At 43.0% G+C, this 57,846-nt stretch overlaps 2 protein-coding genes across 2 annotated transcripts; one reads left to right on the top strand and one right to left on the bottom strand.

Moving 5' to 3' along the window:
• The first annotated feature begins 1,119 nt into the window (after positions 1-1,119).
• On the top strand, positions 1,120-1,883 carry FAM237A (family with sequence similarity 237 member A). The gene is given in 1 exon segment (XM_072986555.2): positions 1,120-1,883. A coding segment is annotated over 1 exon segment (492 nt). The 5' UTR covers positions 1,120-1,201; the 3' UTR covers positions 1,694-1,883.
• A 299-nt stretch (positions 1,884-2,182) lies between these two features.
• DYTN (dystrotelin) lies at positions 2,183-56,754 on the bottom strand. The gene is made up of 14 exons (XM_072986478.2): positions 56,249-56,754; positions 55,279-55,353; positions 51,387-51,588; positions 49,729-49,814; positions 39,119-39,219; positions 30,453-30,524; positions 27,799-27,962; positions 24,806-24,917; positions 23,848-23,996; positions 23,294-23,465; positions 22,127-22,197; positions 15,810-15,969; positions 11,622-12,087; positions 2,183-2,813 (listed from the first exon to the last, which is right to left on the bottom strand). Exons 1-14 carry the CDS (start codon positions 56,391-56,393, stop codon positions 2,716-2,718), a joined length of 2,073 nt encoding a protein of 690 aa, XP_072842579.2. The 5' UTR covers positions 56,394-56,754; the 3' UTR covers positions 2,183-2,715.
• Positions 56,755-57,846: the final 1,092 nt, after the last annotated feature.

Below are 57,846 nucleotides of genomic sequence, written 5' to 3'. Positions count from 1 at the left end.
TGAGAAGAGAAGAGCATCACAAGAGACATAAAGGTAATGATAATGAAGGAACTACTGTCATAGAAGTGAATGCAAAAGACAAAGGAAATGTGGACTAACCCACTGCATCAACAAATGCAACACAGTGGTTTATGTATATTTGAGACTATGACCCCCATCACCTCAATGATTTTTCATGCAGAGTGGGGTTGATACGGGATGTAGTCCAACATCATGGGGTGGGAGGAACCAAGTTCAGAAAAGTTGTTCTGTTGCTATGACCTTCCCAAATTATCTCTAAACAATTCTCAGCACTTCCCTGTCCCCGCTTTCAGGGAAATATCTTACACGGAGACACATCTCTAGCTTGTTCCACTGTGGGTATAACTCTGTGATGAACAGTGGTCCTAAATTTTAATGTCTATTTACTTCTTTTTTTTAAAACCATTGCTTCTTGCCCTGTTGTTTTGGCATTTCTTTGGCAAAAGAGAGAGCAATGAGGTCTCAATCAGGATTAAAAGGCAGAAAAGGACAACAGCCAAGGTCTTAAGAACTAGTCCATAGCATTTTGGACTGCATGTTCTCTTTCAAGAACAGCGTCCACTGCCAATGGTTTTGCAGTGTTTTCCAAATTCAAAGGTCTTTAGGCCAAAAAACAGGCCCAAGTACTCCATGGCATGTGAAACTAATTAGAACGTTCTGTGGACCCCAGTCAAAAATTATGGTAGCTAATGTACAAATCAATGAATTTCCCTCCTGCCTTTTCAGCCTATAGCATATATGTTATTGGTTCATTTGATTCATTCATTTGTTCATTTATCCTCCACTTTTCTTCCAATAAAAAGACACCAGGTGCTTTACAAAAGGTGGTCCGTGGGATTCAAATGGTGGTAGTAAGATTTCAATCAGATCTGGGGGATTTGTGTAAAATATATGAGTAATACCTTTATTTACTTGACCAAGTAACATAGGAATCTGCCTTATATCAAGTCAGGCCATGGGTCTCTCAGGTTCTGGATTACCTACCTTGACTATCAGGGGACCCTCCAGAGTTTCAGAGTGGAGTCTACTTTCTCCTAGATCTTTTGAAAGATGCCAACGATTGGCATGAGATCTTGGCATAAAAAAAGAATGTGCTTTGTTTGAATTACAGCTCTTACCTTGGAGAGGAAGGGAATTTTATAATATGTTTTGTTCTTGGCAGCTGTGGTGAATCTCCCTCATGACATTAAAGTCCATGGACAAAAAGTCCATGGACTTTAATGTCACGAGGGAGATTCCCCACGATATAGGATTCACCTGCTCTCTTTTCATTGTGGGTTTATATTAAGTGGCACCTGCCTTCTGTTATAACCAGGTGGATCTCCTGGATCTTGGTCAAGCTGATCCCCAGTGCTGGGAGTCCTCATCTGCCATCTTGCTGGAGATGAGGAACCCACATGTTTCTGATTCTGTCAGTGGCTTTTGGGACTTTACAATCTTCCTGAAATCTTCAGAGAACCTGAAGCATGGGGCTTTGTGCTGGGACCTGCCCCAGCTCTTCTGGGATATCTATGCTGACTGTGTATTCTCCACAACCCATGGCTTGGGGAAAAGGCAGCAGCTCTCTGGTGGCCAGCAGCAAAAGGCAGTACTTCCATCTTGGATCAGAAGACGTAAGCAATTCCAAATCTGTCAAGATTGTTTAAAAATGATGATAATTTCACATATCTGATTCAAAAAAAATTCATATAAATATAAAACATACAGTGCTTTGGCATAAAATGCTAGCTTTGGCTACAAGTTGTGACTGAGGCTAACATTTCATGTCAAAAATGTCTCACATTTAATATTAACATATCACTGTGTAGAACAGTGGTTCCCAACATTTTTGACACCAGGGACTAGTTTAGTTGAAGACTATTCTCCCAAGGACCTGGGGTGGGGTGGCAGGCATCCCTGCGTGCATGTGTGTGGGAGGCGTGCATGTGTGCATCTGTGCATGTGGTGTGTGTGTGTGCGTGTGCATGTGGGAGGTGTGTGAGCAGGCAGGCGAGGGGGTGCGTGTGTGCATGTGCGAAACAGGCAGGCTTCCGTGCAGGCATGCAGGGGGCATGTGTGTGTGTGTGCACATATGTGCACATTCCTTCAGCCCTCAAAAATCTGTCTTGGTGCCCCGGTCCACGGCCCAGCGGTTGGGGACCCCTGTTGTAGAACACATGTGTGAATTTATTGCCATCACTTTATTTTTGCTTTTGCTTTGATTCCCATGGATAGGTGCATCACATCATCAGCATGTAGACTTCATTGTTGTTATGCGTTATCAGGTCACACGCAACTTACTGCAAACCTAGTCAAGTTTCAAGGTGCAAGAGACATTTAAAGAGTGGTTTGAGCAGTACCATCCCCACCCCAGTCAGTTTTCATGGCTGAGAAGGGATCTGAAACCTAGTCCATCACTCTGTTCACTGCACTACACTGACTCTCACAGATATACACTTAGATGAACAAACATCTATGCTGACTTAATACTGCCCAACCCAAAATATCAGAATACAAAAACCGGGGAAATTATTGCATGGAAGGATTTACCCCTATCACTGTATGAAAACCCACTCTTGTGGAAAATGAGTGTTTCAGCAGTTTCTCAAGTACTCTGTGAACTCCCCTGGGAGTGGATGTTCTGTGGAGGCCTTCTTTCCCTTAGGTAATCCGCCAGACAGGCAGGCAGGGCCCAGACCCCCTGCCCTCATAGTTTCAAGTGGGCAACGTGACTTGGCCGATGAGATGAGAGAATGCTTTGGAAACATGCTTGGCTTTGGAGAGCAGTTCCTCCTTGAGAACAGACGGGTGATCTGAAATAGGGAGCGGGGAGGGAGACGGAGAAAAAAAAGGAAATGGGAATAAGCTGTGGAATCAGTGTATCTTTGAGCAAACAATACCTCTGCTTGTCTTACGCTGAAAAGCAGAACCTTTAACTTCTGTAAAACAAACAAATAAGAAGCTGCTTGAGACAGCTGCTGCACTCTACCTAATGTTAGGGCTGGGGGCAGTTTTAAAAAAAGGCTTAACAGGGTTGGAGTCTTGGCGTTCTGCAGTTTCTAGGTCGTTTTAGAAAACTAGATCTCTAAAATCACTGCAAACCAATCTGAGAGATATTCATCAGGATCTGCCCCACCGGACCATTGGTAGCTAAAGATCCTGTAGAGCAGTGGTCCCCAACCTTGGGCCTCCAGATGTTCTTGGACTTCAACTCCCAGAAACCCTGGCCAGTAGTGGTGGTGGTTGTCGCGACTGCCACCTCCACCTACGTCACTGTTACATACAGCACTGATGTTACCTGTCTGTCATGGGTTTGGAGGGAAAGTTCCATCCTATGGGGAGTGGAAGGCGGGACATCAGGAGGAGGGGCTGTACTGTATATAAATGGGAAGCGTGTGTGGTGAGACACACACTGTGAGACACTGGGGTGTGACGAAGCAGCAGCTGGGAAGAAGAAGCTGTTGTGGAAGTCTGTGTGCCAGACAGGGTACTTCTGTGTGTCAGAGTACCAACCTGATAGGTTCAGGTGTCTGTTGGTTAGCCAGAACTGATAGGTTCAGGGTCTGTGCTTTAAGTTAAGGGTTCTGGGTGAACCAAACTGTATGCTTGTATGAGTGAGAATAAGCCACGTTACTTTATCTATTCACCTGATTGTTTATTTTTCCCTGTGTGTATTTAAAATAAACCTTATTCTTTTTATTGTTTAAAAATCCATCCCTGGTCTGTGTGACTTCTTAAAGGGAATGGTTGGTGGCAGCTTAGTGTAACTGTGTGACATATCCCAGTAGGTCTGGGTTTGTCACATTGATTGGTGTCCAGCGTGTGGGATACGACTGGTCCAGTTGTCCAGCGGTCCAGCAAAGCCTTGGCAAGTGTGCCCAGAGCAAGGGGGGGTCTAGTCAGGGACAGTCTGAGGCGCGTAGGTAATCTTCTAGGTGTACCTCACGGGGAGGTGCGCTAGTAGAAGAACGTGCCCACTGGGGAGACTTAGATTAAGGTGCTCTGAGGCAGCCTAGTTTTGGCGGGAAAAAGCTGAGGCAAAACTGCGTAGCAACAGCGAGCTAGCTTGCCAGCTGAGAGGCCCAGCAGAGGGGGGTAGGCTCTGACTCGATACTGTTGCAAGTTAGTGCTGAAGAACAGCAGCCTAGAGAAGGCTGGTTCTGAGGCAAGAAGGAAAAAAGTGGTCGTTTTATTTTGAGGCTTGACTTTTTAAAGCAGCCTGTTCTGAGGGGGGGTATGCCCTTGACTCGAAGCCAAGTAGCAGACATGAGTGAAGTGAAAGACCCCCAGATTGACCAAGGTTCTGAGGATGAATTTGGCTCAGTGCAGGGTGACAGCACAGGAGAGCAGGACCCAGAACTCAGAAAAATGCTCCTAGCCCAACAGCATGAACTGAGGGTGAGGGAAATGGAGGAAAGATTAGAGAGAGAAAGAAGGGAGGAAAGGGAAAGGCAATTTGAAATGGAGCAAAGGGAAAGAGAGAAACAGCGGCAATTTGAATTAGAGAGAGAGAGAGAGAGAATGGAGAGGGAAGAAAGAATGGAGAGAGAGAAAATGGCGTTTGAATTAAGAAAACTGGAACTGATGAACCAGAACAATAATAACAATAGGGATTCTGAGGGAGGCCAACTGTCTAAGGCTGACCTGAAGAAATTCCCTGTGTACCACAAGGGAGATTGTCCTGAGGTGTTCTTTTCCTTAGTGGAAAGAGCGTTTGTGGACTTCTCAGTGAGGGAAACTGAGAAGATGACCATCATGCGGTCTTTAATCAGTGGTAGCCTGGCTGAGGTTTATGCCGAGATGCCTGAGGAACTGATGAAAGATTTTGCAGAGTTTAAAAAACTGGTGTTTGCCAGACATGGGATAAATGCGGAGCAGCTGAGACAAAGATTCAGGTCCCTCACCAAGAAGCCAGAACAGACTTTTACCCAAGTGGGGGCCCAATTGGTGAGGCTGCTTGAGAAATGGCTATCGCAGGAAGGGACAGAGACCTATGAGCAGCTTAAAGACTTGATAGCACTGGAACAGTTCTATTCAGTCCTGCATGGGGAATTGAAATTCCAGGTGAGGGAAAGGAAACCGAAATCTGTGGCAGCAGCCGCAGAGATCGCAGATTTTATTTCCCAAATAAGAAAGCCCTTGGGTGAGGGGAAATCTGTAGGTAAACCCAAAGAAACCTACAGCAAGTACTCTCAGGGACCAGGGAAAAGCCAGCAAGGGGGAGGGGCCCATGGTGAAGGGAAGCCCTCAGACATGAAACTAAGACCTCAGATTTTGGAGGGAAAACCAAAACAAGATGAGAGAGAATCAAAATACACCAGAAAATGTTATTTCTGTCAGGGAAAGGGTCATCTAATCTCAGAGTGTGAGAAATTAAAGCAGCTAAAAGGAATGGTGCCTCAGAATTCTAGTGGGACCAAGCCAGAAGCTGTGTCCTGTGTCCAGAAAGAGCAAGGCTCAGTGTCACTGAGGGAGCCTGTTGCCATGACTACTCAGTCTGGAACAGCTACCTCTGCTGATCAGGCTGAGGAAAATGGTCCTCTTGTGGAGGTAAAGCGCTGCTTGCTGGTGAAAACAGATTCTCAGTTGTTTGAGACAGCAGGGGTGGACGTAGGAATACTTGACCGTCAGTATAGGGGGCTGCGGGACACTTGTTCCCAGGTAACCCTGTGCCATCCAGATATTATTCCTAGGGAGTTTATAATCCCAAATGAGAGCATGAAGGTAGCAGGGATTGAGGGGCAGGTAATCTCTCTGCCAGTAGCAGAGGTACCTGTCAACTTTCAAGGCTGGAGGGGAGCTTGGCGGCTAGCGATTTCATCGACTCTGCCAGCAGCCGTGCTCGTGGGAAATGACCTGGCTGAACATGTGAAACGGGTGCTAGTGATTACACGCTCACAAGCCACCACGGGGACAGTTCAGGGGGGTAATGATGAGCCAGAGACGGAAGCAGAGGGGAGTTCAGAAGCTGTGGTGGAAACCTTAACCACAGACAGCAGATTTGGACAGGAGCAAAAGGCAGACGCCACTCTCCAAAAGTGTTTTGAACAGGTGACTGACGCCCAGCTAACACCTGAAACCCCAGTGAGATTTCTGGAGAAAAAGGGGATTTTATATAGAGAAACCCTGAGGAATATCTCAAAAGGGGGAGATGGGATCAGAAGTCAGCTGGTGGTACCTGAAAAGTATCGCCCCATGATCTTACAAAGGGGTCACTCTGACATGTCTGCTGCACACTTAGGGGTGAAAGGGCCCCTTGATTTGATCAAGCAGGATTGGGAGCAGATCACCCAGGATGACCCACAAGACGTTGTGACATACATAGACACCTTGATGAATGACCTAAGGAGAAATCTAGAGCTGGCAGCAGAAAACCTGCAAGCTCAGAAGGTCAGACAGAAAACATGGTATGACCACAAAGCTAGAGAGAGGCACTTTGACCCAGGGGAGGAAGTGCTTTGGCTTAGGCCCTGCAGAGAGAACAAACTGCAGCTCAAATGGGCAGGACCATATAGGGTCATTTCCAAGATGTCAGACCTGAACTACCTAATAGAGCAGGAGGAGAACCAAGCAAGGAGGGTGGTTCATGTGAATGCCCTAAAACCCTACTACAGAGGGGAACAGAGGGTTCTATTTGCTATAAAAGCAGCTGAGAGTGAGGAAGCGGAATTACCCTTCTGGGAGGGTAGAGGGGAAGTAAAATACAACCCAGAGGAGGTAAAGATCAGTCCTGCACTCACCCAAGACCAGCAGCAAGAACTAAAAATGCTGCTTAGTAAATATCAACAGGTGTTTTCCAACAAGCCGGGGATAGTGAAGGGAGGGATGCATCGGATCCACACAGGGGATGCACCCCCGCAGGCAGTATCCCCATACCGAGTAACGGGACCCTATAGGGACAAGGTGCGGAAGGAGCTGGACGAGATGCTGAGGGAGAACATAATCGTCCCCTCTTCTAGTCCTTGGTCCTCTCCGATAGTCCTTGTGGACAAGCCTGATGGGAGCATTAGGTTTTGTGTTGATTACAGGAAATTAAACCGTGTAACCACTCCTGATGCCTACCCAATGCCCAGGCTAGACAACCTGATTGAAACCATAGGGGGTTGTCGGTTCATCTCATCATTGGACCTGGTAAAGGGATATTGGCAATTAAGAATTGATCCCAGGGATCAAGAAAAAACTGCCTTTTGCAGCCCTTTTGGTCTCTATGAGTTTCGAGTCCTGAGCTTTGGTCTCAGAAATGCACCAGCCACATTCCAAAGGCTGATGGACCAGACCTTGGCAGGGCTCAGTGACTTTACAGTGGCCTACATTGACGACATAGGGATCTTCAGTAATACCTGGGAAGATCACCTGATACACCTGGAGTTAGTGCTGCAGAGGTTAAGTGCAGCAGGGCTAACAGTAAAGGCCAGCAAGTGTCAGCTGGGTAGCCCAGAAATAAAATACTTGGGTCACATGGTAGGGGGAGGAATGATAAAACCCCTGGAGGCCAAAATAGAAGCTGTTCGTGATTGGCCTAGACCCAACACCAAGAAAAAAGTCAAATCATTTCTTGGGTTGGTGGGCTACTACAGAAAGTTCATCCCGAGGTTTAGCGAGATTGCGGCTCCGCTGACCGATCTGACGAGGAAGAAGGCTGATGACCGCATCCCGTGGACCAGCGACTGTGAGGCGGCGTTCCAGAGGTTGAAGGAGGCGTTAATCAACTATCCTGTCCTGCGTGCTCCAGACTTCGACCGGGAGTTCATCATCTACACCGATGCGTCTAACAGCGGGGTAGGAGCAGTTCTGTGCCAGGAGGATGAGAATGGTGACCAGCATCCAGTGTCCTACCTGAGTAGGAAACTTCAAAAAGGTGAGAGACATTTGGCAACCGTGGAGAAGGAGTGTTTGGCCATAGTCTACGCGATCCAGAAGGCCAAGCCTTACATCTGGGGAAGACATTTTATTCTGTGTACTGACCATTCACCATTGCAATGATTAAAGACAATGAAAACCCACAATAGCAAACTTATGAGGTGGGCTTTAAACCTACAGGACTATGACTTTGAAGTGAAGGTGGTCAGAGGGTCAGTGAACTGTGTTGCTGACGCCTTATCAAGAAGACCTGAAGAATGAAGACGGCGAAAGAAACATGGACTATGTGTATATAATGATGACAAAAAGTAAAATGTACCTGTTTTTGAATTGGTTTGTATGAATAAAGGTAAATTGATGTAATGTAGATGGTAAATGTTTAAATGCCTAATTGAAATGTTTAACTTAGAATGTAAGTATGAGTAAGTATAATATGGTATGTATAACTGTTGTTGTATGTTTTATTCAGGTTGTTTTTTGGTGAAAAGCACGTTAGCTTTCCCCCTACAAAACAACTTATAAAGAGGGGAGGTGTTACATACAGCACTGATGTTACCTGTCTGTCATGGGTTTGGAGGGAAAGTTCCATCCTATGGGGAGTGGAAGGCGGGACATCAGGAGGAGGGGCTGTACTGTATATAAATGGGAAGCGTGTGTGGTGAGACACACACTGTGAGACACTGGGGTGTGACGAAGCAGCAGCTGGGAAGAAGAAGCTGTTGTGGAAGTCTGTGTGCCAGACAGGGTACTTCTGTGTGTCAGAGTACCAACCTGATAGGTTCAGGTGTCTGTTGGTTAGCCAGAACTGATAGGTTCAGGGTCTGTGCTTTAAGTTAAGGGTTCTGGGTGAACCAAACTGTATGCTTGTATGAGTGAGAATAAGCCACGTTACTTTATCTATTCACCTGATTGTTTATTTTTCCCTGTGTGTATTTAAAATAAACCTTATTCTTTTTATTGTTTAAAAATCCATCCCTGGTCTGTGTGACTTCTTAAAGGGAATGGTTGGTGGCAGCTTAGTGTAACTGTGTGACATATCCCAGTAGGTCTGGGTTTGTCACAGTCACCACAAGAGATGACAGGTCACGATCCTTCACTCACACACACACAGTACCATTAGCTTCTCCCTGCACTGAGGCAACTCTTCCCTCACCATTTGACTCATCCCCAGACCAGTCTGACATTGCTTGGTCTCTTTGTTCACTCACTTCTGCCATTTGACTGCGCGTGAGAGGCATTTTAATCACACAGAAGGCTCTTTTCTATTTTCAAGCCTCTGTTTAAAACGTCACTTTTTCCTTTCCTGTGCTAAGGTCTGACACTCTTTAACAGGGTATACACACAGATATGGCTAGGCTTGTTACTGTAGTCTCTAATGGCTTCTGCCCCTTCACTGGGCCTCTTGCCAGATTTAGAGCTACTTTAATTTTCTGCCCTTGGCTCTACTTCAAAATCCACCACAGCTTCACCCTCTCTCAGGTTCTGCAGTTCACTAGAGAGATCCCAAATCTTCGCTGCCCTTGGTCTGTCTGTCCCTTCCGAGTTCTCCCAACTCTGAACCCTCAGACCAAGTCACAACAGCCTCCTATTTTGGGCCAATCTCCCTCACAAAATGGACCTTCTAGAGCTCATAAGTCAGTTCCCTCACTCTGAAGTTTAGGTGCCTCTCTACTAGATCTGCTCCCCCCTGGAGACAAATCCTAGAGAGTTACCCACACCCCACTTCAGGTGCACCTAACTGAAATCCTTTTGCTCTGGTCACACTAGCCAAGGCTTTTCTGGGCAACTGGGCAACTGGACAACTCGTATCCCACACGCTGGCACCAGTTTTGTCGCGACTGCCACCTCCACCTACGTCACCACAAGAGATGACAGGTCACGATCCTTCACTCACACACACACAGTACTTCTTCGCTGCCACCAACCACACATAAACCTGACACTTCAGACTTATTGTGGATTTAAAATAAAAATAATGTTTTATTGATACAAAAGTAAAATGTAAATCAATGAATAAAAGAATCACTTGTTATACTATATTAATCAGACCTTAACCCTGCACAGTTCTTAGTTACTTAACACTCAGGTACCTAACCTATATCTAACCCTCTCACTCTCTAATTCCCCAACAACAACTCCCTCAACCTACAACAAAAAAACTCTTCTCTCCTGGTACACCCCCCTTATATACACAAGCTCCACCCCTATAAGACCCACCTCCTGCCTTGCCATAGGCCAGGAAACTCCAGCCTTAGCCAAGACAGGCAGGTGACGTCATGGCACACGTCACAGTGGTGAAGGCTTCTGGGAATTGTAATTCAAGAACATCTGGAGGCCCAAGGTTGGGAACCACTGCTATAGAGGAATAGGAGAAGAGAAAAACTAGCTAGTGGAAACTTCAGGTCCGTGGTTCTCAGCCTTAGGTCCCCAGATGTTCTTGGACTAAAACTCCTAGAAATCCTGGCCAGGTGAAGGCTTCTGGGAGTTTTAGTACAAGGACATCAGGGGACCTCATGTTAGGAGCCACTCCTCTAGATGGTCTCAGCCTGCTTTCTTTTCTGTCTTGGGATCTTTCATGTGGAGGAGTTGCTCATAGAATAGGAAACTGGAGACACACCAAAACCTAGGGGCATGTGGACGTTCTTCTGCACACATGATACCAAAATGAACTGGGTCTTCTAAAAACACAGTGGCTCTTCTGTATGGCTTTGCATCCTTTTGATAGGGAATGGGAATGTGTGGCCATTCGGATGTTGAACTGCCACTTCTATCAACCCCAGCCAGCATATCTAATGGCTGGTGAGCAATGGCAGGAATCATTTTGTAACTCTCAGTCTGAGCCAGAGTGGCAAATAAAAAGTCTCAGCTGCAATTGGGATGTGTGCCCCTCCCCCTCAGGATCGTAGTCCAGATGCTTTATTTGCCAGCTAGAAACACACTGAAAGTTGCAAAAAAATTTAAAAATACCCTGAGCAACAGAGTTTCAGCTATTTTGTTTCATTTTTTTGTTACAGATGGTGGAACAGACTACACAGCTAGCTATTTGAAAATTTACTGCATAGCTATTTATATTTATACTCTTCAATTTAATTGTTCAAAGGAGTGGATGAATACATATTAAGGCATCTATTTCTCTTGTACTGTACAATAACTAGAGCTATAAAAAAATGAAAATCACAATAAATCATTGAACTCCAAGGCATTGTAAAAACCCAATGAATGCACACTTACAACACATGATACAATTCAAAACAAAACACTGAAATAAACCACCAGGACCTAATCTCCTTCTTCCACAGGGACTGATGTAATAGATACAAAATACTTCAAATATTTAAAATATACTCATAAGGAAGAGTCTTTTGTTGCCCCCATGTGTAAAATATTCATTAAAAAAGCATTCCATTGAAGTCACTGCACATGGCTATAAAACTGCTGTTTCTCTAATAGTGACTCAAGCTATTTATTTAACGACATAGCTGATCTGCCAAATGCATTGAAATGTATCATGATGAGCATATAAAACAGCAGGTGCTACAATTACACTCTTAAAGTAATGATTTATAGAGCAGGCTTGGAATGTTGTGAAGCCCTATGTTGTTAGCATGATGGAGAACTCTGGTGGTCTCTTTTGTAAGATGGTGTGAACATCAAAGCAAGAGAAGGGATCTACACATTTCAAAAGGATCACAGAGCAAAAGCATTGGGACAGATGTACAATAGGCTGAGTCCCACTCCCAGGGGATACTGGGAATTCTTACCTGGCTGTCCTTGGAAAAGCAGTGCATCCTTCAGCTTCATCATTAACTGCTGCAGTTCCTCCTCTTCTGCCTGGGTCTTGCCAAGGAGTGCTTCTGTTGCAACAGACGAATGAGATTTTGCAATTTCAGTTCTCCTGCTGAGATGGTCACCATTTGTCTCAGGCTCTAGTTTTTCAGGGTGATTTGCTAGAGGAACATTCACCTCCTTGGAGTTTTCAGGATGAGTGTGTTCAAGATTAGCATCTCGAAAGCATTCTGCCTGCTGCACGATTTCTGGTGATCTGGAGCTGCTGGCAAGAAGACTAGCCTGTGGCTTTGGAAGCCATTTCCATGCACAACCGGAGGAGGAAAGAGCCCAGGACTTGTGTCTCAAATACTTCAAGTGTTTGGGCTGCAACGGAGGGCAACTGGAGCCATTATGAACATTCTTCTCCTGCAAGGGCCTGTTCTTACGTAAAGTCATATTCTAAATGTATTAGGAAGGAATGATAAAATATTGACTAAGAAGTTCCTCAGACACTTTATACACACATACATATATGTTCGCATAGAGGGATGCAAGAGAGTCTATTAAATGAAGTACACTATAGTGAAAGATTTTGAAAAAGTGGTAGATATAAGCGGAATAATAGATGTGCCCAATTAAAGGTGAGAGACAGGCAGCTGAGATCACTGAGTCTGGAGGCTAAAATTATCAAGGTGCACCTCCAGCAGGGAAGTATGTTTATGCGCGCGTGCACACACACACAACACACACACACACACACACACACACACACACACACACATTTGAGAAGAGCAAATCTTGGAAATGATGAGTTACAAGCAACATCCTCCACTGCAAAAGTTGAAAAGATAACCAAGGAACAGCATCACATACCTCAAATTATCTACTGGTGTGACTAGTAGTGTTTCCTAGTTACTTAAAATTTCTAGCAGCAGTTTGACTGGAATTTCTCAAATGTGACATCGCATTTATTTATTTATTTATTTATTTATTTATTTATTTATTTAGTTAGTTAGTTAGTTAGTTAGTTAGTTAGTTAGTTAGTTAGTTAGTTAGTTGATTTTTACCCCACACCTCCAACAGTCTAAAAGATTCTCCCACCATGAAAAAGTAACAAAATGTATTATGAAAAAAGAGATAATGGGCAACACAAGAAGTAATGTAAAAGTTAGTTATTTGACATTAAATAGAAAAGGAACCCTGTGATTTATCCATAGGAACATGTGTTGGGTAATATTGTACTTTTATTGGATCACTGAAGAGTTATGAACAAAACAGGTTTTTGAGTTCTCCAGAACTCTTAGTCAGGCAAATGAAACAAAAAATCTGGGCTTCAGGCAAATGATCCAAAAATAGTCAGGTGTGATGGCCATCGCCCTTGAAACCAGATGGCCAACAAAATAAAATTGCATATGAAATACCATGATCAGCCACCAGGGCAAATTCTACTGTCATTGGAAGAAGCTTTTCTATTAGACTGCACTTAAATGAGGATTTCGCCTCCTCCAGATGGAGGTATAGTTGCTAACTTGGCTATAAGAGGTTTTTCCACCCTATGTGATACTTAAGTCTGAACCTGTCTTTTGCTGACATAAAGGCTGCCACCTTGCTCCACATTCTTCTTCTGTAAGCCTACAAAGAGGTCAGACAGTGGTATTCAAACTTTTTTGAGTCATAAACCCCTAAGTAACCAGCAATCTCCCCCACCATGTTTGCGTGAAAAGGCATTTTAATAAGGTAAACTAGAGACTTCTTTCTCTCTCAGAGTGCCTGCTTCTCATACATACACAAACATGCTAACTTTAATATTCAGGCCTGAACAGTCAAGGAAGGAATTACCGTATTTAACAAGGGTTGCAATACGTATAAGCTGACCCACAACCCTCCAGAAAACACTTTGTGACTGCCTTGGGGGTCATGATGTCAAGATTGGGAAACACTGATTTAAGATGGTGGACAGAATGACAGAATCCCAAATGGGGCTTTTGTTCAGAGAGAAGAGCAGCCAATGTAAATTAATATTTTTGATATCTCTTTTGCCTGTGATGTGGGCAACCTCCTCTTGCTTTCCTGGGTTCAAGAGCCATGGGTATCACTTTTGACCCTACATTTGGATTAACTGCCTTAATTGCAGATTTTATATCATCTTTGGCTGATGAAGAGCACTGGAGAACTTGGATGCCTGCCTTTTTCATAACTGATCCAATAAAGGTATTATTTGACTCATTACCATAACGTTTTCCCAGCATTGTACATAATATCAATAATAAACTACTTATTACCATCACAAGCAACGAGACAATTAGCCCTCAGAAATAACTTCCCAAGTTCCTTGGACTCACAGAACTAGCTTCTTATTTCTTTGGGCCATGTCCTGCATTTCTTCACATTTTTACTTCAACTGTTTGGCTAATTAGATCATAACAGCAGCATTCGTTTTAAGAGCTACTGCCAAAGTGATAATTAGAGAAATTTTGGTGGAAGTGTGCGTCTAGAAGCCTTTCAATAAAAAAAAAAATAAAGTAATACATCTTCAAGAATCAAAAATCCTAGTACTGATTTCACTGAGGGCTTGAATCAAGTCCCCAGGTATTCCAAGATTATTTTCCTTTTCTTTTTCTTTTTCACAATTTCTAGAAAAGGCTTGGATGCCTTTTCTAACTGTATTGCCCTGTCTGCAGAAAGTCTGGTTCTGTTGCAAACTATTCGCCATTTTAAATACTATTTAATTAGTTATTGTATTTGGTGTCATACTAAACAAGTCCTTCAAGACCTATAAAACTGGAGAGGATTAGAATGTAATATGACTAATGAGCCTGGAAATTATTCTCCAGGTATTTAATTAGGAAAATGATAGTGCAATATTTGCTGTCCATAACAGATGACTCATGTGACTCAAACTGCACAGGCTGTGCTGCAAAACAAACAAACAAACAAACAAACAAACAAACAAAAAACACACAACCCCCCCAAACCAAAAATGCCTTAATTTCCAACTGCCTATATTTACTAGGCACAGAAAAGAGCATTATAAATAAAGATGCACACTGAAATCCTGTTTGATGCCACTGGACTAGTAATGAACCCATTGGCCCAGTAGCATAGGCTCCTCTATGTCTGGAAGTGCTACCGTTCCACTATCTTTCTGAAATTTGTTTGGGCAGAGTTGAGAAGGCCGGACTTGGTAAGAAATTATTATAACCAACTGCCATGTGCTGTCTAATCTGCCCAGTGAATGCTCTCCAGGACTTCAGTTTGATTTCTTGCCACCCTAAAATTCTTTGATCAGCGATGCCAGAAATTAAATCTGAAGCCTTTTGTGTGCAATACTTTGCTCCTGAGCAATGGTTCTCAGTGATAATGCAGGAAGAAGTTGCTTTACACCACTCTAGATCAGTGGCTCAGCAGAGTCTCAGAGGGCACACAGGGAGTGGGTTTTTCTATCACAGTAACTTGAGAGCGTTTTACTCAGGGAGCAGGTACTGTAACCACTGACATTACACACCCTGCCTCCTCACAGCAGATTTGCAGAATGGAGAGCAGACTTGAAACGTGCAAAGATTAGGAAAACCATGAATAACAACGTTTATCACTTGAGAGTTAGGCATCAGTCGGAAGACTCTCTGTGATGGCCTAGGATTGGGGTGTCGTGAAATCACAGAGGCAGGGCAGGCAAGGTTTGGGAGGAAAATATGCACAACAGACACATACTTTTCCACTGTCAGCAAATCCTGACAATAGTTAGGATGAGTGTTCCCAATCTGAAGACAGAAGTCAAACTGTTATCCTTCACCTTCCCTCTCTAGCTGGAGCAGCATTATGATTCCCTAATATGTCAGCTGTCTTCCTCATATATATAATGTGATTGGCTCATGGGAAGGGAAGGGAAATAGCCCTTATGTGGGGAGCAGACGATCAGGATTGGACCATGGCAGAAGGGGGGCTGGAGTTTAACCCTTCCTCCTGTCTTCCCCTGCCATAGTCCCAACAAAAAACACTCCCTTCTAAAGCCACTTTGTGCCACAATGGAAGCTTCTCTTGGGTAAGGACAACATCATTTGGTTTATACGTCTGTTTTGGCAAGGTTCTAATCTACATTGGGCTCCTTTCTTCTGCAACTTAAAACAATTATGGGTGAACATTCTATAGGTGGTCCAAGGGCCTGTTTGGCCTATTTGTACCTTAATTTCTATTCTCATTTGCTGAAGTTCCATCTTGAGGTTCTCTTGGCTTGCTCTTAGCTCATGGAGTTTTGTTTCCATAGTGCAATTTTTTTCTTCTTGAGCAGAATGGAAAACCTGCACTTTGTCCTTCCATTTGTTCAGCTGCTTCTTCAGGTACCTGCATGGCATTAAAGTGACACAGTGGATGGTACCAAACTAAAAGGAAACAGTTATAAAGAAAGTTATCATGGTCACAGATCTGGGATTAAGAAGCTGGATCAGAAAGAGCTGAATGTCCCAGGAAGTGAGAAGATTATCCAAACCACCACACTGACTGAATATCATGGAAGATTTCATAATGTTGAGACCTCACCACCAGAAGACACTTTGGGTGAGATGTTATTCTCTTCCCTTTCTTCTGGTATGAAACATGGTGCTTTTGGCAGGGAACAGATTCCCCAAAGCCAATAATGCCAAGCACCACTGTCTGCATTGAATCACAGTCCAACTTAGCCTCAAATGTCCTTAATGGCTTGGGCCCAACATGTCTCAGAACAGTCTACTGCATTCTGATGCCCTTCAAGGGTGTTGTTCACACTGGCAATGGGTGTCCAAGATTTCAGTGGAAACTCAATGGCACATTTACTGGAGACTTTGTCGTATATTAAGGTTACATCAAATTTTGGGTTTGAAAATCATAGTTTTGATGGAGTGTAATAATGTGTGAGAGATTTTCTTTAAAAACACTTTCCTGTAAGCATGTTCTCCTTTTCTCAGTCCTGTTCAGTGCCACTGTTTCTTTGTCTGTTGTTCACTGCACTTTTGAACCTCCTGCTAACTAGAGTTCTCTAGGCAGTGTACATTGCTTCCCCTCTCTTGAGTCAAACACTTGAAAGAACGTGACTCAGAGAAGTGAGGCTATCAAGAAACACTCCATGTCCTTGGAGTTACAGTATCAGGTCTTCCACTTGGCCAGTTGGCCATTGGAACAGGGATAGCAGTTGCAGCCTTAAGAGCACAGAAGTACTAAAGGGAAGGGGGCAGCAATTTGCAGACCAGATGTCTCCCAGTGTGGAGATACATGGTGTGACAGGGAACTTGCCAACACTCATCAACCCTCACCAACCATCATCCCTCCTCTCCAGATCCACATGTGGATCAACGCTGCAGCCAGACTATGAAGCTTTAGATAATAAGATGAAGGACCCTAAGGGCCTGGGTTTTCCTTTTCCCTCAATAAGTTTAAGGAAATAATGAGTGAGATTCCATGGCCAGAAATTCTTGAAGAGAAGGGAGTTCATAATGCATGGGTGTTTCTTAAAAATGAAGCATTAACAGCATAATCACACAAACTTCCTGTGAGAAAGATGAGTGGGAGGTACCAAAAGTATTCAAGGTAGCTGTACAAGAAGCTCTTATATGAGCTGAGATTTGACAGAAACATGTATATGAAGTGGAAAGAGCAGCAAAACACTGTGGGAAAGTACAAACCAGTAGCCAATGTGTTTTGATAATAATAATAAAATTCTGGAGGGCACAACTCAGAATGATTTCAGATTTGCAAGAAAGGTTAAAAAACAATAAAAGGGGGCAGGGTTTGGCTACATCCAGAGCAAGGGGAAGAACAAGGAAGTGATAGGTCTGCTAACATGGAAAGGATGGAGAAATGTGAATGGATGAGAAAGGGAATCTGTTCAGCTTTTGCTTCTGTTTCACCCCCAAAGGAAACCATGTTCTACTAAGAGGAAACATAATCAACAATCATTTGAGGAGACTGCTTCCTAAGGTGGGTGAAGAGGTGGTATAGGAACACCTAGCTAATACTCCACTTCTTCTACAAACTCGTCTTCAGGTCCAGAGACATCAAAGGTCCCGGCTGTGGAATGCCCTTCCAGCAGAAATTCGGCTGGCACCCTCGCTGGGTGTTTTTAAAAAAAGTTAAAAACTTGGCTATTTAAGCAGGCCTTCCCTCCAGTCAGCTAAGTTTTTTTTTAATTTTCTTTCTCTCACCTCATTCCATTCTGCTAATTTTAATCTAATTGTATTAACTAATATATTAATTGTATTTTATGATTAGTTATATTTTACATTGTCTTATTTTATGTTGTAAGCCGCCCCGAGTAGACATGGTCTAGAGGGGCGGGGTGTAAATTTAATAAATAAATAAATAAATAAATAAATAAATAAATAAATAAATAAATAAATAAATAAATAAATAAATAAATAAATAAAATGAGTTCCAGATAAAGTCTCAGAGCCTCTGTCTATAACTGTTGGGAATTCTTGAAGAACAAGCAAGGTCCTAAAGACATGGTAGGCAAATTTTGTTAAGGCACAACATTATAGAAATATATCATTATGGGTAGCTCCATTAGATGCATTCTCTGATCTGGCAAGAACATCTCAAGGGATAAACAGGAGATGTGCCGAGATATTAGATAGTGATTTTAATCAAAAGAACAAAGATGAACTGGCAGAACAAGGTATTATCCTAGATTGGTGGTTGATAAACTTGTTGAAATCAAGATATGTAAAAGATAAAGCTACAGGGTTTCAGAAAGACAAAATACCTTTGGATAACGGGTTGCTGGACTCAGAGGAAAAACTGATTAAAGGTTTATATAATACTTTAATGGAGCAAAAAATGGAAGATGAAATTGTGAAGGATTGCATGGTTAAATGGGCTCAAAATATAGGTCATAATATAGAACTAAGTGCCTGGTCACAAATCTGGGAACGAAATATTAAAATGACTAAATCTATAAATGTAAAAGAAAATATAGTATACAAAATGTTTTACAGATGATATGTTAACACCAGAGAAATTAACAAAAATGTATTAAAATGTTTCTAATAAGTGCTGGAAATGTGAAAATAAAGTAGGGAGCTTCTATCATATGTAGTGGACGTGTAGTAGGGCCAAGGAGTTTTGGAAAATGATTCATGAAATGATAGAGAAAATTTTAGGGGTTAAAATTGCTTTGGCACCAAATAATTTCTTACTGAATATATTACCAGCTACACGTGACAAAAACCAAGACTTAATTGACCTTACACTTGATATATGCCAGTAAGTGGAAGACTATAAAGGTGCTGCCAAAGAAGGAATTTCTCGAAAAGATTTTGGAACTAGCAGAAATGGATATTTTGACAGATACACTAAATGATAGACTGGATAATAATAAATGGGAACCTCTTTATACCTGGATAAATGGGAACCTCTTTATACACCGATTTAAGTAGAATAGTTTAGATTAATATTATGTTAGAGAGTATAAGACAAGATGAAATTAATGGAACATATTGTAAGAAATCAGTCTGGTTGCAAGTGATAGAAAAGCAGAAAAAATACAATAAAATATTTATTTAAAAAAGGAGGAAACATAATCAACAATCCTGCTTCCTAAGGTGGGTGAAGAGATGGTATAGGAAGACCTAGCTAGTGCTCCACTTTTTCTATAAACTGAAGTCTTCAGGTCCAGAGAAATTACATCAAAGGTCCCAAAACGAGTTCCAGATGACATCTCAGAGCCTCTGTCTATGACCGTTGGGAATCCTTGAAGAATAAACAAGGTCCTAAAGTCATGGTAGGCAAATTTTGTTCCCATCTTCAGAAAGGGGGGGGGGACAAATTAGTTCCGGGCAACTACCACCCAATCAGTTACTACTGCTATCATGAAAATTCTTAAACAGGCCAATTAAACAGTCAGTCTATGAGGACTAAGAAAAAAAGGTGATGAATATGAAGAACTAGAATGAGTTTCTTAAAAATTAGTCATGACTAATATTTTTTCTTTTTAAAAATAGAGTTACAAGTTTAGTAGAAAAGGGAAATGCTGTGCATGCTTTCTGTAAAGTTTTTGACAAAATTTAAACTGAACACTAGAAAGAACTTCCTGACAGGAAGAGCTATCTGACAATGGAGTGGACTAACATGGCAGGTTGGTGGACTCATCTTCATTGGAAGTATTTAGGTAGAGGTTGGCTGGCCATCAGTTGGCATCAGGGATAGGGATATTTGTATTTACAAATGAATATCTCCATCCCAGGTGCACCTAATGTAGGTCCAGCCCCCAGTACCAGCCCGTCCACTCAGGCATCCTGGCACCACGAAGGTCTTGCTCTTCCTGCCAACTGTGGCAGTAGCTCCACTGTCTCCCTGCTTGGCTGGACACTCCAGACAGGGAGTGGGAGGATGGGTCTTCCCTGCACAGCTACTGAGTGGCCCGCTGAGCAGGGAGATGGTGGAGTTACCACCGCAATTGGTGGGAAGAGCGGGACCTTCATGGCAGTGGGACAAATGAGTGGATGGGTGGTCCTGGGGCCGGATCTGCATTGGGGGGCACCTGGGACAGGGATCTCTAATTGATATGCTTTAGATGTGGACTTCCTGTATCATCAGGGGTTGGACTAGATGACCCAAGTGCCCCTTCCTTTCCCCTTGATAGTTCTATGTGCCTTTATTGCTTTGTTACTAGTTTTAATTCCGCGAGCAAAACTATACATGACATTTTACCTTTAAATTTAGATTCCCGCCCCTCCCCCCCACTCACAAATAACCAATGTAGCGGCTCTAATCTAGACTGGAATTACTATAAAGGAGTAGTGATACTGTGCCCCTTCCCAGCTGTCCAATCCAGATAAAGGTCCTTGTGATGGCTACTTAGAAGCAGACAAAATACCAAAACACCAATTCAAACACCAGGGAGATGCTACCCCACCAAGCAAATAGCCAGAGCATTATTCCGCTGATACAGATCAGGGCCACAGTTGGAGGCAAAGAGATAAATTCCTACCAGCCACATCAGAATATCAAGTCAGATCAGCTGCCCCTTTCAATATGTGTGCCATTTGCTGTGGAAAATGCCTGCACTTAAAGGGAAAACTACACAACTCATGTCACATGTAGTTCTCCTGTTTCTCTTTCTATAAGCAACACCAGCAGACACCTGGATTGGGGATTTTGCCAGCCTTTCATGATTTGATGACATACACTCTCTGAGCCCACTAAGCTAATCCATCACTGTGTCAACCCACTCCCTTTGTAATTATTGAAGTGGTCTGCTCTGTTCCCCAAAATGGGACTGCCTGGAAAGGAGGGAGGGATGGCAGGAAGGAAGAGCAGTATTGCTTTACAGTCCAGTACCAGGACTGCAGGGAGAGAGGGGGAAAAAGGGTGGGCCCATTGTGATTGCCCAGGCCTGACCTTGTGTGTCTGCCTCTATGTCTTAAAAATAATTAATATTTTGGGGGATTCGGGGGATCCAGCATCTCCTTGCTGTGGACATCCATCAGTGTATGCTGATTTTGCCATTGGTTTCTGTTACGGTCAGCCATAGCATTACCTGTCCGTCACAGCTGGGAGGGAAAATCTCAGCCAATGAGAGGGCGGAGGGTGGTGCAGAGGCGGAAAGAGCTGTGATATATAAGGTGTGTGAGAGGTGTGAGTGGGTCAGATAGGAGATAGCAGATAGCAGATAGATGAGGGATGAGTGTCTGAGCTGTGAGTTAAAGTAATCTTAGTGTCAGTGTGAAAGAGTCTGTGAGAGCTAGTGCCTGAGAAACAGCAATTGATTATTTCTTTAACAGTGGTTTACCATTCCTTTCTTTTTGTATTCAATAAACCAAGTTTTTATTTTTAAAAGTTATACTGGCCTGCTGTATGATTTATTTATTAAGGAATGGTTGGTGGCAGTAAAGAAGAGTGAAGGGTTTTAAAGTGACGTGATGACCTCCCTTTGTGAGTAGAGAGGAAGGCCATCACAGTTTCCAACATTCATTGTGGCCTGTATGGCCCTTGGTCATGGATAACGGGAGTTTGTTCAATATCATCCGGAGGGCCATAGTCTATATTAAGGCAGAACATATGTGGCCATTTCCCCAAAACGTTCCTGGCAGTTAAAGGAGCTCTGTGCACTTTCCTCCAACTTCACAGCCTTTCCCTTTTCTCTTCTGACTGCCATCAAAGTACCACCTCTGTGCTGAAGTGGCAGAACAAGCGATTGTCTCCATGCTAACCATTTGAGACAGACCTGACAGGAGCAGCACCTGTGTCTCTAATCTAATAGCTGGGCCTGAGTGATGAGGGCAGTCCCCTCATTCTGTGTCTCCCAATCTCAAGCCAAGTGCCCCACTTTCTCCTACACACTGCTGAGTTAGATATGCAGAGTTAGATGCTCCCTGACAGAAATAAACCATGGACTGAATGAACTGTTTTACATTGGAGAAGTATGCCTTCCTCCCTCTCTCTCTTTCTCTCTCTCTCTCTTTCTCTCTCTCTCTCCAGTTTCTTCAGTGTTTGGAGGAGCAACTTATAGACATTCGCAGATACCCACCTCCTCTCTTGGTGAAGAGTCTTGACGGATTGCTGTGCTTTAGCCAACTCATCCTTCAGAGCAGCAAGGACCTGTAGAAACAGAGGGAAAGTGCAGTTGCGATGTGAGGAAGCAGGCAGATGCCCAAACCTGGTGAAGAAGTGACGTCCTTTGCCAGGTGGCTATACTGAGACATTCATCTGCTATACTCAGTGCTGACTAGCTGGCATACTGTGCAGAATGCAACAAGGCAAACTGAGGTCTGACATTACAATAGGATTGCAGTACCTTCTGAGGAACGGTTCCAAGCCCCCTGTCCCCACCCGCCAAAAACCATGGGTATAGCAAACCCTATATATGGGTATAGCAAACCCAGATGTAACTATAACACAAAAATACAATGAAAAGTAGCATAAGTTAGCAATATAATATCACATATATAGCATAGTCTCTAGTGGCCAGTTCTGGTAATACACCTTGAAAACACATATTTCTGGAGGGTTTTATTTAATATTTTCAGGATGCAAATAACTGAAACCGCAGGTACTGTACTGATCCTGCAGAGCCTGATGGCACTTTAAAGATCAATGCCTTTATTACAGCATAACTTTTCATGGGGTTCATTTTCATCAGATGCATCCATCCAAGTCATGCATTATAGGGAAAATCCCGCTGTGGGGAGATGAATAGGTTAATTGTGGGAGATATGCATGCCACTTAAGGCTTAGTTTGAATCTTAGTGCCCAGTATGTTAGTGGATGACATTTCCATTAACATCCTCAATAAGCCCATTTTAACTGAACATGCCAATTAAAATATCACTTATATTGCCAACTACTAACCTAAGTATTCTGTGCAGAGGGAGAAAATGGGGAGGCCACTAGGATGACAGAACAGCCTTTGATCTTTTTGTAAAAGCCCATTCTCATCATGTACCAGAGACAACTTAGAAATAGAGCATTTTTAACTAAGGCATGCTGCAATGCATACAACCACACTGCCATGAGAAAACCCCACCAGTTGACAGGTCTCATCACAGAGTTCATAGCTACATTGAATTTAAAATGATTACAGAAATTATACCAGATGGATACCATTTGGAATTATCAAGGTTCCAGATTCTCCCCCCAGAATGCCTTGCTGACTATACTGTTTTTTAGTGGAACCCCATTATTCAGAGTTAGTTACCTGCTGGTGTGTTTTATCTTGACTCAAAGATCTGCTGTTGTTTTCCATCTCTGGTGCTTGGGACACTTTGGTATCTAAAGTACTACTCAGCTGCGGACCTACAGTATGTGCTGAGCAGAACAGATCAGGTGGCATTGGCTGTCCCGAAGAAATAGACTGGACAGGACAAGGACTGGAAGGAAGCAGAACAGATAATAGATGACAGTACTGAACAAACTCTTCACACTTTTTGACAACTAGAACCATTCTAAGTATGGTCAAATATGCAATGGTGTGGATCCAAAGAACTGCACCGTTTATTGTACATGGCCAGCTGATGCTTGGACATGTGTAACACTATAAAGAAGAAAAGCAAAGGCTTATGATTATACTCTATACTAAAGAAAGCTTTAAACACTGTTATTATAGTTTACTTTCAGCTGATAACTGAGCCTTTTTCTTCTTTTGTGTACTTTTAAAATAATTTTCCATTCTGCTTATTATTTTCACAGATTGCAGTCACAAGATATTATACACAGCGATCAAAACACACACGTGTAAAACAAGGCGCTCACAGTGTTTGGCCGTGGACAGCTGCGTCTCCACCACCTCTCAGCACCACCAAGGCCTTTCTTCTCAGTGCTTCCTTCCTTTTGCAACGTCCTGGCTGCAAATTGTTTCGGATGACGTGGAAAAATAGCTTTGCATTCTCCTTTGCTGATACCTGCCCAAATGGCATTAACAATCGGTCAGGAAGGTGGCTATAAAGAAGACTCAACCCAAAATGTTAAGGCAGCAGCGGATGGCGCAACTACCCTATGGACACTTTGTTCTTCTCCTCACAAGAAGCCATGTGCTCAGCAAAAGAAGCTGAATGGTTGATAATCAGACTTGCAGCTAAAGTCTGTGTTTACCTCTTGATGATCCATTACAAAGCAACACAAATTAATCTGCACAATACTGGCAGTGAGAAAGCTGGCTGGATAGCTCAGAGGTTTAGGCATCTGGCTGTGGAGCCAGAGGCTGGGAGTTTGATGCCCCACTGTGCCTTCTGTGAGCATACAACATTAGGGCCAGATAGCCACAGCAATCCAGATAGCTGTCTGCTGCACCGATGGAAATCTGTCTCTACACATGGAGTTCCCTAGAGACCTGGAAACTATGTGCAAAGTCCTATTGGTTTCCTTTGAACATCTGATGACATCCCAAATGTAAATAATTTCATTTGTTCATGCTGTGTGGAGAAGAGCTTCTGAATCAAATGTTGGATGCACAGTACGATAATAACAGAACATATGGTCAGAATATAATTGTTGTATTTTGAAAGTAATGGCTATGTTTTCATGGCAAGCAAGCCAGTATGCATAACTGGAAGGAAGGAAGGAAGGAAGGAAGGAAGGAAGGAAGGAAGGAAGGAAGGAAGGAAGGAAGGAAGGAAGGAAGGAAGGAAGGAAGGAAGGAAGGAAGGAAGGAAGGAAGGAAGGAAGGAAGGAAGGAAGGAACGAAGGAAGGAAGGACCCATTACTTACTTACTGGCACACAATGTTCTATTACAGGGTGAGATTTCTTGTGGGGTTTGCAATACTGTCCTGTTAAGAAACAGACTTGGCAAAGGTCAAAGTCCAGGCACTTCAGACAACGATACCTGTCCAGAAATCAATAAGAAGAAGCATCAAATTCAGCAGTGAGAGTTTCACAAAACCAATCAGCCCATCCACAGAGCACCTGTGAGTAATGTGGGGTCCCAATAATACATAGATACATACAATGAATTCTAATATAAATTTCCAACCCCACCCCATCACAACTAACATTCTTGAGACAATTAAGCTGCTGGAACTGTGAAAAGGACTAGTGCAATTATATTTCTGTAGGCTTACAACTAAAAAATACAAACAGACAGATAGCAAATAGTCCCTCACCTCAAATTCACACACAGATTCATGAAGATACAATGTTTTGATAATAAACAGATTTGCCTTTTTTAGGAATTGTGAAAGATAATGCTGATTTGTAAACCTTGACTTTGAATGTGTGTGGGTTTTTTGGGGTTTGTTTTTTTTACTACAACTTCCAGAATCCCAGTCAGAGCTTAGAAATGCTACGATTGGACTTTAATGCCCAGAACTCACATGCTGACTGGAAATTCCCTCTAATTCAAAAATATAACTTTTCCAAGCTCTGTATCTAGTTATCCACTGGCTAGGGTATTCCGAGAGCTGTCATCCAAAAAAATAACTTCTTTCAGAGCTGAAAAATATCTTTATTTCCTTGATTAAGGTTCATAACTAAACAAAGATTTATGCAGGGTTTGGCCTGATCATACCAGCCAAATGTACCCCATGGCCATGACTGAATCATTTCCCCAGCCAGCAGCGCATTCATTCATTCATTCATTCATTCATTCATTCATTCATTCATTCATTTATTTATTTATTTATTTATTTATTTATTTATTTATTTATTTATTTATTTACAAGATTTCTAGCTGCACCATTACCAATGGTCTCTGAGCAGCGTAGAACAATATTAAAACTTTAAAAACATTAAAACCATTAAAAATAGGCAACATTATAATAATACCCTATATTAAAAACAGTCATTAAAACATTAATATTAATAAATCCTGCTTCTCATACGGCCAGCTAAAGAATACTATTTAATTAAAATGCTGGCTAAACCGAAAGGTCTTTGCCTGGCGCCGAAAAGTCACAAGTGTTGGAGCCAGGCAGATCTCTATAGGGAGGGCGTTCCAAAATTGGGGGGCAACAGCCGAAAAGGCCCTATTTCGACATGCCACCCCCTCACCTCTTTCAGGGATGGCACCTTTCAGGAAAGGGCTTCCTGGCCTGATCTTAGAGGACGGGCAGGCTCGTATGGAAGAAGGCGGTCCTTTAGGTAACCAGGTCCTAAGCCATTTAGGGCTTTACATGTCAGAGTAAACACAAACTTCTTTTTCCCTTACGTTGGACACATGTCCTCCCTGGGTTGCCACGAGGTCACTGTGACCTGAAGGGGATGCCGCTCACTACATAACACATTGCCTTGACAGGCTCAAGAACTTAAACAGGACTCTGAAAACCCAGGCCAGAAAAAAAAAAACAGGTGGCTAACCTTATAGGTGGGAAAGTGCCTTTCCTTCACGTTGGGCCAGGAGCCCAGTGTGGAAGGGGGCACAACTCCCTGTTTTGGACGGTGCAGCCCCCCACATCATGCCACTCAACAGCTTGAGACCTCTCCAGCTGGGGCATGCTCTGGCGCCTCCTGTCCCAGTTTTGACATCGAAGGAGGCCTGACAGCAACTCCTGCAAGGCGGGTCCCCTCACTCTGCCTCTTGCCTGCGCTCCCCACTGGGGAAAATGGAGAAGGGAGAGTGGCCAGGACCAAGGCACTGCCTTGAAGAAGTGTGCCAGCCCCATGGTGCTCAGCACAGGGGCGGGAGCAGGTATGCCCGGCCTTTGCCAGTGGGTGGAAGGAGGGAGGGATGCAGAGGCAGCCAGGTCCATTGTGTGCAATGCATTTCTTCAAAAGCTGCTGGCACCATGGATAAAATGGTCCTGAATGGGAACCCCTTCTAGACATAGCAATGTATATACTGTATTAGCTCATTAGGCATCCTTCAGTCTCGAAAGACTATGGTAACGTGCTCTGTATGGAGGACTTGGAACAGCGTGCTACTTATGTATATGTCCCAAGAGACAAGAGAGAAAATAAATCAGTTCCATGGTAAAGCCAGCTATAACATTTCAAATAGGAAGAAATGAACTGGTTATGTTAAAACAAATGGGACCACTTGCCCCAGTATATATACCACACTACTGTGATTCAGTACAACAGAAGTATGAAAAGAATCATTAGAACTGGGGTATATTTGGATGGTGTGATCAGGCTGGTGTGTGATTCACCCTCAGTGGGAAAGAATGTCTGACTGTCTGATATCCCCTACTTAACGTTCAACAAGAATTTTGGCTTAATATATTTGCAAGAAGTTTTTGTTACATCATTCCTGATGTAAAATGAACACTGTTTACATCAGGAATGGGCAAGCTTTCTGGGTCTGGGAGATGATTTCCCTCTCCTAGGATCTGGGAAAAACCACCTTTATGTTGCAAAATGGGTGGTGGCAGAGACGTATTCCAGAAGCCCAGTATGGATTTGTAAAGATCCTCTTTAAAAAGGAGGGGGGGATTTTAAAAGGTCAGCAGTCTCCACCTTGTTTAGAAGGAGAGCCTCTGTCCCCAAGGCTTTAGAAGAGCAAACACTCCTTTTTTCAGCAGGGGAAGGATGCGGGTGTGTGTGTGTGCTTTAATAGGGATCTAAAGGCTGCTGCAGAAATTTATTGAGGGGGGAGCTACACAATTTCTACTCCTGTTTCATATGCTCAGAGGAAAGCTGTCCTTGCTTCACATGCTTTCAGACCAATTGCTAAAATGGCCTGAATGCAGGCTCTCAGGCTGTAAGCTTTATGGAATACAGAGGCCTATGGCCACTGTACATTGTTGAAAGCCCAGGAAAGTCAGCCGCACCTTAGTCCAGTGATAGGAAACCTCTTGCAGATGTTGCATTGGACCCAGTGGGTGACCATTTTTGTTGCTGACAATCTGTAGCAGGTCGGGAGCCAGCAGAGGAGTGCAGGTTCAGACTGGAGCCATGCCAAGAATCTCTCCTCTCCAATGGCTGAACTCAGAACCTGGAAGAGAATCCCAGGGACTTCAAGAGGACTGTGTCGCAGTCATCACAACACACAGAAGGCAATATCTGGTTCCTTATTAAGACTGGCTTCTGGAGTAAAGAACGTGACCGATGCCCTATGGGTCTCTGTTTGGAAACACCTTAAGACGTTAAGGCTCTTAACTAATTCACTGATTGCTATGGTAGTGCCGTCTAAAAAAACCCTGTGCAGATACTTGCATCCCAATACAATAAAGAGTCAGGTGGCACATGTAGGCGAGGGGTCAAACTAAACAATACAGGAAATGCATCCTCTGCAATTAACCAGTTTTCCCTCCCTCCCTGAGCGACAAGCCTCAGTGATCAGACGTGTGAACTAAGCCCGTGTTTATCACCCAGTGATCAATTACAAAACAAATCACAGTAAATGTAAGATAAGGAGCTGAGAATGTTTGGATGGGGTGGGCGGAGAAATTAAAGATTTCCCCCTTGTCCCACAGCCACAAATGGCTTCCCTGCAATGAAGTGGATTCCATGAGACCCTTGGGGGAATTTTTTTTTTAATTCTTAAAAAATAGTTGTGGCTGGTGACATTATCAGCCTTACAAGGCTTCGCAATGTGAACAGGATTTTAGCCACAGCATCGTTCAACCTGAGCAGTTTATTATGGCATGAACTCTTGCAGTCCATAGCTCACTTTCTCAGATGCAATCAGGATATCCTAGAGGTCCCTTTTGAAGGAGATTGGTTGGAGTAATCAATAGGAATCAATAGCCTATCATTTATTGCGATCTTTAAGAAACCATTCCCTTTACGCATTTTGTGGAAGTAAGGAAGGAATCATTCAAACCTCTCATAAAATGGGATTAAGAAAGTAAGAAGACAGATTTCACTGTTACTCTGGAGACAGCCAGTGCTGTGTACTGGCTTGTGGAACCTGGTGAGTCCTGTGCAGGAGCCACACTATCAGACCTTATTTTAAACAGCATGAAATCGCCAGCTTCCCTTTGCTCCTTCACAGTTTGGGGCCACATCACCTCATTGTGGGGGAGTTTGCAGCATAACTATGCTAGAAATTATGCTTTAGAAATTATATCTGATTGCTGCAGGAAAGTCTTCTCATTTCAGTTATTGCATTAGTTTATTAGGCAATTGGGTGTGAATGATATATTTTGAAGAAATACTGTCTGAGGTCACAGCCATATGGCAATTTTACCTTGGCTGTAAGCTCCACTGAACTCATGCAGATGTAACTGTACATCAGCTGCCATGGTAAGGAGTGCAAATGGAACTGTTGGATAACTTGTGGTGAGTGGCATCATGCTAGAAGCAACCCTAGGGATAATGCTGTGCCCTCAAAGATTTGTAGTGACAGCCATCTTTAAAGTCCATGGAATGAGATCTTAATGGTATCCACCAAATGATCTCATCTGGGAATAGAAATCACTATACGTATTGATGTCATTGTTGTTATGTGTCAGCAGGTTGCTTCTGACATAGGATTACTTCATGAATTAGTGGCCTCCAAAAGTTCTTAAAAGGGACGTGGTGGTGCTGTGGGCTAGACCGCAGAAGCCTGTGCTGCAGGGTCAGAAGACCAAGCAGTCGTAAGATCGAATCCACGCAACGGAGTGAGCTCCCGTCGCTTGTCCCAGCTCCCGCCAACCTAGCGATTAGAAAGCATGCAAATGCAAGTAGATAAATAGGGACCACCTTGGTGGGAAGGTAACAGTGTTCCGTGTCTAAGTCGCACTGGCCATGTGACCACCGAAGATTGTCTTCGGACAAAACGCTGGCTCTACGGCTTGGAAACGGCCCCCTAGAGTCGAACACGACTGGACAAAAATTGTCAAGGGGAACCTTTACCTTTACCTAAAGTTCTTATCAACAGCTTTGCTTAGATCTTGAAAACTTAAGGCCATGGCTTGCTTTATCTCATCAAGCCATCTCTTATTTGGTCTTCCTCTTTGGTGCTGCAGCATTATTGCCTTTTCCAGTGAGCCATGTCCAAAGTACAACAACTTCAGTTTAGTCATGTTAGTTTCTTGGAGAGTTCGGATTTGGTTTGATCTAGCCCAGTGGTTCTTAACCTTGGGTTACTCAGGTGTTTTTGAACTGCAACTCCCAGAAACCCCAGCCAGTACAGCTGGTGGTGAAGGCTTCTGGGAATTGCAGTCCAAAAACACCTGAGTAACCGAAGGTTAAGAACCACTGATCTAGCCCATGCATTTTTTCTGACAGTCCATGGTATTTCCTCCAACACTACATTTTGAATGAATCATTCCCCTTCATCCAACAAACAGCTTTCTTCACTGTCCAGCTTTTATATCTGTACATAGTACTCAGGAATACCACAGTATGGGTGATCTCAGTCTTGGTCTCCAATGACATATCCTTTACTCTTCGTCTGTATAGGAACTGTTGTACTGTACTTAGAAGTACATTTTCTGTTAGCAAAGGCGACTGCTGAGATATGGTTCAAGTTCTCTATTGCATTCTTTTGACTTACCCCATTGAAACAACTGTGTGTTGCTATTTCCACGTTAGACGGGTCCCTGTTTTCTCCCACAACTGTCAAGAGCTGCAGAGGAGGGGGAAATGCACTTCATTACTATAAGGAGAAGGCAGGTGCTATCACAATGTAACAAAGAAGAGTCGCCATAGTGATTAGGACCTTTTGGGTAGTTGTAATCCAAAACACTAGTTTTTCCAAGCTCTGGATCAGGAAAAGGAAACTTGTTATAATCATCTTAAAACTGCAGAGCTAGAAGGGCCCCTCTCGATCATTGAGTCCAGATTCTGTCAAGGAGGCACAGTGGGGGAATCGAACTCTCAACCTCTGGCTCAGAAGCGAGACATCTAAACCACAATCAGGCAGTTGTTCACTTCCAGATATAAATGGAATGCTGCTCTCATTATTCCCTTATTCCTCACCCTTTGCTACGCTGGCTGGGGCTCATGGGAGGTTCAGTCTAACATCTGGAGGAGCAAATGTTTACCACACATATTTTAACTAGTTGTTTCCCCTCTTTGCTTGATTAATTACAATTGTGTTATATGATTGATTTACTGCCTTATAAATTCCTGTTATTTTAACATATATCTTCATTTCAATTCACAGGAATTCTGAATAAACTCCACATACAAACCCCAACTAACAGCTGTAAAAGTATCCCATAGTACTGGTGAACTAAATTATATTCAAAAACTAATCAATATTTCTTTCTACACATTCTTGCACTTCTCACAAAAGAAACCAGTTTTCATTGTTCAACCTGGAGCAATAGGGGTTGGCAAAGGAAACAGGCAATTATTGGGATAGAATTACTGGACTTTAATTATTATATTGCTATTATAGCTATTTTGATTGTTTGTTTATTGCCTTATTAAATGATCATTACTTACTGTATGTTTTTATCATTGTAGTTATGTTATGGTTGTATTTTAACTGGTTTTGACTATTGGAATGTGCTCTGGTATAGAGCGCAATATAAATGATGATGATGATGATGATGATGTGTCTGCTGAGAAAAGGCATTTTTCCCAGTCTTTCATTTTAATATCACTGATGTGTGATATGTGTAAACCATTGTCTTAATAGAGACTCCTTGCCATTATCTGGGTGGAGGAAACAGGAATTGTGTGGAGGAGAATGCAAGGTATATTCTTTCTTATTAAGACTTATTACCCTCCATGCAGTTGGTGTCTTTGTACAGACTTCAGAAACATCCATAGCTTAGTCACTGCTACTTTATCTATCTATATTATAGGCAATAACCATGCTGAAATGCCATTCATAACAATATGTCTTTCTGTAAATTTATCAATTCATTTAATAATGATTCTACAAAATCTAGCTTGTGTTTCAAGTAGATCATAAAGGCAAGTAAAAAGACATATATTGTTACCTATTAAGCCCATCAGCATGAGATTCTGCTATTCTGATTTTCTATAATGCCCAACACATTCACTTGAGAGTTTTTGAATAATGATGGTTACCGTCTCCCCCTTTTTTTGGTCATATATACATTGGCATAGTGTGTGAGGGGCACGGGGTGGACGCCCCAGGTGCAACATTTTTACGGGCCACAAAGCAGTGGCATGGCATGGGGGGGCTATAGGGGCAGTCACCTGGGTGCAAATTTAGGGGCATGCAGGCTGCTCCATATGGCACACTCTCACAGCCACTTCTCATGCTCTTCTTCCCCATCCCAGCAGTCCAAATCCAAGCTGCTAAGGGCGCCAGACCCACCACCACTAGTGTGGACGTCAAGCGGTTCCACTCCGTGCCTGTTTCATGGCACCACCCTGGGGGCTTCTTCTGCCCTACCCGTGCCCCACCTTGTCCACATGTTGCCCCACACAGCTGGCATGTGACCCATGACTCACAGTACTTGTCTTGCTCTGGTGTTGGGACCCACACTATGCCGCAGCATATGTGATCCTGTATAGACTGTACTTAATTTCGTTGATTCTAATAACCATTCAATACCTTTCTTTCATGTGGGTCTCCTGTAGAAAAGATGGCTTGGGTAGCTCAGTGTGTTAGGTATCTAACAGCAGAACCAGAGGCTGGGAGTTTGATCCCCTACTGTGCCTCCCAGGAGATGAGGCAGTCTGTGTAGCCCCAAGGGCACCCACCAAAGGGAAGGGTAAACCATGTCTGAGTACTCTCTACCTAGAAAACCTTGAAAAGTGTCACCATAAGTCAAGATTGACTTGACGGCATACAATTATTATTATTTTCCTGCAAAAAACACATATATACATACATGTTCATTAGACAAAAGTCTGGCATAATTCCTCCTTTTATTTTGAATGTTTAAACTTTTCACATTTAGTGTCAATATTTCAAAAACACTTATCTTCATTTATTTTTTATTCTTACTCTAAAAAGAAAAAAATGAAGAAAAAGACAAGACAAGGGCAGAGAGAGATATGAAAGAAAGGGATAATGGGCTTTGCTGTTGCTGAACAAATAAAGCTTGTGAGAGAGATGTTTCTGAGGATGTTTGTCTTGGGCAATAAGGGGTGCTGATAAGTATTGAGCCTTTCCCAGAAAAAAATTGAGCTAGGAAGCTATAAATTGCAGGGTGCATTGGCCAATTTGTCTGTATTCAATGGTGCAAAAATGAACTACCTATGATTTTAACTTATGTATTTGAGAAGGCTTTCATGACCAGGATCTAATGGTTGTTGTGGGTTTTTCTGGCTCTTTGGCCATGTTCTGAAGGTTGTTCTTCCTAATGTTTTGCCAGTCTCTGTGGCCGGCATCTTTCTCCCCCACTGCGAGGCTTCTCCCAAAGCACTGCGCCCGATGGTGGTTTCAGCAGCGGAGAAGCCTTGCGGTGGGGGAGAAAGACTGGATCAGCTCCTGGCTTTCTCCCCCACCAGGCAGCTTCTCCGCTGCTGAAAGCACCAGTGGGGCAGCCCTTTGGGAGAAGCTGGGCGGCGGGAAAGAAAGGCAGGAGAAGCTGCCTGGTGGGGGAGAAAGGGCTGGAATGGATTAACAGGTTTTCAATGCATTCCTATGGGGAATGCATTTTTTACCTACAGACTTTTCAACCTACAGACACCGTTCCAATACGGATTAAGTCTGTAGGTAGAGACTCCACTGTAATGTGCTCATTGCTGAAAGGGAGACAGAAAGAAAGTACTTTCTATTTATAGACATTTTCATTGAAATCTTATTGGCACTTGCGTAAGATCTGAATAACTTTCCATGGCTACCTGCAACTGATTGATGAAGTGCTGGGGTACATTCTGGTTGAACAAATCAGGCACATGACCAGGCATGTGACCCAGACACTCCTTGGCCCCTTTCAATTAGCCAGGGGAAGTTACTCAAACCTTATGCAAACACCGGTATGCAAGGACCAATAATAGTTAAATTTATTGCCTGGAATTCATAACCTAATGCCACCTAAGGCCAATGATGGCATCAGCAATGGAGAACGTGACGGGAGCAACTCAATTCAGAGGCTGGCAGCAAGTCCGGTATGCAGGAAGTTTCAGGTTCAGTCCCTGACAGCCACACTTAAAAAGGTGCTTGAAAAAGGAATTTACAGGAACAAATACCCCACTAAAAACAGTAAACAAAATCAACACCAAAAACACGTTCAAAGCAATAAGTCACAACAGTCCATTCAAAATCCCAACCCAGGCAGCCAGTCAATAAGGGAAAGCTTGCCTGAAGAAAAAGATCTTTGCCTGCTTATGAAAGGACTGCAAAGATGGGGCAAGTCTGGCTTCCAGTGGGAGGGAGTTCCAAAGGCTTGGGGCATCTTTGAAACACAACTGCATGTTTGATAGTGCAGGGATGGTGTTAAAATACTGATACGTGTTTCAAACACTTAGGTCTTTTTTTAATTGGCTCTTTATGCTATCTTTTTCATGGCTAGGACAAGAAAAAATGTCCAAAAAGAGGCAGAGAGACACACACACACCCCAAAGGGTCAAAGGCTGCATTGTGTTACTGTGCCCATCCTTATTCAATTATTACTTTCAATTTTTTCCCATAGGTCAGAGCTTAGGAAAGTTCCTTTTTATGCAGATGCTGGAAGTTAACTTTTTGGAGCACCAGCCTAGAATCCTGTCAGAAGGTCAACATGGATCAGAGGGACTGGTGACAGGTGATAAATTTATAGGCCACTAATAAATATATATATTTAAAAATCATATAAAATGCAAGCTTCTGTGGGTAAATCACATGATAAGAGGGATTGTTGACATCATCTTTGGGACAGCCAATCCCGAGGGTGCTGCTGCCTTGGGAACCCAACCCCATTTTCTCCTGGGTCTTTGTGACCTCACAGGGGCTCCACCTCTCTGCTGGCAGATAAAGGGGGCTTGCTGGGCAGGGCAGGAGACCAGAAGGGAGGCCAGTGGCCAAAGGGCAGCCCAGCAGAGAGAGTGGTGGCTGCGGCTGCAGGGGACCCAGCCCTTCTGCCCAAGGCAAGTTCTGAACTTGCTAAGTGGGCTTGCGAGTTAACAGCTCGAGGCTGGTGGAGATCTATGGCTTGAAGCTGGCTGATGTTGGCGATGGACCGGGGGGAAGTCGGTGGACGTTGGCAGACAGAAGCTGGTGGAATCTGCCTGCGGAAGCTGGCTGAGGCTGCAAGGCGGAGGCTGGCAGAGGTTGGCGGATGAAGCCGGTGGAAGTTAGCCTCCTGAAACCAGCTGGCGGAAGCTTGGTGGATATCAGTGGATGGGAGCCCGGGAGTGGGGGGGGGGGGGCTGGATGGAGTGTGTGTGTGTGAGTGTGTATGTGTGAATGTATGTGTGAATGGGCTGGCTAGCGTTCCATGGGGATGTCTCCGGGGTGAAGCCGGTGGAAGTTAGCCTCCTGAAACCAGCTGGTGGAAGCTTGGTGGATATCGGTGGATGGAAGCCCGGGAGTGTGTTGGAGGGGGAGTGAGTGTGTGTTTGTGTGTGTGTGTGTGTGTGTGTGTGTGTGTGTGTGTGTGTGTGGTGGGGGGGCTGGATAGTTTGTGTGTGAGAGTGTGTGTGTGTGTGTGAGAGAGAGAGTGTATGTGTGAATGTATGTGTGAATGGGCTGGCTGGTGTTCCATGGGGATGTCTCCGGGGTGTGTGTGTGACCCAAGCATTCGGGAGCTGGCGGAGGCTGGCTTCAGAAGTGGAGTGGAAGAGATGAACGGATGGATATTCCTGGTGGAAGCCAGTGGATGTTGGCAGGTGGAAATTCGGGATGAAGTTGGCAACATTGGTCGGTGGATACACCTGGGTTGAAGCCGGTTGACAGCAGTGGACGAGCTTGCCCCTTAGTTGTTTTCTCTCTCTTTCTCTTGCAGCGCCCGAAGCTTCCTCTTCCCCAGGGTGATGCGAGGGACCATAAGGCAGGCGTCCTGCTGGAGCTGAGCCGAGCTGTCTCCACTGAGGATCAGGATACCCATTTAGCCTCTTTACAAAAGCCAATAAAAGTATTTTTCTGGAATGGCTTTGAAGTGTTGTTTGTCAGGGGCTTCCAAGGGAGCATCTTCTCCATCCCCTCATTATATCTGGGGCCCAATGCCATGGAATGGGTCTCTGTGAGGTCATGGTGTGGGACCTTGTGATGTTACAAGAGGCAGGAGCCTCTTCAACAGTGAGAACTAATGTGTCTGCAGGCGTGAAGGAGTGGGAGAGGCATCGTTGGTCCCCTATACGACTTTCTAAATATATTATGTGTCCAACACATGAAGGAAGCCAGTGAGCCCTGGTGCCATTCAGAGAGGGTTGGAGTTGTGTACCCAAACGCTATGGCCACCCTGTAACAATAAATGAGACTCTTTCTTTCCCTTCCACCACTGCTCCTGACACTTGTCTGCCTGGCCTGGAGATTCAGGGAGGCACAGCCATTTCCTGGCACTGCAGCTCATTCTCTGGGACCTGGCAAGCCTAATCATCATCAATACCATGAGCACTCCATGGACAGCTCCCTGCAGAGTACAAATGGGGAGAAAATATGCCACTTCAAAGAAGTTTACAGTCCAAACTCTCACGCTAGTGCCACAACTGAGGAAATCGAGATGGGAATAATTTGGAGATGACCGTACATTAACATTGATGTGGATCCATGCCTTGGATAGACTGAAAAAATACACTGGTACTGCAAAATCTGCTGCCTGAAGAAAGTGGCTGCCTCTGAGCACCTAGTCATTCAGGTGTCTATGAATGTAGCAAATGTAACATAACTATCATTGTGGCATAGTGAATTCTGCTGGCAAAAAACCCTGCAAAGCAGGAGGGTTAAACCCTGGAGTCCACCTGTGGACCTATCCAGTGACCCAGTCCTCCTCTCCACTCAGCTGTCATGATTCTTTTTTCCCTCTTCTAGAATGCCCAACAATTACCCTTTCTCTTTCTCTCTCTTTTTTCTCCTACCCCATTTTTTCCCTTGCAGGTCTATTCTGGGGCTAATTCAAACTTCCACTCTCCTCACTCTTCTCCCACAATGCAAGGCGTTTTCTCTCTTTCAACATTTTGAAGAGTTATGTTGTCGTTATGTCCAGGATGATGGTTTCTACTCTCCTGAGGATGTTCAGGGGACTGGAAATGAAGCCCTATGAGGAAATACTGAAGAAGCTGAACATGTTTAGCCTTGAGAAAAGGGGATACTGGGGAGATATGATAGAAATTTTCAAATACTTGAAAATCAGTCATGCAGAGGAGAGGCATGATCTGTTCTTGATCATCCCAGAGTGCAGGACACGGAATCATAGGCTCAAACTACAGGAAGCCGGATTTAGGCTGAATATAAAGAAAAACCTCTTAGCTGTTAGAGGAGTACAACAATGGAACCAATTACCTTGACAAGTGGTGAGTACTCCCATATTGGAGGCATTCAAGAGAAAACTGGACAACTGTGTGTCAAATCTGCTTAGATTTGGATTACATCATCGAGCAGGGGGTTGGACCCCATGGCCTTATACACTCCTTCCAACTCAATCAGTATTTTATGATTCTATGAATTCTACAATCACGTGCATCATCTTTTGAGGTGAAAGAGAGTACAACATCATTAATGTTTTACTCTAGAGGTGTTAACTCTGAACATGGCTATATTATACTGGGAGGCTTTGGGAATTTCAGCTCCTTATAGTGTATTCTCCTACTTGTGTGAGTAGGTGTGTGAGTTCAGCTGACTGTGACTTGATATCAGCATTTTGGTGAGGAAGCAATTTGTATGGGTATGCATAACACACTATAGAAGTAAAGTTTCTGAATCAGAAAGCACAGTATGAACCCCGTATCTGCAGGGGAATGGTTACAAGCCACCTCACAGATGCTGAAAACTATGGATAATCGTGAACACTACACCTAGCATCGTCAAAAGATCAAATCAAATCCAAAAATATGTATTTTCACTTGCATCACCAGAACTATTCAACCAAGGGACCCAGAGACCATGCTATGTACTCTTCAAAAACAATGGTCATAAATGACTTCCATCAAGGTCCGGTCCAACAGTCAAGAGACCTCCAGAAGGTTTCACAAAGCAGTCCCCAAACAATAGCATCGAAAACCAACAGTTGCTTCCTGCACTGATTTTGCACAGGAGCCAAACCTATTTGGATCATAAAACCAATCCCCTATGGTAGGGGTCCCCAACCTTTTTCACCCCACTGACTGGCTGGGGAAGGCGCAGCACCCCCCAAGCTCGTGGGCATGTGCAAATGAGTGAGTGCGAATGAGCGTGCATGTACAAACAATCGGTGGTGTGGTGCTTATTCACGCTCACTGGTACACATTTCCCACCAAGGGTTCGGTGCTTACGTGGGGTGTGCGCGTGCTTGTGCGCATGCACAAATGGCAGTGCAGCACTCACACGGGCGCATGCAGCATGCGTAAATCAGCTGTGTGGGGGTGAATGCATGCACGGGAGACGGGAATTCTGTTTCCGCGGCCCGGTTCGGCTCAGGCCATGGACCAGCACCAGGCCACGGGGGTTGGGGACCTCTGGTCTAAGGAATGGAGGCTCAGTGGTTCCCCCAGGCCAAAGAAGTTCCGAGTGCAAAGGTCAGTGCAGAAGCAAATGGCAACAGTTTTTTTGGATAAGAAGGGAGTTCTGCTGGTGGACTACCTCCAACAGGGTTCAACCATCAATGCAAAATATTACTGTGCTTTATTGACAAAGTTGAAGCAAAACATCAAGGAAAAATGTTGAGGAAAACTCTCCAAAGGTGTGATCCTGTTGCATGACAATGCCTCATCACTGCAGGTGAAATAATGGCAAAACTGACGTCCTTAGACTTTCAAGTGATGCCCCATCCACCCTATACTCCTGACCTGGCTCCTTCTGACTATTATCTGTTCCCCAAACTCAAAAAAACACCTAAAGGAACAACAATTTGGGAGTGTTCTGGAGGCAACTAATGCTGCAAATGAGTGGTTACACCAGCAGTCGGAAGAGTTTTATTTGGAGGGACTTAAGAAGCTGCAGGACAGATGTCGCAAGTGCATTGACTTCGTGGGGGAATATTTAGAATAGCGTGGCAGCTACAGCTTCCTAGCTCAATTTTTTTCTGGGAAAGGCTCAATACTTATCAGCACCCCCTCATATTAAGACAACATGGTGACCTATCAAGTAAGCCTGCTAATTTTTGAACAGCCAACCAATATTGTTAAGCAGATGCAACTCCTCTCCATTGCTACATGGCCCAGTAACTGAATTACCTGGAGTAAGTCAGTGAGCAGACTCCTCACACCATTTCGAGTAACACAAAGGCTGTGTTTGGAACCTTTGCCTGTGCAGGTTGCGTAAAGCTGAAAGAAAGCTGCCAACACCAGAGGAAACAGTCAGAATCTCGATAGACTTGAGGGAATTTTTTTTTCTAACTTATGTTCTTGAAGTCAGTAGTTTGAAACTCTAATACACTGTATATGCCACAGTAATTGAAATTCATATCTTCTGTAACAGAATCTATTTGGTTTAGGTTTGGAAGACCTGAATTTAAATTTCCTACCTGAATTTGGGCTAGTCATTCTCAGCCCAGGCTATATTACATGGATGCAAGGACAAGGAACTGGATTAATTCCCTTGCATACAGTGTTGAGCTCTTTGGAGGTAACGTATAAATATGAGTAAAGCATAATTCATTCATTCCTTATCACATGTATAGCTTCCTCAGAAGAACTCGGGGGGGGGGGGCTGGCCTGGAACAACATGACGATAGGCTGAGTTCCCTAGAGTTCCTGCACTGTGTGAAATAGTGAGGCTTAGAAAGGATGTTCCTGTGACATATGGATAAATACATTCTTAATATTTATGAAGTATATAGTATCCTGGGGAGTAAGGGTGAAGCAGGAGTGAATTAAAATGAAGTGGAACGCCTGCAGCAGTGGTCAGAAGAAGGGCAGGGGTGACGAAGTGAAAGATGAGGGAAGAAGAGGAGAGGAATCATCCCCCTTGACTGCTGGCTGTGAGGCTAAAAGAGTAACACCCAGCTGGTTGCAGAGAGCTGATTAAGTAGAATGGAGTGCAATAAATCATCTTTAAAGTCTCCTACTGTGACTGGAAATCTGAAAGAGTCACATACTGAAAAAAAGGCTGATGCTTAGATGAACTAATAACATAAGAACATAGGAAGAATCCTGCTGGATCAGGCCAAGGGCCCATCCAGTCCAGCTTCCTGTATCTCACAGTGGCCCCACCAGATGCCTCAGGGAGCACATGAGACAACTACCATATTTTTCTGTGTAGACGACCTCCCAATGTATAAGACGATCCCAAATGTTCACCATTACCAGAGGTAGAGGAGCACTCAATGGGCAGCTGTGAGGGGCGGCCCAACACAGCTGCTCCTCCACCTCCTGCTGCTGCTGCTGCTGCCACTGCCGCCCAATTGCCTCCTCCAGCACAATGCCCAAAGGAAGCCTGCAAGTGGCCACCGCCGCCAAATCACCTCCTCCAGCACCACTCACAGGCTCCCTTCAGGCAGGGGACAATGTGGTGACGTGAGCCCCAGCACTGGTGCTGGAGGAGGCAATTGGGCGGTGGCAGCAGTCAATGGGAAGCCACGAGGGCAGTCCAGTGCGGCTACTCCTCTGTATCCTGCTGCTGCTGCCACCACCACCCAATCACCACCTCCAGCTCACTCGCCGCCTTGTCCCCTGCCCAAAGGGAACCCATGAGTGGCGCTGGAGGAGGTGCTCTGGACGCGGTGGCAGCAGTCAATGGGCAGCTGTGAGAGACAGCCAAGTGCGGCTCCTCCTTCCATGTAAAAAACTGTCTCAATTTTTCCTCTAATGATTTTAGGAAAAGTGTCATTTTATACACGAAAAAATACAGTAGATGCCTGTCTCCTGATCCCCCTCCCCTGCATCTGGCATTTTGAAGTACCTTCCTTTTAAGCCTTGAGATTAAACATCCCTATCATAGCTTGTAACCTGCAATGGACTTTTCCTCCAGAAATCTGTCCAATCCCCCTTTTAAAGGCATCTAGGCCAGATGCCATCACCATGTCCTGTGGCAAGGAGTTCCACAGACTAACAACATGCTCGGTAAAGAAATATTTTCTTTTGTCTGTTCTCACTCTCCTAACACTCCATTGGAGTGGATGTCCCCTGGTTCTGGTATTACATGAGAGGGAAAAGAGCTTCCCTCTGTCCACTTTATCCATCCCCTGCATAATTCTATACGTCTCAGTCATGTCCCACCTTTTCTCTAGAGTAAAGAGCCCCAAACTCTGTACCCTTTCCTCATAAGGGAGGTGCCCGAGCCCAGTCATCATTTTAGTTGCTCTCTTCTGCACCTTTTCCAGTTCCACTATGTCTTTTTTGAGGTGTGGCAACCAGAACTGTACGCAATACTCTACCAGTGTTTTGTATAATGGCATTATCATGTTGGCTGTTTTATTTTCAATCCCCTTTTTAATGATACCTAGTGTGGAATTGGTCTTCTTCACTGCCGCATACTGGATTGATGCTTTTATCGAGCTGTCCAGCAGCACACCAAGATCTTTCCTGATCTGTCATGGACAGCTTTGAACCCATTAGCCGATAAATAAAGGTGCTTTTTTTTCCCCCCCAATGTGCATTGCTTTACATTTCTTATACAGTACTGAAATGCATTTTCCATTTTGCCACCCATTCTCCCAGTTTGGAGAGATCCTTCTGGAGCTCTTTACAATCCCTTCTGGTCTTCAGCACCCGGAAAAGTTTTGTGTCATCTGCAAACTTTGCCACCTCACTGCTTATCCCTGTCTCCAGGTCATTTATGAACTGGTTGAAAAGCACCAGTCCCCAGAAAGATCCCTGAGGCACACCACTTTTCACCTCTCTCCATTGTGAAAATTGCCCATTGACATCTACTCTCTGTTTCCTGGTTCTTAATCAATTCTCAATCCATAAGAGGACCTGCCCCTCTTATCCCCTGACTGTGGAGTTTTCTCAGCAGCCTTTGGTGAGGCACCATGTCAAATGCCTTCTGAAAACTGCCCGTAATGTTTGATTGCTGCCTATTTCCTAAGCCCAGAATATCGCCTGGTGTTTGAAAAATGTGAATAAATAGAAGAAAAATAAATAGATTAACAAGCCAAATCAAAAGTGAAACTAGAGAAGCTTTGACATGTGCAGTAAGGCTTTGTAATGCTTTGCTATGCAGGACTGATAAATTGCTATTGAGGTCCCTCTGCTGGTGACTTGTACAATTTTATCCTCCCCCCCCCCCCAATATGTTTTCTTGATTAAAATATTTTGCTGGGGACCCTTCTAAAATAATTGGGATTGTCTATAAGATTGAATTAAAGAAAGATATTAATGAGACAAGGAAGACTAAAACAAAAGGAAAGCAGAGTTGCAGTTAAAAATAAAAGATAAAGTAGAGTTGTTGGAAAAGAGAAGACTCTGAATCAAGATCGGCATCCAGATCTAGATCTAATCTTTCCAGACCCTCTGATCATGCCTTCAAGAGGTTGTCAGAGGCTTCACTTGAAACAACTATGTCACAGAAATCACAAAAATTTCAAGAGGAGGGCTCTAGGGCTGACTCAGAACCTACGGATAGAAAGAAAATATTGGAAGCCATAGAAAAAGTTAATGAAAATGGTTCAGCTTTAGATTAAAAAAAAAGAAGAAGCAAAACTGAATGTGTAGTTTCAGCATCTTGATAAGAAAGTTATTAAAATGCAAGAGGATTACAAGAAGTTAAGTAAAAAACGTGGGACTAAAGTAAAACAGATTATGGAAGTAAAAGCATTGGTGGAACAGAATGTCTTCAGATTTATGGATCAAGAAAGAGACATTTAGGATTTACCCAGCTGATAATGCAGCAGGATTTTTCATGAAGATCAAATATACGAATTAAAGGATTATCTGAAAACACCCAAAGAGAAAAGAATTATCAAAATTAATACTGGATTGGCTAAATAGGATATATCATGAAATGCAATGGATTTTATATGACCTTGAATGGGTGCGTAGAGTTTCAAAGAAGATCAGAGGTCAACCTTGCCACCTACTCCTCAGATTTGCAAACTACGGGTGGGGAGGGTCTTATGAAGGTGCTATCTCAAAATTGATAGTGATATTATTGTTTTCCATTACTACTGTAATGAAATAATGGCATACAGAAGAAAAATGCAAGTTATCAAAGCTATTTTAATTGCAAAGGCCATCAAGTATATTGGGTCACCCAGTTCATATGAAAATATATCATAATGGGAAACATTACGATGCTACTTTAGTAAAATCAGCTTTAGATTTTTTGATGAACGCTGGGCTCATAACTAAAGAAGAAATAAGCAAGCTGGTTAGCCAGGAGCAGAAACAAGAGCAACAGACGGAGGAAGAGAAGACAACTGCAAAGGAAAAATAGGTGGTTGGGGTGAAAACATGGAGCAGAGGAAAAGCTATATAGAAGACAAAATAAAACATATAATTAAATGGGGAGTTCTGGGAAGGGCTACAACAATGTTTACTAAGAGGATATCCAGATAAAAGTAATAAAAGAGAGCAGATGGGAGGGATCCAGAGAGTAAAGGGGAGAACTAGCATGGGAAAAATAATAAAATTTTGTGAGAGTAAATACAGGGGTAACAAAATATAGAAACTATAGTGTTAATGGTAGACAATATTCTGTTAAGGTTTGTTTAATATTATTTAGAAACTTCAGTGTCAAGGCTTGATTATATAATTTTAATAAATATAATGGAAAAGGGAACTGGACTTAAAATGTTAATGACAGAACATATTAAAGTTAAGTAGGATTTGCATAAATTTTAGAGCAGGTATGGAGGGAAAAGGATTAGAATTTAAAACAGATTGAGACAGGACAAGGCAAGGGGAGGGAGCTGAGCCAATGGACCAGACCAGGCTTCCCTCCCTCCCCTGAGGCCAAGAGGTCAGTGGAATTTAATTGAGAAGAAGGGGGTCAAAGGTAAATAATTATAGGTAGGGGTAGTGAAAGGGATAGAACTTTAGGTATAATAATGTTAGGGTTTTTATGTCATTTATAGGGAGAGTCAGGATGTTGTTGTTGTTTAGTCGTTTAGTCGTGTCCGACTCTTCGTGACCCCATGGACCAGAGCACGCCAGGCCCTCCTGTCTTCTACTGCCTCCCGGAGTTGTGTCAGGTTCATGTTGGTTGCTTCGCAGACACTGTCCAGCCATCTCATCCTCGGTCGTCCCCTTCTCCTCTTGCCATCACACCTTCCTAACATCAAGGTTTTTTCCAAGGACTCTTTTCTTCTCATGAGATGGCCAAAGTACTGGAGCCTCAGCTTCAGGATCAGTGAGCATTCAGGGTTGATTTCCTTTAGAACTGATAGGTTTGTTCTCCTTGCAGTCCAGGGGATTCTCAAGAGTCTCCTCCAGCACCACAATTCAAAGGCATCAATTCTTCGGCGGTCTGCTTTCTTTATGGTCCAGCTCTCACTTCCATACATCACGACAGGAAAAACCATAGCTTTGACTATTCGGACTTTTGTTGGCAAGGTGATGTCTCTGCTTTTCAAGATGCTGTCAAGATTTGTCATCGCTTTCCTCCCAAGAAGAAGGCGCCTTTTAATTTCAGGGCTGCTGTCTCCGTCTGCAGTGATCATGGAGCCCAGGAAGATAAAATTTGACACTGCCTCCATATCTTCCCCTTCTATTTCCCAGGAGGTGATGGGACCAGTGGCCATGATCTTAGTTTTTTTGATATTGAGTTTCAGGCCGTTTTTTGCACTCTCTTCTTTCACTCTCATTACAAGGTTCTTTAATTCCTCCTCACTTTCTGCCATCAGAGTGGTATCATCTGCATATCGGAGGTTGTTGATATTTCTTCCGGCAATCTTAATTCCGGCTTGGGTTTCTTCCAGTCCAGCCTTCCGCATGATGTATTCTGCATATAAGTTAAATAAGCTGGGGGACAATATACAGCCTTGCCGTACTCCTTTCCCAATTTTGAACCACTCAGTTGTTCCATGACCAGTTCTAACTGTTGCTTCCTGTCCCACATATAGGTTTCTCAAGAGACAGATAAAGTGGTCAGGCACTCCTATTTCTTTAAGAACTTGCCATAGTTTGCTGTGGTCCACACAGTCAAAGGCTTTCGCATAGTCGATGAAGCAGAAGTAGATATTTTTCTGGAACTCTCTGGCTTTCTCCATAATCCAGCGCAAGTTAGCAATTTGGTCTCGAGTTCCTCTGCCTCTTCGGAATCCAGCTTGTACTTCTGGGAGTTCTCGGTCCACATACTGCTGAAGCCTACCTTGTAGGATTTTGAGCATAACCTTGCTAGCGTGCGAAATGAGTGCAATTGTACGGTAGTTGGAGCATTCTTTGGCACTGCCTTTCTTTGGGATTGGGATGTAGACTGATCTTTTCCAATCCTCTGGCCACTGTTGAGTTTTCCAAACTTGCTGGCATATTGAATGTAGCACCTTAACAGCATCATCTTTCAAGATTTTAAATAGTTCAACTGGAATGCCATCACCTCCACTGGCCTTGTTGTTAGCCAGGCTTTCTAAGGCCCACTTGACTTCGCTCTCCAGGATGTCTGGCTCAAGGTCAGCAACTACATTGTCTGGGTTGTCCGGGATATCCAAATCTTTCTGATATAATTCCTCTGTGTATTCTTGCCACCTCTTCTTGACGTCTTCTGCTTCTGTTAGGTCCCTTCCATTCTTGTCTTTTATCATGTTCATCTTTGCGCAAAATGTTCCTCTAATATGTCCAATTTTCCTGAACAGATCTCTGGTCTTTCCTTTTCTGTTATCTTCCTCTATTTCTTTGCATTGTTCATTTAAGAAGGCCCTCTTGTCTCTCCTTGCTATTCTTTGGAAGTCTGCATTCAAGTTTCTGTAACTTTCCCTATCTCCCTTCTCCTCTCTGCTATTTCTAAGGCCTCGTTGGACAGCCACTTTGCTTTCTTGCATTTCCTTTTCTTTGGGATGGTTTTCTTTGCTGCCTCCTGGACAATGTTACGAGCCTCTGTCCAAAGTTCTTCAGGCACTCTGTCCACCAAATCTAGTTCCTTAAATCTGTTCTTTACTTCCACTGTGTATTCATAAGGGATTTGGTTTAGATTATACCTGAGTGGCCCAGTGGTTTTTCCTAATCTCTTCAGTCTAAGCTTGAATTTTGCTATGAGAAGCTGATGATCAGAACCGCAGTCAGCTCCAGGTCTTGTTTTTGCTGACTGTATAGAGCTTCTCCATCTTTGGCTGCAGAGAATATAATCAATCTGATTTCGATATTGCCCATCTGGTGATTTCCATGTATAGAGTCGCCTCTTGTGTTGTTGGAAAAGAGTGTTTGTGATGACCAGCTTATTCTCTTGACAAAACTCTATTAGCCTTTGTCCTGCTTCGTTCTGAACTCCAAGGCCAAACTTCCCTGTTGTTCCTTTTATCTCTTGGCTCCCTACTTTAGCATTCCAGTCCCCTAGAATGAGAAGAACATCTTTCTTTGGTGTCAGTTCTAGAAGGTGTTGTAGATCTTCATAGAATTGTTCAATTTCAGTCTCCTCAGCAATGCTGGTTGGTGCATAAACTTGGATTATTGTGATGTTGAATGGTCTGCCTTGGATTCGTATTGACATCATTCTATCATTTTTGAGATTGTATCCCATTACAGCTTTTCCCACTCTTTTGTTGACTATGAGGGCTACTCCATTCCTTCTACGGGATTCTTGCCCACAATAGTAGATATGATAATCATCTGAGCTGAATTCGCCCATTCCTGTCCATTTTAGTTCACTGATGCCCAGGATGTCGATGTTTATTCTTGCCATCTCCTGTTTGACCACCTCCAGCTTCCCAACGTTCATAGATCTTACATTCCAGGTTCCTATGCAGTATTTTTCTTTGCAGCATTGGATTTTCCTTTCACTTCCAGGCACGTCCACAGCTGAGCGTCCTTTCGGCTTTGGCCCAACCACTTCATTAGCTCTGGAGCTACTTGTACTTGCCCTCCGCTCTTCCTCAGTAGCATGTTGGACGCCTTCCGACCTGAGGGGCCCATCTTCCAGCGTCATATCTTTTAGCCTTTTGTTTCTGATCATGGGGCGTTCTTGGCAAAGATACTGGAGTGGCTTGCCATTTCCTACTCCAGGTGGATTGCGTTTAGTCGGAACTCTCCACTATGTCCTGTCCGTCTTGGGTGTCCCTGCACGGCATAGCCCGTAGCTTCTCTGAGTTACTCAAGCCCCTTCGCCACGACAAGGCAGCAATCCATGAAGGAGAGTCAGGATGCACACAAGAAATTTGGGGCTACAAAGAAGTATGAGTAATGGTTAAACAGATAAAATTAATTACTTGGAATGTTAAAGGGCTAGGAATGAATGTAAAGAGGGCAAAGATACAAAATGTGTTGAATAAGAGTAATGTGGACATAGTGCTTTACAAGAAACACACAAGAAAAAATTAATTGAAATGAAATTGGTGTGAAATCGGTTTTTCGAAGTCAAGAGGACTAACAATTTTATTTTCCAAATAGAGACTGAAAAAGTGGAAAAAGACACACAACAAAGGTACCTAATAATACAAGATCAATTAAGAGGAGAATATTGCACCTTAATAAATGTATATGCACCCAATGAGAAACAGGAGGAATTCTTTGTAAATATATTAAGTAGACTGGATAAATTAAGGAAATAATTTGTTATATTAAAATAATTAAAAGGAGATGAAAGAAGACATTCATATTATTCATCGGTGCACAAAACCTAGATTATATATTAATATTCAAAGAATTTTTATCAAGAGTAAATAATACAAGTATTCATGTTATTCAAATCTCAGATGATGCCAAGGTAAACATGGAATTGTTGGTAAACAAATTTTAAAAAGCATATAAACGGAAGGTAGACACGAACATTTCTTAATATATAAATGTTACTGAAGGGTTTAAAAGAACCTAGAAGAAACTTGAGAAGTAAATATGAAACGAGGTGGAAAGGCTAAAATAATATGGGATGCCATGAAGTCTGTGGCCAGAGATTATTCCATAAAAGCAGCAGATACAATTAAGAACTGAAAAGAACTCAGGCGTTAGAAGATAATATTAAAAAGTTAGAAAAATAAATTAAAATAACTAGAGAAAAGAAGACAATGGTGGAACCACAAGCTAAAAGGAAGGAACTAGAAAAAAATTCATATGGAAAAGGTCCAGAGGGATTTAATATATTTAAAAAGGGAATATTCCGAATGCATTAATAAAAACTCAAAGCTTTTGTCTAAAGCATTCCAGTGGGGGAAAGAAAGTAAGAGCAATATAAGAGTTATGAAAAATCAGAATGGGGATAGATTATTTATTTATTTATTTATTTATTTATTTATTTATTTATTTATTTATTTATTCATTCATTCATTCATTCATTCATTCATTCATTCATTCAATAAATAAATAAATAAATAAATAGATAGATAGATAGATAGATAGATAGATAGATAGATAGATAGATAGATAGATAGATAGATAGATAGATAGATAGATAAATAAATAAATAAATAAATAAATAAATAAATAAATGGTAAAGTCTAATGATTTCAAAGATGTATGGAATTTATATTTGGAATATGTCTTTTTGAAGGGGAAACGCTGTATGCCAGCAGAAGAATCAATGTATTTTTGGAGAGGAATGGGGTCAAAAGTGGTACAAATCGATATTATGGGTTACCTAGTCCCAAGGGTGAAGTTGGCACGAGTGGGAAATTTTTTATTGTGTGTTGTGTGTAGTTATTACAGTGGACCCTCTACTTAAGGAATTAATCCGTATTGGAATGGTGGCTGCAAGTCGAAAAGTCTGTAAGTCGAATCCCATAGCCAGTGGTTTTTATTCTATTTTTATTACATTTTGTTTTTTTCTGGTCTGTAAGTCGATTCTCTGGCTGCAAGTCGAATCTAAATTTTGCAGCCAGAGAAGTCTGTAACTCGAAAAGTCTGTAAGTCGAGCCATCTGTAAGTCGAGGGTCCACTGTACTGAGTTTTTATTTTAGTTTTATTTCTGTGATTTATTTGTAATTTTCTTTGTTTATCAATAATAAAAAATAACTTAGGAGTGGCATATATTATTCTTATCACTTCCATTTTATCCTCACAAAAATCTGTAAAGTGGTTGAGGCTGAGTGGAAGTCCACTGGCCATGATCACAGTGGGTTTCACAACTGAATGGGGATTTGAACCGTTTCCACTCTGCGCATCTTCCCATGAATGAGCAGAATTTTGATAGCATAGAAAGAAAAAAACCCACTGCAGTTTATTCTAAAACAAGGCACTGTGCCTTGTTTTCAAGTTGATCAAGGCTTGAAGAGGTGCTGTGAGTTTGAAAACAAAGTGTTCACAGCTCATGCACCTTGTATTAAAGCCAAATCATGACCCTTTGTGGGGGGCATTACTGCATGGCCAAAACTTGATGGCAGGACGTGAGTGGAAGACAGAGAGCACATGGGCAAACAGGGGCTGTGTGGTGGCTATTTACTTTAATTACTACATCAGAGTGGTATGGCTAGGGATTATATTATTGTGCATAGATGCTTACACACTCTCCAAAAGAGAAACTGTCTATTTCAGTTGCCTTGAATGTACTGCCCTGTGTGCTACATAGTACTTTTGGCTTTTCCAGCATCTGCCATCCTATATTGTAAAAACAGAAAAAGACAAACAATCTCTCTCTCTCTCTCTCTCTTTTTGCACCTCTTATTCTTAGTAGGGCAGGCAGTTCATCCTGTATACTTCAGTGAGAGCCTGACAATGCTGGACTTCGCGAATACAATGCTGGACTTGTTGACTGCATGAAAAAAGGGGGCCTGTTTGTTAGCAATCTAATGCTTGACAAAATGTAAAAAAACAGTGTCCCTCACCTTTGTATTTGGTCAGCAGGCTGTCTCCTGAGAGAGCAATCAGAGCAGCTGCAGTGGATTGTGGCTGGACAAACCCCACACTATTTCTACAGTACAATGGGAAATTGCAAAAGTGAGATCAACAGCTGCCATATCGGTGATATCACAAGCTTGTCATTGTAGGTTTCTTTGTCTGACAGAGACAAGTAGCTGCCAAACCCTTCTCTCAGGCCCTGGTTTCACAGGTTATACAGTGATAATGACTTGATGTGGAAAGATAAGTTTTAGAAGACGTGGCCGTGTGCTAGCATATCAGGAAAAACAAAAAACAAAGAAGACAAAAATGTTGTGGCATCTTAAAGACTAAGTGCTACATTTACTGCGAGCTTTTGTGGACACGTCCACTTATTCAGAGTGGATCTACACAGCAAATATTTATACATTTATATCTGGGCCAACTGCTAGAAGAGACTTTATTGTTAACAAGAAGACTGTTTTTTTTCTGGTCACATGTTGTTGATAGTGAAGCATTTTACATCTGGCAATGACCTTTAAGACTCCTGTTGATATACAGTTTCCCTCTCAGGAAGCATTGTTCTGTAAACAATGACGGTGGCTACATTCATCCCGGGCTACAGATAACAAGCAGTAGCAACATGGTAATGAGTATCTCTAGTGGAACTTCTGAGGTGGCACTGCTAGATAGAAAAGAAATAAAGCTGGAAATTTCAGCATCATGCAGAGTGTCCAGGTTTGAAATGATTTGTCATTTATGCCATCTTTTGACAACAGTGCCCCTCTGCACTCTACAAAGGACATTCTCTGAAGAAAAAATACAGTGGTGCCCCGCATAGCGATGACAATCCGTGCAGCAAATATTGTCGCTATATGGATTTGTTGCTATGCGGGGGGGAAAAAGCCCATAGGAATGCATTAAAACCCGTTTAATGTGTTCCTATTGGCAAATAACTCACCTTAATGCAAAAATCCCCCATACGGTCACCATTTTCACTGCCCGGTAAGCGAGGAATCTGGGCAAAAACACAGCAGGCGCCCATTTTATTTACCCGGTGGCCATTTTGGAACCGCCAATCAGCTGTTCTAAAAACATCGCTATGCAAAAATCGGTAAGTGAAACAGCTTACCGATCATCACAAAGCAATATTTTACCATTTAAAACATTGCAATGTAATCGCAAAAATGATCGCAAAAAATCGTCGCTATGTGGATTCATCGTTAACCGAAGTGCTCGTTAAGCGAGGCACCACTGTATACTGGACACAAATTGGATGTCAGGAATGGCAATACACAGAAACCTGTTTCAAAGCATTTTAATTTACCTGCATTTTGCAGAAGATCTGAGAGTTGCCGTTCTGAAAAAGGTCATTACCAATCCAATATATTGCGTTGTATGCCTCACGCCTGTTCAACTCTGTCCTGGAAATCATAAGAACTAGCAAATTCGGGTTCTTAACTACTCAAACACTGATTCTTAAGATGCTAAATTTTGTGGCCAACACCAGAAGGTGGAATGTGCCCAATCCTGCAGTAAAGCAACAACCAAGTACCTGCTAGCAGTGTAGATTTTTTAATTTTTTAATACAAATCGAACTTGAAGATGCATGGATGCATGCAGTGAAACAAACCATGAGGTGGAAATGGTCTTGTTTTTTCCTCACCTGTCATATGCTGCAGTCAAGAGGCCCAAAGTTAGCTCTGGGGCCCGCGGATCTACTTGTCCTGGTTTCTCTAACCTGGCTCTTTGAAAAAGCTCCTTCAGCAGCTTGAAGAGCCGGCCCACTGGGAGGAGGTTCAACTTCTCAGCCTGACAACGGTGCTTTGGCAAGATGTGCTGAATCGAGGAGGTATCAGTCAAATCCACTGTGGGAAAAGAAAGCCCACAAATCCATGACGAAATCCCGCAAGTTCACTTGTCAGTGAACAAAAGACAACGTCTTATTTCAGTTTTGACCCTTGCTGGCTTCAGAGGCCTCCCACAGCTTAAGCCAGATTTGTAACTTCCACAATTACTATAAGACATTTACCAACAACCACTGCCCTCACATAGCCATCACCAGGTCTAGAGTTCTCTGCAGCAACTCTTTAGCCAGGTCTGGTCTGCGACATTCTGCTGCCTGGGCAAAGAACAAAATGGCGTCCTTCCCACTCCGTGTACATAAGCAACCTGGACAGGGAGCTGAACCTTCAAATGCTATTGATGGGAGAGGGTGCTTCAGCACACCTAAACACAGTAGATGAAGTTATGCAAGGCAAAGCCACACAGCGCTCTCCTCCAATAGTCTGCTGCTATCTCCCACCATCTGTCGACTGCCTCAGTCTGCCTGATGCTCTCGGAGCCTTGCAGTTTAGAGAAACCAGCAGCCAGCCCCAGCTTGGACCACCTGAGGTGAGGATGGGCTCTTGTTTCACATGATAAGTATTAGCCAGGGCCTGGATGTTTAGAGACACTACTTTTCCAGTGCCCCTAAGGACTCCTCCTATACCTACCATACCATATCAGGTACATGGAGGACATACAGGACAACAGAGCTGGGACAAGCCAAGGATTACCACTCAGACACCAGATCTTCAGATGTTATGTCACATACGAAACTCAGAACAACCAGGTACCTGCTAGCAGTGTAGATACATGCATCTTTAATATTACTGGAACTGGGAGTAATCAGGAAACCCTAGACCACACAGTTTAAAAGGTATCTTTGAATGTCCTGCTTGCCCTGAAGGGTTAATTTTTCAAGAATAAGGCGCTTCTGAGGTAAAGGTGCTTCTGAGGTGGTCTGCGGAGTGTAGCTTGGCTACACTAATGGAACAGACGGTCCCAGATACAGAGGAGGCACAGGAGACCATTCTTGGACTCTTAAAGTGGTTCTCAGATAGCATTGTGGACATGGAGAGCTGCTGTCCTTTGAAGGTGCAGATTGGCATAGGTCAGAGAGGGTCAACGGGAGATCCGTGGACTGTACATGGCTCCCTAGGGATTTTTGCAGGGGCCTAGGCCACCAGAGATATGACCATGCCCATCAATCTCAAAAAACTATTTTTAATTTTAAAAGTGCCCACTTTGACTTCTGAAGAACTCCAGGAGTGGCTGCTTTGACTTTGGGGAAGTCGAGGGGCCCCAATTATGCCCCCTCCCACTCCAAAAAAGCCAGGAATCAAAATCAGAAGTGGCCCATCTGTGCAATTCCCAGTTCATTTCCCCCCTCAGAAAAACAGACACTTCTGGCGATTTTGGACCTGCTGCGGCTCATGCAGGGTCCTCAGAGGGGGTGAAATTTTGGCCCCCAGTCCTGTAAAATTTGCCAGCCCCAGACTTAAATGGTCTAATGGTTGTATTCAGCATAAGGACACTCGTACAACCAGATGAGGGATAATACTATTAATCAGCTGGGAAGGCTGGACACAATGTAAGAAACAGCAAGAATCAGGGACTTTATCCAGGGATCATGAATGAAAGACAGACTGCTTGTCACATATGCCACAGGATGTAGAGCTTGCTACCTAGAATTTCTCTGAGAAAATCTTGGATTAAAGGATACACCTTTGATTTCAAAAATCAATTAAACTCCCCACAGTGGCTGGAATTCTTGGGATGGGGGGAGACTTTAATGCCCTCCCCCAAAAAGACACACCACTGCCAATCCCAGAGATTTTTGGACATTAGAAGCCCCCCCCCCCCGGGTCCTGTCCTGAGGACCCCACAGTCTTCCTGAGGTCAAAAGGAATTCCTAGGGAGCTTTGGAACCTGAGCAGGGCAGGAATAGGAAACTTTTAATTAAAGATAAAAGACTGTGGGTGATGATGTCATCATACTTAGATACAGTATCTTACTATGTAACTGATCTTCCTGATAAGCCTTAGAATATGAGGTGATGAATATCCCTGGACTTTAAAAACAGAAATAAACTGTATCTTGTATGTTAAAATAATGTATGATAAATATATTTGTATTATCATGAAAACTAGTTTTTGTACAATGTCTTTGTAGGGCTTTGCTCTGAAAGGTTGCATACACATGCCTTGAATGAACAAACAAATGAATCTTCATGTTCCATTTCTCAGCCTGGCACTGGCTTCATGTTCAACTTCTGACAGATATCCACTTCTAAAGCCTGACTTAGAGAACCAGCTCTAAACATGTCTTATTCTTGCTACTTTTTCAAGTCCTGCCAGGCTCAGACTCCCTCTTTGAGGCTTCCTCTCCCTACAAGTCCCCCAGTTCCCTGTGAAAAACAAGATCCAGGGCTCATCTCTTCTCCTTTTTTGCCTATTCTATGAAGGAAACTTCAGATTTTGTGAATTTGTGAATCCTGCACAGGAAATATGCTACAGTATTTTAATAGGAATTTTAATAGCCCTGTATCACTTGGCATTGCTTCCAGGAAAAAAATTATCATGAAATGTCTGAGAAATTCCACAATATTTATTGTGAAGTTTCTCAAGAGAGAGAGAGAAAATCTTGCACAGAGAAATCTTATTGTGAAGGGGAAGAGAACAGATTTTTTCTTCTTCCCTCTGTTTCTTGTAGATAGTGAAGGGCTGTCAGATTTATATCCTTATTCCTGAGTCCCTGGCTCAATTCAAATCCTGCAAACTGAAATAACAACTGTGGGTTCCTGATGGCAATTTTTAGAGTACAGTGGTGCCCTACATGACGACGATAATCCGTTCTGGGAAAATAGCTGTTTAGCGCAATCGTCATCATGCGAAAACCCTTTCCCCATCGGAATGCATTTAAATCCATTTAATGCGTTCCAATGGGGAAAATAGTCATCGTCCAGCGAAGATCGCCCATATGGAAGCCATTTTAAATTGCTGTCTTGCGAAAGAAAACACCCTAGAGAAGCCATTTTGTGGAGCTGCCGATCAGCTGTTGAATCGTCCTCTTGCTAAGCATCGGTCCAGGGGAAAAAAGCATCTGGGGAAGCACGGAACAAAACGTCATCCAGCGAAATTTCCCCATAGGAATCACTGTTTTGCGAAGCGCAATGGCGGTCGCAAAACCTCGTCGTCATGTGGATTCGTTGTTTTGTGGAGTCATCATTTTGTGAGGTACCACTGTATCTGTTTTAATTGTTTTATCTTTTATTGTATTTTAATTGTATTTTAATTGTTGTAATCCGCCCAGAGAACTTTGGGTAGAGTGGGTGGCATATAAGTTAAGTAAATAAGTAAATAAACAAACAAACAAACAAACAAACATCATCTTTCACTTCTGAGCACTGGTAATTCAGAAAGAAACCAGTCATTCTTCAGTCATGCTCCCAAGTGGCTTAAGCCTCAGGGTGCAGAGCCAAAGGTTGGAAGTTCAGTTCCCCCTCTGTGCCTCCTTGACAGGGACTGGACTCGATGATCCATAGAGCCCCTTCCAGCTCTGTAATTTGAAGGCTATTATTATTATAAGCAACCTTGTTTTTCGGCCTGATTTAGATATAAATGTAACGAGTTGAACTATGTAAATCTCTTGAGCTCCTCCAGTGTGGCGTGGTCAGTGCAAAGACTGATACAATTCCTTCCACATAATAAAAAAGTTGACCTAAAATTACTTACGTTGACAAACACTTTGCACAGCGCAGAGCTTCAAGGCAGTTCTGTAGACAGAATTCTCAATGGCATTGAGAACCTCTGTGGAAAAAAAGAGGAAAAATCAAATTAAAATTATGTCTGGTTTCATCTTTTAAAATATACAGTATACAGTATATATATTAGTTTCAAGGTACAACTGAAGAATGTAAAAGCAGGGTTCTTCATAGGGAAAGGCTCCAACTGAGTAGTGGCATAACAAAAACAATCTGATATTGTTTCTTTTATCACTCTTATGAATTGATTTACTGTTATTTCTGTTCTGTTCTATCTATTTTGATAACTCCCCAGAATAGTCCCTCACACTAATGGGGTGATTGATTGATAACAAGTGCTGTCAATTCAATTCTGACTTATCCCTTTCAGAGTTTTCTAAGTATAGAGTCCTCAGGAGTGGTTTACCATAGAACATGATGTTACACCTATGTATTATGAATTATGAGACTGTTCTTCTGGGGGACAATTGGCAGATGTGGGAGGGGATTAAAGGGAAAGGAGAAAGAGCAATTAGAATAAATACACTGTGAATATGGCAGGAGACGATTGATAACACTGGGATTCTGGGAGGTATAGTCCAAACCAATAGCTTTCCTGACCTGTGGTACAATTGTTTGGACATCTCTGTCTGTGTATGTACTGTATATGCACACCTTTATTGTCACACTATGTTCACGATCGGATGGAGCATGAGAGAGCAAGCAAGCAAGCAACAGACATACTTGTGTACACCACAGAAAGAGGAAGTTTGCTTGTGGATCACAGGATGTGTGTGTGATTACAGGAGGCAATATATGTCCATGGCAACACTTTCAGATGTGTCCATTGTCCTGACAAAATCAAACATTTCGACAAAGATCGAAATATGACTTACAATAGGCAATACTGAAGATTGTTTGTTCATTTATTTGAAGAAAACTAGATCCCATTTAGTATTTACCTTGTTGAGCTAGATCCATCTTTTTAAACGTGGAGACAGGAGAGCAATGATGGAATGCCTGCAACAGAACAAAGTGTGATACAAAATTATGGCTTTCAGCCTGTAGTTGCCAAATATACAAACAGCCCAATTCACTATTCACCATAATAAAGGAAAATATATTCCTTAAATCTATGTGCTAATGATATTGGATCTGCCCATTTCATAAAATAACTGTCCATATGTGATTTACATATTAAACCAAGGCTTACAATGAATAAATATGCCAGATATGTGAATTTAGACTTAGTTTCGTCAGACACTGTAGACGTTGATTTAACATCTCTTTCCCAGACATGTTTCAATTGCAGAACAGGTTTCACAAAGGTATTCAGCTAAAAAGCTAGGCAGACCTCTTCCCCCATCCAACAAAAGCCATAAATTTAAATATAAAATGAAAATGGTGAAATAAAATATCACCTTTTCTATTCCCTCCTTTAACAGGCATTTACAACTTACCTGTACATCCAAAAGTTTTTTAAAAAAGCTCTCCGAAGGAACCAGGACAGCCAGAAAGTTTATATTCATTGGAAACAACATCCCAAAGGGGGAAAGTATTCACCCTGAAATAGTTGCTTAGTTTACTGTTTTCCGGTAAGACACTAACATGTCTAGCTTCATTTTAATTATTACCATTTCCACACAACCGTGACAAAATTTAAGTGTGAGTAATCAATAGTCAATATTCTGAATAACTAAAAACAAACAATTTCTTTGATCTTTGTCTCTGAAGGTCATTTCACGCAGGTTCACTTTCTGCCTCGGAAGAACATGAGACTCAATCATCCTGGTTGCTGAGAAACGTGATGCTACTATGGAAACAGAGAAACAAGAGTGGAAGTAATTGTCATTAAGACAGGAAGGATACATGATGAGTTGCTTTGCCCAAATTTGTGGCCTCTACTTTAAAAGGGGGCTGGTGATCTGAAGTGCACTATTTTGCAGCTCACAGGGTTGGGGGTCTCAAGATTTCCAATATAAATGAGCAAGCTTCCCAGCAGAGTGCTGATCTTGTAAAAGGTCTTACATATGTGCATGCCTTTGGAATATGATTTTTAGACATTTTGCAATTTAAATTGTTAAACAGAATATTTAATATTAGCTGTGATTTAAAATGGAGCAAACTTCCTAACAATTGTGTGAGTTAGAGATTGGGGTATTCGTGTAGAAACATCCCGCCCCACAAATGGACATAACGAGGATCTGATCCCCTGGGGCAAGACTGTCCAATTATTGTCTGCTGTTGTCGTGGGCTCTGGGCTCCCTTCCTATCACTCTGGATCACCCAGCTGGCCAGCCACTCTTCAACCTGACAGAGAGGCTCGTCCTCCCGCCTCCTGCCAGGAGTGGCTAATAGACTGCAAGCTCCAGAGCTACAGGAGGGAGAGCGGAGCCCATGGCAGCAGTGGACAGTGAATGGACAGTCTGGCCACAGAGGGCAGGACCCTCATTATGTCCACCTGTGGGAGGTATTTGTATATGAACACCCCAATCTCTATGTGAGATTTATGATGCAGCGGGCCCTGCACACTCCTTTACTGGATACAGACAGATACTCT

The sequence above is a fragment of the Pogona vitticeps genome, chromosome 1 (assembly GCF_051106095.1).
Source record: "Pogona vitticeps strain Pit_001003342236 chromosome 1, PviZW2.1, whole genome shotgun sequence".
Lineage (NCBI taxonomy): Eukaryota > Metazoa > Chordata > Lepidosauria > Squamata > Agamidae > Pogona > Pogona vitticeps.
The sequence above is the reverse complement of the archived record's forward strand: the minus strand, read 5'-3'. Positions and strand labels throughout refer to the sequence as shown.

Excerpts from the sequence above, each read along its gene's own strand:
- DYTN (XM_072986478.2), bottom strand. The coding sequence starts at position 56,393 with ATGGTGAATAGTGAATTGGGCTGTTTGTATATTTGGCAACTACAGGCT. Across the intron at positions 39,220-49,728 it reads CCTGCTGACCAAATACAAAG|CTTTCTTTCAGCTTTACGCA; the intron begins GTGAGGGACACT and ends TGGTGTTGGCAG. Across the intron at positions 24,918-27,798 it reads TTTCCTATCACTGGACTAAG|GTATCGTTGTCTGAAGTGCC; the intron begins GTGCGGCTGACT and ends ATTTCTGGACAG.